General features: G+C 46.4%; 2 protein-coding genes across 2 annotated transcripts; one reads left to right on the top strand and one right to left on the bottom strand.

Annotated features, from left to right (window-relative positions):
* Positions 1-12,799: 12,799 nt before the first annotated feature.
* LOC114054067 (olfactory receptor 139-like) lies at positions 12,800-18,935 on the bottom strand. The gene is made up of 2 exons (XM_027877151.1): positions 18,918-18,935; positions 12,800-13,792 (listed from the first exon to the last, which is right to left on the bottom strand). Exons 1-2 carry the CDS (start codon positions 18,933-18,935, stop codon positions 12,800-12,802), a joined length of 1,011 nt encoding a protein of 336 aa, XP_027732952.1.
* A 2,517-nt stretch (positions 18,936-21,452) lies between these two features.
* Positions 21,453-46,524, top strand: ITIH6 (inter-alpha-trypsin inhibitor heavy chain family member 6). Its single transcript, XM_027877228.1, is given in 15 exon segments — positions 21,453-21,537; positions 21,788-21,840; positions 22,009-22,163; positions 25,389-25,499; positions 26,230-26,477; positions 33,987-34,156; positions 34,809-34,925; positions 38,738-38,909; positions 39,853-40,916; positions 41,436-41,467; positions 41,808-42,007; positions 42,949-43,002; positions 43,113-43,226; positions 45,506-45,895; positions 46,328-46,524. Coding segments are annotated over 15 exon segments (3,162 nt in total).
* The last annotated feature ends 12,534 nt before the right edge of the window (positions 46,525-59,058 follow it).

A 59,058-nucleotide genomic window follows, 5' to 3' on the forward strand; every position in this document is an offset into this window, starting at 1 on the left:
ACACACACACACACACACACACACACACACACACACACACACACACAGTCACTCTCACCCAACATGAATGGTCTCTCCAACAGCAGCTTCCCTCAGAAATCTCTCCACATCCTGGGGAATAAACTCCATATTTCATGATGTTTTCCTTGTTACACTTATGAGGGTAAGAAAAGAGAACTTAATATCTCTCATTAAGGGCAGGCTACTCTTGGGGGGAAGGGTCATCCAGCAGCAGTTAAAAGCCCTTTCCAACCTCTCCCTATCTTTGCCATCTTCTGACATGTTCATGTTATTCCCCCCTCCCCATGTGTTCTATGATCCCATGATGCCAGTCTCCTGGTTGGTCCACCTCCCAACTCCAGGACTTTTCATTGACTGTCTCCCAAGACTGGAAAATTTCCCCCATTACCTCCCACCTCCTGGCTTTCTGGGATCAAATCCCTGCTTCTGATGGAGACCTTTCCCAGTCCTCCCCTCCCCTGAGGGCCTTCCCTTGGAGATACTTTCTCATACACACACACACACACACACACACACACACACACACACACACACAGTACCTAGCTAGTTGTTAGCTTGCTGTTTATCCCATTAGAGGAAGAGAAGGTCATCACCAGTCATCCTGACCTATATCTTGCCACTAGACCCAGATGGCTCTGGAGGAGAGAGTGAGGCTGGTGACTTAGCACAGGTCTCCCTCACTTAAACTCAATTCACTTGCAAGTCATGGCATCATTTCCCTGGTGGCACTGTCCTCTTCTAGAACAAAGGACAAACAACATTAGAGAATGATCTCATTGAGGGCAGAAATCACATTTTTACTGTTCTTGGTATCCCCTAGGCCTTAGGAGGAAGAAGAGGAGGAAATAACTATTTATTAAGCACCTACCATGTGCCAGGCCTCAGGCTAAGCACTTGGCAAACATTGTCTTATTTGATTCTCACAACAACCCTGTGAGGTAAGTGCTGTTACTATCCCTATTTTATAGTAGAGAAAAATGAAACAAACAGAGGTTAAATAACTTGCCCAGGGCCACACTTCTAGGAAGTGTCAGAGACTGGATTTGAACCAAGCTCTTCCTGACTCCAAGCCAAGAGCCCTGTGCACTATGGCATCCCCAGCTGCCTCTTGGCAAGGAACTGGCATACAGTAGGCACTTAATAAATGCTTGTTGACCATACGTCTTGGAATATTATATATCAAAGAGAAAAAGAGCTAAGATTGCATCCAAGAATAACTCACCCAGCAAAGTTGATTATAATCCTGAATGAAAAAAAATGGATATTTGATGAAGCGAAGGACTTTCAGATCTTTGCAATAAAAAAAAAACTAGAGTTCAATGAAAATTTTAATATAAAAGATCCAGAAGAAATATAAGGAAAACATTAAAGACTAATGATAAGACACTCATTAAAATCAAACTTTTTACTTATTTCATATACATACATGAAAATGTTCTCAATGTTCTTAAATTCTTAAAATTGTCATCATAACTAAGGTAGTTTGAAAGAAAAGTTGGGCCTGAGTTGTGTGTGTTGGGGTCATTCTAAAAAACAAAATTGAGAAGGAAAAGGTAAAAGGAAGCAATTATATTACAAAAATGGGGCATGAAAGGAAGGACTAATATAGTGGAAGCAGGTTGGGGGTGGAAGGCTGGTAATGTTGGAACCTTACTCTCATCTGGGTTGAAGAAGAAACAGCATGTACATCTGTAAGGGTGTAGAAGTCTTTTAAATGTGTGAAAGAGGTGAGAAAACTGGGGGACAGGGTGGGGAAGGGACTTTTAGAGGGGTGTATAGATTGAGATTTGGAAGGGTGGGGGAGGAGGATGAGGGGGACTTTTGGAAGGGTGTATGAACTGAAATTGGGGGTTTGGAGAGGAGGGGATGGAGGAACTTTTGGAGGGATGGGTGAGGTGGGGGTTATAGGGTGGGGGAGAATATAAAGTAACAGGATAGGGTAAAAAGAGAAGCTGAGAAAGAAAAGAGTAAAAATAATAAGGTGGAGGGAAATTCACAAATAGTAATTATAACTTTGAATGTGAATGGTTAAATAACTTGCAACTGAAAGGAGCTCTCTTTGTGGTGTCAAAGAACTGGAAATTTCAGGGATTCCCATCAATTGGGGAAAGGCTGAATGGGTTGTGGTGTGTGGTTGTGATAGAATACTACTGTGCTATAGGAAATGATGAGCTCAATGATCTTAGAAATGCATGGAAACACTTGCATAAAATGATGAAGAGTGAAGTGAGCAGAACCAAGAGAACACTGTATACAGTAACAGCAATATAGTTTTGTTTTTTGTTTTGTTTTGGCTAGGCAATGGGGTTAAGTGACTTGCCCAAGGTCACACAGCTAGTACGTGTTATGTATCTGAGGCCGGATTTGAACTTGGGTCGTCCTGACTCCAGGGCCAGTACTCTATCCACTGCACCACCTAACTGCCCCTAGTTACATAGTTTTAAGAACAACTTTGAGTGACTATGTCATTTTGACTATTATAAATACACAAATTAAAAATAAAGGACATATGAAGAAAGAAACTATCTGCAACCAAAGAAAGAACTGATAAACAGAAGTATATATAGAATAATTTTACATATATATGTGTGTATATGTGTGTGTGTGTGTGTGTGTGTGTGTGTGTGTGTGTGAAATGGTAGCCATCTCTAGGGGGCCAGGTAAAAGAAAAGAAAGGGGAAAAAAGAAATTTACATAATCCTTTGTTGAATATTTGGAGGGAAGAGGAAGTTATCCATGATAGATTAGCAATTTCATGTGCAATCATCTTTTTTGTTGTACTGTATTATGGGAATGCTTGTTTTGTTCTGTGAATTGAAAATAAAATAAATTTTTAAAAAACAAATGGTTGCTTACTGGCTGACATCAAGGTTTGTATCCACAAAACGTCAAAAATTACTCTCCCAGTAAATTGAGTCAACTCTCTAAGCATTATTTATGAAGCAACACAGGCAAAAATGGAACCAGATGAGAAGGTATGAATGGATTATAATCTGCACTGAGGGAGAGAAGCTCTACCACTCAATGACTGCAGGTTTGACCTATACCCCAGAATAACTTAAAGGGAAAACTCTCTGACCCAGAATCTACTGCATCTCCTTCCACTCTCATTCACATCTATACAAGGTCTGATGGTTCAGAAAGGGTTTGGCTCAATTCGGTCCTACTGCACAGTGCTAGGCACCAAGGGTGGGTCACTTGGCTGTTTTCACAAGGATTTCACAATCAAACTAGGCTGTATGGGCAAGATGTTTTTGTCACACTGGGTTTCAAGGAGGACGTGCCTTCCCAGAGGCTGCCAGGTACAGGGTCTGTTTATGATTATGGCAGCATGCTGAGATGACTGGATACATTTGGTGGAGCTCGATGTTTTTCCCTGAATGTCATAAAAATGGGTGTAACTTTAAAGAGAGCATAGTGTAAAATATTGCTTTGAAAATACGATAGATTTGAGAGGCAAACAGCATGTAGAATTTCTCCAACACTTTAAGGTTTATGAAGCCTTACTTAGGTTCACTCCTTTGATCCTTACAGTACAAACCCCCAATTGGGGTTTTCTTGGCAAAGATACTGGAGTGGTTTGCCATTTCCTTTTCCAGCTCATTTGACAGGTAAGGAAACTGAGGCAAACAGGGTGAAGTGACTTGCCCAGGGTCACACAGCTAGTAAGTGTCTTCCTGACTCCAAGTGAGTGCAAAAAGCAGGGGTTCCATAAGGACTCATTGCCTAGCGATGGCTTGGACATCCTTTATAAAGCTTTTCCTCTTTGTACCCTCCCCTGGGCTTAGCAGGCAGTAACTGCTTGATAGATTTTGTTGTTCATGCATCCATCCATTTATTTCATTTGTTCTTCCCATTGCCTCAGTGACCATAGAGTGTATAAAATTAAACCACGAGAACTGATATCATCGGCTGAGGGCTTAGAGAGCACAGATTACAGTGACTTTCTAAGGCTCTAGGTTACAAACATGTTGCCACCCTGGTGGAGGAGGCTTTGACACAGGGAGTTCCCTTTGCCATGAAATCCCAGGTCCAAAGTGAAAAATTGTTTGCAGGATCTTATCTGGAGCAGACAACTGGAATCAAGGATGACTTTCCTTTTCAGGGCCCTCACTGTAAGAAATAAGAGATGAGGTGAACTTCTGCTCTCCTGAATGTCTCCTCCTTTCAGCTGCACAGATGGTGCCAACCTGAATTGTTGGAAGGGGTTCCCTCACCTGGGAGCTGCCAGGTCTCCTCATGTCCCCATCTCTCTACCTAAGCTTGACATCACTCCTCAGGAAGCTCATCCCACCGCCACTTGATTCACAGCCGTCTTTGAACTTAAAATGCTGAGGATTTCTCAAAGTCGACAAGTCTTTCCTCTGTCCTTGGTACAGACCCAGGCAAGCTCTGAGTCTGCCCCACTCAGAAGGGACACACACATCCTACCACCTTCCCTCTGCCAGGGAAACTCCCCGTGTCATTTTCCATCCAGACACCAGCTCCACAAAACTCCGTGGTTGCACAGGAGACATCGTACTCTCAAACTTCTTAAAACAATACCAGAGAAATCATCTCACTTACAATAGCATGATTTTGCCCAGAAATAAGTAAAAGGAAATAAACACCTTTGAGAAACAAAGAGGAGGGGACTTCACACTGGGGTCAATGATTTGATGAACGAATTCGGGACTAGGAGAGACTTCTCTTCTAAGACAAAACTAGGGTAGGGGTCCCAGGGCTTTGCCCCTAGTGGACTGAATTTAGAGGGTGCTGAGAGCACTTGACATGACAAGATCATAGATTTGAGCCAGAAGGGACCTAAGAGGACATCTAGTTCTACTCCCTCATTTTACAGGTGAGGAAACTGAGGCCCAGAAGTTAAGTGACTTGCCCAAGGTAAGAAATGACAGGCAGAACTTGGGTTGTCTGACCCCAAACTAGTTTTCTTTGAACCACAAGATGTTACTCCTTCTGCAGATAGATGCAGTGGAAAGTAAGCCCTAGGTAGCAGGAATAATTCATTAGAACAGGGAGCTAGTGATGGGGGCATCTCTTCCTTGGCCCAGCCCTGCCCTGCCCTGGTCTGATCCCTGATTCACTTCTCAGCTCTTACCCCTCTTGACCTCTCTGGAGCATCTGACACTGGCAATCCCTTTCTCCTCCTACATCGTCCCCTGTAGATTTTGAGGCCACAGTTCTCTCTGGTTTCTCCTACCTGTCTGACCCTTCTCCTCAGTCTCCCCTGCTGTACCATCATCCACAGCATGCCCTTTAACTGCATGCTATCCCCAAGGTAGCGTCCTCGACCCTCTGCTGTCTCTATGCCCTCAGCTGATGATATCAGTTCTCGTGATTTAATTTTATATGCTAGGCAGCAGATTCACATATCAAGACACCTGACTCTAGTCCCTTGACCTCTAGTTCTTCTGGACCTCCAGCTTTCTATTGGGCATCCCAGAATCACTGGAAGTGCATCAGTATATCCCAGACAGAGCTCATCATCCTTCCCCCCAAACCAGCCCTTTTCCAAGCTTCCCAATTTCCACCAAGAGTACCTCCGTGCTTCCAGTCACCTGCCTCACAGACTCAGCATCATCCTCAGCTCCTCACTCTCACTCACCTCAAATGTTGCTGCTTTTACCTGACAACATCACCCAGGTGTGCTCCCTTCTCTCCACCCACACAGCCTCACCTCGGTTCAGGTCCCCAGGCTATCACAATACACAGCTAATTGCTGTCCCTGGGCCCATTCTTATCTGTACTTCAGACATTTGCCAAAGTGACTTTCCTGAAGCACAGGTCTGACCATGTCACTCAGCAGTCCAGAGGCCCTCTCTGAAATCTCCAGATTCAAATCTGAAATCCTTTCCCTGACATTTAAAGCCCCAACCTCTCTTTCCAACCTTATTACTCACCTTTATGCACTCTCCAGGACAGTCCAACTGGGCCTTTTAAACCTAAATCCCAGAGATGGAGTCATGATGAAACATCTAAGTATCCAAAGAACCTAAGAATCTCAGAGTGGAGAGAGAGGAAGCTCAGAAGCTGTCTGGTTTGACCAAAACAGGTATCTCCTTCCAATGACCTTGGCAAGTGGCCATCCAATTTTCCCTGGAAGACCTCCAAGGAGTTGGGAGATGTCCCATTACACTTGGGGCCAGCTCTGATTGTTGCGAAGTTTTCTTTGACGTTAAGATGAATTCTGCCTTTCCCAATTAGGCAGGAATAAAAACTGAAGATGATGTTTCCTCCCCTTAAGAAAAGCTAGGGTGTTCACCACTGCAGACATTATACTCCAGGAGGCCACTGAAATAGGAAGTGTATGGGCCTCCTTGCTGTTCTTCACATACAACATTCCACCGCTGGATTTCACTGGCTGTCTTTCCACTGACTATCCCCTATGCCTGGCATTCTCTCCCTCCTCATTTCCTCTAAATTTCCTCCTTCTGCAGGCCTTTCCCAATATCTTATCCCAATATCTTCTTCCCTGACCCCCAGGAAGTGCCTTCCACCTGAGACTACTCCCCTTATACATTGTTAATATCTTACTTAGACTTAGTTTTTTGAATGTTCTTTCCCCCATTAGACTGAGGTCACCTTGATGGCAGGGGTTGGTTTTGCCTACTGTATCCCCAGTATTTAGCTCATAGTAAGTGTTTAAGAAAATATTTGACTTACTAGCTGTGTGACCCTGGGCAAGTCACTTAACCCCAATTGCCTCACTAAAAAAAATATATATATTGGTCTTCCTTTCTTAGCAAAGGCATTTAAATGGCACAGCAAAAATGCTAGTTACAAAGCATTTACCCCAAACCCTTGGATATGCACTTGAGGAACTGACATCTCATACACTTTCTAAGAGTGGAATGTATTTTTCTAGATCTGAAAGGCCTCCTCTTTTGCATTTCAGTATTTCTGGTTTTGCCCCTTTGCACCCTTTGGTGTAGACTGATTGAAGTCTAAACTGGGCACACTATTACAATAAAAGGAAGTGTAATCTTCCAGACTTGAAACTCTATTCATCCATCAACCTTTATTAAGCACCTACTATACCAGGCACTGTGTGTGCCTCTTTTACAAATATTATCTCACTTGATCCTCACAACAACCCTATGAGATCGATGATATTCTTCTCCCCATTTCACAACTAGGATACACAAGTGAAGTCACTTCTTCAGCATGATACACCTAGTAAATCCCTGAGGCCGTATTTGAACAGAGGTCTTCCTGACTCCAGGCCCAGTGCTCCAGAGGGATATTGACATCTGCTGTCACTGCTCTGTTCCTGTCTATGTCTTCTGGTAGATCAGTTCATGTTTCCTTTATGAATTTGGATGCTAAGGCATTGGGAGTATAAAAGTTTGTTGTTCCTGATATCGATTTACTATTTATGCTTTCATTTAATCAAGTGTAGTTTCCTTGTTTATTTTTTGAATATTTGCTTTTGCTTTGTCAGATACCATAACTGCAATTTCTACTTTTTTTTGGAATCACTTGATGCATGGTATGTTTTTTTTCCCATCTCCTCAGTTTTATTTTCTGTATGTCTTTGTATTTTAAACATGTTTCTTGTAATCAGCAGATTGTAGAATTTTGTTTTCTTCTCCAATCTGTCACTCTTACCATTTTCTTCTATTTGTCTCTAATATTAAACTGAACAGAAAAAAAAATACTTGTTGACTGATTAACCAACTATCATGAAGTTTTTTTGTGGGGGAAAAGCTTTTGTACCTCCTCCCCAGAAGGTGAGAGATCATTAGCTACCCCTTACTCTCTATGAAGAGGGTTGGGATCCAAGATGAGAGAGACCCTAACAACAGGAGCACTGAGGAGCCCTTAGAGAGGCCTGATTTCTAGACCCAGAGGAGCATCACCATAAGGAATCCAAAAAGCCTTGGAGAGGGTATGATCAGGTAGCTTCTAAGGTCCCTGAAGGGGCTGGCCTTTGAAAGGTTGTGGAGAAAAGGAGAGGAGATGATGCAGGGCAAGAAATGGACCTATATGGAAGTCCTAAGTTTGGAAAGAGGTAAGAAGATGGATTCTGAACAGCTAACATGGAATTGGGTAAGGGTCAGGAAGTGATTATTAGTGGAATTATGTATGAGTCCTTAGAAAGGGAAGCAGCGGTTACTAAGAGGCAGCATGGACTCATCAGGGACAAGTTCTATGTCCTGATGACTTTAACTTTCTTTTTTGGTTGAATTATTAGGGGAATGTTATAGATGATTATCCTTGCATTTCAACCAGGCTTTCACTAAAGTCTTTTTTGTTATTAATTTATTTTTAGTTTTCAACAATCACTTCCATAACCTTTTGAGTTTTACATTTTTCCTCCCCCTTCCTCCCCACCTCCCTCCCCAAGACAGCATGCAATCTGATATAGGCTCTACATATACATTCCTATTAAACATATTTTCATATTAGTCATGTTGTAAGGAAGAATTAAAACCAATAGGAGGAACCATAAGAAAGAGGAAACACAACAAAACAGAAGAAAAAAAAGAGCAAATAGTATGCTTCGATCTGCATTCAAATTCCATAGTTCTTTCTTTGGATGTGGACAGCATTTTCCATCATGAGACTTTTGGAGATGTCTTAGATCTTTGCATTGCTGAGAAGAGCTAAGTCTATCAAAGTCATCTCACAACGTGGCTGTTACCATGTACAACGTTCTCCTGGTTTTGCTCACTTCACTCAGCATCAGTCCATACAAGTCTTTCCAGGTTTTTCTGAAGTCTGCTTGCTCATCATTTCTTATAGTGCAATAGTATTCCATTACATTCATACATCACAACTTGTTCAGCCACTTCCCAATGGATGGGCATCCTCTCAATTTCCAATTCTTGACCACCACAGAAAGAGCTGCTATAAATATTTTTGTACATGTGAGTCCTTTTCCCATTTTTATGATCTCTTTGAGATACAGCCCTAGAAGTGCTATTGCTGGGTCAAAGGGTATGCACATTTTCACAGCCCTTTGGACATAGTTCCAAACTGCTCTCCAAAATGGTTGGATCAGTTCACAACTCCACCAACAATGCATTAGTGTTCCAATTTTCGCCCATCTTCTCCAATATTTATCATTTTCCTGTTTTGTCATGTTAGCCAATCTGATAGGTATGAAGTGGTAACTCAGAGTCATTTTGATTTGCATTTCTCTAATCAATAGTGATTTAGAGCATTTTTTCATATGACTATAGATAGCTTTAATTTCTTCATCTGAAAACTGCCTGTTCATATCCTTTAACCATTTATCAATTGGGGAATGATTTGTGTTCTTATAAATTTGACTTGGTTCTCTATATATTTTAGAAATGAGGCCCTTATCAGAGACACTGGTTGTAAAAATTCTTTCCCAGTTTTCTGCTTCCCTCCTAATCTTGGTCGCATTGACTTTGTGCAAAAACTTTTCAATTTAATGTAATCAAAATTATCCATTTTGCATTTCACAATGTTCTCTATCTCCTGTTTGGTCATGAATTCTTCTGTTCTCCATAAATCTGATAGGTAAACAATTCCTTGTTCTCCCAGTTTGCTTACAGTATCAGCCTTTATATCTAAATGGTGTACCCATTTTGACTTTATTTTGGTATTTGGTGTGAGATTTTGACCTATGCCTAATTTCTGCCATACTCTTTTCCAGTATCACAGCAGTTTTTGTCAAATAGTGAGTTCTTATCCCAGAAGCTGGGGCCTTTGGGTTTATCAAACAGTGGGTTACTATAGTCATTGATTACTGTGTCTTGCATACCTAACCTATTCCACTGATCCACCACTCTCTTTCTTAGCCAGTACCAAATAGTTTTGCTGATTGTTGCTTTATAGTACAATTTAAGATCTGGTATGGCTAGGTCACCTTCCCTAGCATTTCTTTTCATTAGTTCCCTTGATATTCTGGACCTTTAGTTCTTCCAGATGAACTTTGTTATTATTTTTCTAGCTCTATAAAATAATATTTTGGTAGTTTGATTGGTATGTCACTGAATAAATAGATTAGCTTAGGTAGAATTGTCATTTTTATTATATTAGCTCAGCCTACCCATGAGCAACTGATGTTTTTACAACTATTTAGAACTGACTTTATTTGTGTGAAAAGTGTTTTTTAATTGTGTTCATATAATTCCTGGGTTTGTTTTGGTAGGTAAATTCCCAAATATTTTATAATGTCTATGGTAACTTTAAATGGAATTTCTTTTTCTATCTTTTGCTGTTATGCTTTGTTGGTAATATATAGAGAAGCCGATGATTTACGTGGGTTTATTTTATAACTTGCAACTTTGCTAAAGTTGTTCATTATTTCAAGTAGTTTTTTACTTGATTCTTTAGGATTCTCTGGATGTACCATCATATCATCTGCAAACAGTGATAACTTTGTTTCTTCTTTGCCTATTCTAATACCTTCAATTTCTTTTTCTTCTCTTATTGCTAAAGCTAACATTTCTAGTACCATGTTGAACAACAGTGGTGATAATGGACATCCTTGTTTCACCACTGATCTTATTGGAAATGCTTTTAGCTTGTCCCCATTACATATAATGCTTGCTGAGGGTTTTAGGTAGATGCTACTTATCATTTTAAGGAAGACTGCATTTATTCCCATGCTCTCTAGTGTTTTTAATAGAAATGGGTGTTGTATTTTGTCAAAAGCTTTTTCTGAATCTATTGAGATGATCATGTGGTTTCTGTTAGTTTTGTTGTTGATATGATCAATTATGCTGTTAATTTTCCTAATACTGAACCAGCCCTGCCTTCCTGGTATAAATCCTACCTGGCCATAGTGTATTATTCTCATAATAAGTTGCTGTAATCTTTCTGCTAATATTTTATTTAAAATTTTTGCATCTACATTCATTAGGGAAATTGGTCTATAATTTTCTTTCTCTGTTTTGACTCTTCCTGGTTTGGGTATCAGCACCGTATTTGTATCATAAAAAGAATTTGGTAAGACTCCTTCTTTGCCTATTTTCCTAAATAGTCTATATAGTATTGGAGTTAATTGTTCTTTAAATGTTTGATAGAATTCTCTTGTAAATCCATCCGTCCCTGGAGATTTTTTTCCCTGGGGAGTTCATTGATGGCTTGGTCAATTTCTTTTTCTGAAATGGGGTTATTAAGGTATATTACTTCCTCTTCTGTTAATCTGGGTAATTTATAGTTTTGTAAATATTCATCCATTTCGGTAAGATTGTCAAATTTATTGGCCTATAGTTGGACAAAATAGTTCCTAATTATTGTTTTAATTTCCTCTTCATTGGTGGTGAATTCACCCTTTTCATTTTTGAGACTGGTAATTTGGGGGCAGCTAGGTGGCACAGTGGATGGAGCACCAGCCCTGGATTCAGGAGGACCTGAGTTCAAATCTGGCCTCAGACACATAATAACACTTACTAGCTGTGTGACCCTGGGCAAGTCACTTAACCCCATTGCCTAGCCCTTCCCCCCCCAAAAAAAAAGAAAAAAGAAGAAGAGATTGGTAATTTGGTTTTCTTCTTTCTTTTTTAAATTAAATGAACCAAAGGTTTATCTATTTTATTGTTTTTTGCCTTAAAACCAGCTCTTAGTTTTATTTATTAGTTCAATAGTTTTCTTAATTTCAATTTTATTAATCTCTCCTTTGGTTTTCAGTATTTCTAATTTGGTAATTACTTGAGGATTTTTAATTTGTTCTTTTTCTAGTTTTTTTAGTTGCATGCCCAGTTCATTAATCTCCTCTATTTTATTCACGTAAGCATTTAGAGATATAAAACTTCTAAGAACTGCTTTTGCGCATCCCATAAGTTTTGGTATGTTGTCTCATTATTGTCGTTCTATTTATTGAATGAAGTTATTGATTGTTTCCTTGATTTGTTGTTTGAGCCATTCATTCTTTAGGATTAGTAATCTAACTTCCCACTCTGTCGGTCCAAGGGAAAATTCCCTACCTTCTGGTTTTTATTTTTAAATAAAATGTTCTCTGTTCCACATCGTTTTGGAAATGTTTCCACTAAAATCCCCTTCTTATGATAAGTCTGAATAAATTTAGGAACTAGACTGGGGACAATCCAACCCCTTTCAGACTGCATTTCCAGTCAGAAAGTCTGGTTTCCCTAGAAACCAAGCTTTGAACTACAACTACCTCCTGATCCTCAGCCCCACCCCTTCTTTAGAAAAGCCTAACTTCCCTAGACTGGGGTCTTCTCGTATAGCCAGGGCTCCTACCACAGTGAGAAATACTCTGGTAGAAACTTCCTCCCCTAGAGGGGGCAAAGCCCTTTCTGTATTGAATGCTTGAAATGCATTTGAACTATACTGAAAAGTTCTTGAATAGAATTATACCACACCCTGATTTCTGAATCTCCCTTTAAATCACACCATCCTTCCCTTTTTTATCTGTTCTGTCACCTCTGTCTTTTCCTTCTTACTCATCCCCTCTCACCTAGGTGTGAGTACAAGATCTGCCACAACTTAGTATGTGACCTTTGGACAATCCACCCACTCTGTTTTTTTTGGGGGGGGGAGAGAAATGGAAGAGAGAAGAGTTGGAAAGGCAGAAGAGAAGAGGGAAATGAGAAAAAGGATTGAGTAAAGGAGAAAGGGAAGGAGGAAAAGGGTAAGGCAATGAGAGCATGAAGGAGTGAAGTAGAGGAGGGAGAGAAGAAAGGAAGAGAAGTGTCAAGGGTGAAAGAGGAAGAAGAAAGGAAAGAAATAAAGGAAAATGTCAACGGAGAAAGATGAAGGAAGCAAGCGATGAAAGACAGGAAGGAAGAAAGTAAAGAAGCAAAGAAACGAAGAGGCTCTGGGGGCTGTAGCCCCCTTATTCCATCGGCCTTTGGCCCATGAACACCCTCCGCAGGGCACCCTGAACATCAGGGTTCCGGAGGCTGTAGATGAGTGGGTTTAGCATAGGACTGAGGACGGTGTTGAGGATCCCAATGCCTTTGTCCTTGTCCGATGTCTCAACAGAGTCGAGACACATGTAGCTAAAGAGGCCTGTGCCATAGAAGATGCCCACAATGGCCAGGTGTGAGCTGCAGGTGGAGAAGGCCTTCTTCCGGCCCTCAGCTGAATGGATCCGCAGCACAGCAGCAGCCACGTGGGCATAGGAGATAGAGATGAGCACCAGGGGCACCACACCCATGAAGGCTGCACCTACAAAGAGCAACCTCTCATTGAGACTAGTGCTGGAGCAGGAGAGGCCAAAAAGCTGTGGCACATCACAGAAGAAGTGGTTTATCAAATTGGGGCCACAGAAGTTGATCACAGACAGAGCCACTGTGTGGGTCAGTGCATTGCAGAAAGAGATGGTCCAGCATATGCCTATCAGACTCCCCTGGATGCCTCTGCTCATTTGAGTGGGATAGGTCAGTGGGCGGCAAATAGCCAAGAAGCGATCATAGGCCATGGCAGTCAGTAGGTGGCAATCCACACAAGCCAGCAGGTGGAAGAAGAAGAGCTGGGAGAAGCAGGAAGCAAAGGAAACTGAATGGTCTTGGGACAGAAGCTGTTCCAGCATTGGGGGCACTGTGACAGTGATGCACCCAATGTCGAGGAAAGACAAATTCCCCAGGAAGAAGTACATGGGTGTGTGCAGCTTGGGCTCCACCAAGATGGCAGCCAAGAGGCTCAGGTTACCACCCACAGTGGCTACATAGGCCAGGAGAAAGATAGTGAAGAGGATGGGTTTCAGTTCCTGATGCTCTGTTAGCCCCAGCAGGATGAATTCAGTCACAGATGTACTGTTCTGACCAGGTCCCAGATCCGTGGGCCCCTGCCCTGGCCAGGCATTGGATTTGGGGGTAGCTGGAACCTGCTAAAATGGGGCAAGAATGAGACTGATGGGGGAAGCTACTGAATCTGAAAAGAGCAATGGTCCATATACTAATGAACCAGGACTCTGGAAATTGGAGAAAGTTGAGGAAGAGAGACTCAAACCCATGTGGTGGTAATAGTGGTGTAGCACTTGCAACTGCTGGTCTAACTGAGACAGAGGTGCTCTTCACCTTCAGGTTTTGCTAGCCTTGACTTTCTGCTGTCTTTCCTGGAGGAATTTGAGCTGGGCTTTGAAAATTAACCACAACCCTCCCCAGAATGAGAACTAATTGAACCCAGGTCAGCCTTGATATGTGTAACAATGCTTCATTGATTCATAGATTATGAGAGCTGGAAAGGTCACCTTGTCCAACCCCTGAATTTTAAGCATGGATAAATGACACCCAGAGAGAAGTGGGGAGTCTGGGGTGATTGAGCAGGGAATCTATTTAGCAGAGTTACAGAGATCAGCCTAGTTCAGGGTTTTTTTGTTTTTGTTTTTTTTCTTTTGGCATTTGGGGTTAAGTGACTTGCCTAGGGTCACACAGCCAGTAAGTGTCAAGTGTTTGGTCTGAGGTCAGATTTAAACTCAGGTCTTCCTGACTTCAGGGCCGGTGCTCTCTCCACTGTGCCACCTAGTTGCCCCCTAGTAGTTCAAGTTTGGGGTGTGTGTGTGTGTATGTGTGTGTGTGATGGTGGTTGTTCATGGATCCTTAGGTTGGTCAAGCTGAAAAGGACCTCAGACATCACCTTGTCCAATACCCTAACCCTCTACTCTCACTTTTTTCTGTGGGGAAACTAAAACCCTGAGGTGTTAAGTGATGGAGGTAGGAAGAGAGTGGGCCCAACCTTATGGCAGGCTGCAGACTGCAGTTCCTCAGCAGTCAAAGTGTACAACTAAGGCTGTCTTTCATGAAGGGGACTTGCTGACCTCCATACTATAGGATGGAAAGCTGGAAAGGTCCTTTGAGATAATGTAGTCTCAATCCCTCATTTTATAGCTGAGAAAACAGGCTCAGAGTTAGAAAGAAAGGGGCTGGGGAGTGATAAGGACACAGAAATTGGAGCTAGGCAAGAAATAATGGCAGAATCACGAAACCTAGACCAATCCAGTGTGCACTGAGTGACGAGGCTTGAGCAGAAAAGGCCTGGTTCCTAATGGAGACAGAATGAAGGAGATAGGGGAAGAGAGGCCACCAAGCACCTAGGTTAGTCGGTCACTCTAGTTGGCATGAGATTTACCTCTAAGTTCCCTGTAAGAGGAGATGGAAGGAGAAATGCACTGGGGACTTTTATGTACTCCTTGTCTGATGAAAGAAAGCAGACAAGTTTGCCTGGAGACACAGATCTTTCCCTGGGATTGAATGCCTGGAGAAATCGATTACATGGGTTTTTAGAATTTCAATTCTGTGGAACAAGCATGTACCCCTAACTCTGTGCAGGATGCTCAGACCATGGGTGCTTAGGAACAAGGCCTTTGATCTATCAGTACCACCATTGGGCACATACCTTAAGGAGGCCAGTGACAAAAAGAAAGGAACCATAGGTAACCAAATAATCATAGGAGAACTTTGTCATAGCAGAAAACTGGCCACAATGTGGGTGCCAATGAAGTGGAGCATAACTGAGAAAATTGTGGTCTGTGAATATGATGGGTTATTATGGTACCATGAGGAACAATTCAGAGAAACACAGAGACTTGAATGAAGTGATGCACGATGAGGAAAGTAAAGCCAAAAGAGTAATGTCTCCATGAATGTCAGCCCGTAAAGACCATGGAAACTCAATGAATGTCCATGCCAGATCCTTGGCCCAGAGAAGAGAAGGTAATAAACATATCCCTCCTCTTGGTAGAGGAGTGTGTGTGTGTGCGTGTGTGTGCATGCGTGTATGTGTGTGCATGCGTGTATGTGTGTGCATGTGCATGTATGTGTGTGCATGCGTGTATGTGTGTGAATGACTAGGTGTGCAGAATGTTGCATATTTTGTCAGATATGGTTGCCCTCATTGTCAGTTTTGCTTATCTATGTTTCTTTCAAGGGATGTAATGGTGGTGTGTTTTTAAAAAAATACATGCATTGCTTAAAAAAAAATTAAAATGAGGGGCTTAGACTAGATGGTTTCTTAACCCTGTTCAAACTAGGTGGTCCGTGACTCAGTGATTTTGAACCTCAGTTTTTCCTTTCTTCTCAAAAGAAACTGCCATGGAGATCTCTGATACACTATGGTTTGGAGGAAGTTGGAACAAGAGTGCCTATGGGGACCCCATCCTACTCTGAGAATTGGGTGAGAAGTGTTTAGGGTTAGGGTTAGAGACAGTCACACTCAGGTCATCTGAGGGAGAGAGACAGATTGTCCCCATTGGATGCTGAAGTGCCGGGAGCCTCAGAAATCGTCTTCCCCAAGGGACTGTGGACTGGGGATTAGGGACTGGGGACTGGGGAAGGAAGCCCAACACAGGTAAGGAAGTCCCTAGAGCTGTGATTCTTCTGCTGCAAACCAAATAGACTTATGGATGTTGTGATGCTTGGTGAGATTGAAGAGGCAGGCCTAGGGGAAGGCAAAGAGATGGGGACAGCACAGGCATCCTTATGTCATCCTCACCTCCATCTAGCTCCCAGAAATTACTATTTTCCCTTCTATAATAAAGCTCAAATAGGCTGGACTTGTTGACTGCTGGGTACTAGTGATTTCCACCCCATCTTTTAAGTCTTCAGCTAACTCCTCTCTCTTCTGACTCCTGACTCACTCACTCTTTTTTGTGTGTGTGTGTGTGAGGCAATTGGGGTTAAGTGACTTGCCCAGGATCACACAGCTAGTAAGTGTCGAGTGTCTGGCCTGAGACCAAATTTGAACTCAGGTTCTCTTGACTCCAGGGCCAGTGCTCTATCCACTGCACCACCTAGTTGTTCCCGTCACTCACTTTCCTTTTCTTCCTTAACTATCGGTTGGCTCACACTGTGGCCTGATGGATAACAAACCAGGTGGGAGTTGGGTGGGCATGTACCATTTCTAGTTTCTTGAAGAAGTGGTATTTACTGCTGAAAGGAACTTTAGGGATCTCATCAAGTCCAATTCCTTCATTTGACAGATATGGAAACCAAGGAAACAGTGCAAAAGTGACCTGTCCAAGGCCATAGAGGTAGTAAGTACAGAGCTAGAATTCAAACCCAGGCACTCTGACATTAAACCCACCTGCTCTCTTCTAACCTTCTCACTTCTGTCCATCCTCTCCTAGATCCTGCCCCATATCCTACTTCTATTTCATTCTTAGTCTCCCTTTATTTCATGTCCTTCCTGACCACTCTCTGTCCCCTTGACACCAGGGTCCCAGGTCTTCTCCATCTCAGCCCATTCTGTCTCTTGACTGATCACTTCCCTCCTCAAACATTAGCATATCCAAGAAAACTCAGTCACCCTGAATCTGGGTTTGTCTGGAAATTGTGAGTCTACTAGAGACCTAGAATTACCTATCGCTTCCAGATCCAGCTCCTGAAATGCTTGAACTTATTTTCCATGGCCCCCCCACTACCTTTTCTGACTCCCCCTTTCCCCTCCTGAGTTCAAACACCCACATTTATCGAAGACGAAAGAAGAGGAAGACAGAATTATAGATATGCTAAATCGGAGAACTGTGGGGGACCTTGGAGGTCATCTCACCTAAGCCATATATCGCCAAGGGTCCCCTCTACAACAGACTGTATGAGTCATCCTCCAGTTTATGCTCAACCATTGTTACCTATTCTGGCCCCTGGGATAACATAGAAAAAGTCCATGCCCTGTTCCGCACGAAAAACATTCAGGCATATGTCGAAAGCTCTCATGTCCATTCTCCCCCTCTCTCCCACACAAGTCCGGTCCATTTACAAAGTAAACATGAGACCTGGGTTTTCTTTCTGCCTCTGACTCCTGTAGTGACCTTGAGTAGGTCCCTTCCCTCTCTTCAGGCCTCAATTTCTGCCTCTGCAAAATAAAGGGGTTGGAGTAGATTATTTCTAAGCACCTTAAAACAAGGTGATTTTAGTCTGATGTAGTTACCTTGAGCCTCAGTTTATTCTTCCTCAAAATGAGTGACCCTGGAGTGACCTCAAGTTCTGAGAGTCTACAGTTCAGGCAGGGCTACCACAAGGAGGGTTACAGTGGCAACTCACCCTGTTCTGGGAGCTGTGGGATTGGGCCATGGGAGCTACTTGTATATAGATGAGAAGTAGCCAGGTGGAGCCAGTTGATCTACCTAAAGGGTAAGAGGCTTATAAAGAGAGAGAGAGAGATTGAGATTGAGATTATTTTCATTTTAGATCAAATCCCTTGGCATGATAAATTGCATCTTCCAAGGGAATAAAGCTCAGGTGTAGAAGCCAGAGATGGGTAAACAAGTTGAATAATCCCTTGTGTTGCTTCTACCTTGGGGAAAACCAACTTGTTGATGGCCAGCCTTTCAGGCAGCTGGGGCCTGGAAGTGAAGAGAAGAGGGGAGGGCGCGAGATGGATGTCTTGGCCCAAACAGTGACCCATTCCTTTCTTTCTTTTTAAATTTTTTTTAAATTATTAATTTATTTTGATTTATCAGCAATCACTTCCATAAGCTTTTGAGTTTTAAATTTCTCCCCCTCCCTCCCCACCTCCCTCCCCAAGACGGCACACAATCTGACATAGACTATACATATACATTCCTATTAAACATATTTTCACATTAGTGATGTTGTAAGGATTAGAACCAATAGGAGGAACCACCAGAAAGAGGAAACAAAACACAACAGAAGAAAAAAATGGCAAATAGTCTGCTTTGATCTGCATTCAAACTCCATGGTTCTTTCTTTGGATGTGGACAGCATTTTCCATCACGAGACTAGAAAGGTAAAGGGATAGCACCATCTGCCATTAGGAGCTTCAGGCTATGTCTGTAGCCACTAGATGGTAGCAGAGCACCAGAAATGGAACCCAAGACTACATCCACATGGGGGAGGAGAAGCATACTGCTTCCTGCACTCCTGACTGTCCCTCTGCCAGAGCAGAGATGAAAACAAGAGAAAGGGCACAGGCAAGGGAGGGCCTGCAAGCCGAGACTGAGCACTGCCAGGCCAAGGGCAAAGGCCCTGAGCAATGAACTCGGACACACATACGGGCACGGACACAGACATGGGCCTGGACAAAGGTTTTCACCCAAGGACAGGCATGACGACAGGCACGTGTCCGGGAACGGCCATGGGCAGAGCATGTGGTGGGTGGGCAGAACCGAATTGGGACCCCACACCAGAGCAGGGAGCAAAGCAGAGCTGGCAGGCCTTTCGGGGCAGTCGGGCCTGCCTGAGGAGCCAGTGCCTCTGGCCTTCTTCAGCAGCCTTAGAACCCTCACTCTGTGTTCCTGCAATGTAAGAGCCAGGACTTAGGCTGAGGGCCAGAAACGACCTTGGACTCCTCCAGGATCACACAGCTAGTAAGTGTTTCAGTTCATATTTGACCTGATGTGCTGCTGACTCCAGGTCTTTATCCACTGCACCACCTAGCTGCCCCACCCATCATTTTCTAACACAATGTTTTCAAAGTATGGTCTGTGGACCATTGGGGGTTCCTGAGACATTTGTACTTGACTTCTTCCCCTTATTTTTCCCTAATTATGGTCATTTCTACTCACATGTTGACTCAATGCCTGTTCCCACAGAATTCCTATTCTACTTCCCCACCAACCTTCTTCTACTCATTCTCCTCGTATCTTTAAACTCTTACAGGAGTTTAACTCCAATAATCCCCATGGTCACTGAGTATCTCATCTGCTGTGTATAACCAAGCAGAAAAATACAATCTAGATAGGGAACCCGAATTCCAGAAGCTTAGCACAGTGCCTGGCACATGGTAGATGCTTAATAAATGTTTCTGACTGACTAAACATCTGCAAAAGAAAACAAGTCAAACGATGTAATCAGTTAAGGACCACTGGGCCCTTTCCCTGCCCAGGCCTCAGTTTGCTTCTCTGTCAGATACACACATTCTCCAAGGAGTCTTCCTGCTCTGACATTCTATAGTTGCAAGAGTGAGACATTGGGATTGCGTGGCACGTGTGGTTAATCGTCCAATAACGGCATTTTCAGTCCTAAGGAGAAGAACCAGAAGGGTCAGGAAACAGAGGAGGACTTTTGGCTGAGTTGGCAAGGGTGGGGACAACATGACGGGCCAGAACTCGCCCGAGGCAGACAGTGAGGGAATGGAGTGAGCAAAGGTGGGGACCTGATCAGAGGCTGGCACTGAGGCTTCTTTGGCCAGGGTGCAGAGTTCATGTAGGAGCTGAAAGCTGGAAAGGGATTTGGAGGACAGACTGGTATCAGGATCTGCTCTTTTCCCCAGACCCTTGAATTTGTCGTTCCCTTGCACCTGCCATGCTCAAGGCGGCTGCCCTTAGGACTGGACTCTTGTCCTAATTAGGAAACATATCCAAACTTGTTCAGCTGAAAGGCTAGCTCTGGGTCACGCTCCTTTAGGTTTTAATCCACAAGCATTTATTAAGCACATACTAGGTGTCCGGGCACTGTGCTAGGTACACGGAATCCAAGGACAAGGAATGAAATCATCCCCACTGGCCAGGAGCTCCCATTCTGTTCCTGACTGCTGACCAGTGCCCAGTCTCTTCTCGTTATTTAACTGAATCGGGTAGACTGAGATAATAGAAGGGGAGACAAAAGAGGGCTATAGACAAAGAGAAGAGGAAGACAAAGAGGAGTTTAACCAAGAGAAAGATAGAGTGAGGAGCCAGCTATAAACAGATAAAGACAGAAGATGGTGGACTGAGAAGGAAGGAGAGCAAGAAAGAGAGGGAAGAATCCAAAGAGACAGAGACAAAGAGAAAGACAAAAACAGGAAAACTGGGAAACAGAGAAGAGAGAGAGCAGGGAGGACGGGAAGAGTTCAAGGGAATTGGAGAGTGAAAAAGACAGAGAGGAGAAGAAAGAAGAGGAAAAGAGAGGGAAGAGGTTGAGAGGAGGTAACAAACAGGTGAAGCCAGAGGAGGCAAGAGCATGAGCGGCAGAAGGTAGGAGGGGGAGGCATGAAGGGGCCAAAAGCAGAGAAAGAGAGGAGGCCAAAGATGGAAAGGAGACGGAGGTGTGAGGGGGATATAGAGAGAAAAGGGAGCTGGCAAGAGGAGGGAGGAGGAAAATTGAGCTGGATCCAGAGCCAGTGGCTGGCTGGTGCAGAGCTGGATAATCCCCGCTTGTGTGGGAATGAAAGCTGCATTGAGAAGGTTGTTGGCTCTTTCTTGTCCACACTCCAGCCCCCTCGAGAGAAGGGAGGATCAAAGGAAAATTCCTCTAGGGTTCCAAGTGCAAAGGTGTTTTTACAAAACGTGTAGGTTTTCGAATCTGCTTTTCAGAGCCTTTCTGGCCCAGTTCAGAGAGGCCGAAGTATGAAGCTCCCAAGAGTCCAGGGGGGTTTCAGCTTCTCTCTGGCAATATTTGTTGCTCTGAGCTTCGGGCAAGTCCTGGGGAGCCTCATGGCCCACAGAGAGGGGAGTCCACAACCCCCAGAGCCTCAAGGGGCCTAGCACTAGCTAACCCAATATCCCTACACCCCAGCAGAGACCAACACTGAGCCAAACAGATTGGATCCCGACTGACCCGCCAGCCTCCTGTGCTCTCATACATCGTGAGGAGAGAGAAATAGAGGTCATGGTCAGCAGAGGGAACCAAAAGGACCGACAGAAATTTTGTGGAGGCTTGGATGAATTGCACCTCCCTAACCCTGGCCCCTCAGGTCCTTTCCATTCCTAACATTCTTGGACTTTAGGGCCCAAGGATCCTGGGAATAAAATGAGTAAAGTAAAATGAGCAAACCAGCTGAAAGTGCATGAATTCATGAGACTCATGGGACTGAATGAGGAAAATGAATGAATTCTATAGGGCTGAATGAATGAAGGAGTGAACAAACAAGGCAACGAAGGGAGGGGAATAATGACAATGATTATTTCTCCTGTCACCTTCCCATCATCCCTCCATCCCCAAAGACAATGAGGTCAAGAAGTTCAAAATTTCCGCAAGTGTAGCTGTGGGTGGAGAGGTAACATTTGCCTTGACCAGAGAGTTGAAGAGGAGTCTAGAGGGTGTCTGGGAGCCCAGCCGCAGATTCTTTGACTCCTTGGGACCTGTGAACCCATTCCTTGGGTCCACATCCAGGATGATGGAATAACTCCAAGCCAACCTCTAAAGCTTCTGCTTCTGGCTCTAGCTTCCAGTGAACTGCTTCTCCATCCGCTCAACCATTGTGTCCCGCTATGCCCACACCCAGGTTGTGTCTGTCATGACCAACCCACACTCGGAGGCCCAGGAAGCCATCTTTGACTTGGATCTGCCCGGCCTGGCCTTCATTTCCAACTTCACCGTGTGAGCGTCTGGGGGGAGGGGAGGCTCAAAGCCTCCATAGGGGCTGTGGAGGCCTGGAAAGAGGGAGGACAGCTTTGGACACCAAATTTTAGGAGGGGGATTGACAAGCTCGGGCAACAAGGATGGGCAGTGAACTGAAAAGAATAAATTCAATTCAGCACATATCTCCCGATGGGTGAAATGGGGATCGTAATAGCACCTACCTCCTAGGGTTGTTGTGACGATATTATTTGATTATTATGAAATCATCTCCGTACAGCGCTCTGTATAGCAAAAGTGCAATAGCGAGGCTATTATTATTACCGTCGTCATCAACAACAACATGGGTTGGAGGAACCACAGAGCTTTACCAGAGAAAAGAGAAGATAGCTGTCTTTAAATAACCGATCTAGAAAAATTGGCCAGAGGGAAGAATTAGGACCAACAGGGAGAAGTGAAAAGGGAGATAACTAGAAGCAATCACTTCTTCATTGAGCTGTGCAAAAAACAAATGAGGTGCCTTCAAAAGTATCGAGCTTCCTATCACTTCAGGTAATAATAATAGCTGGAATTTCTATCACACTTTAATGCTTACAAGTGCTTTACATTTGTAATCTCTCTGCCCTGGGAAGTAGGTACTATTATGACCCCCATTTTACAGTTGAGGAAACTGAGACTGAGAGAGATGAAATGATTTGCCCAGGGTCACACAGCTAGGAAGTATCTGAGGCTGGATTCAAACTCAGACCTCTCTGACTCCAGGTCAAGTGCTCTATCCATTTTGCCAGGTGGCACAGTGCCTCAAGATTTTCAAGAAGGGCCTGAACATATTCTCTAGAGGGAGTTCCCATATCTTCCAAAGTCCTTTCCGATAAGTCCCTTCCCATCTTGAGCTCAATTTCCTGATCTCTAAAATGAGGGGTAGGACTATAGGGTCCCCAAGGTGTTCTCAGCCCTGCCAGCCCAGGACCCTACATCACCATCCCTCTAGGGGCCTTAGCCCCACACTCTCCACCTTACCCTTATGAGTGAAATGAGCCAGTTGGATTAGATGAGATCATCTCTACAGCCACTCCTTGCTCTAAATCTTGGGAGCCTGTGACTGGCCTGGATGGAGTGAAGGAAGCAGCGGAGGAAGGGAGGAGGAACACTGTTAACAGAAAGGATGGGCTATGTTATAAGAAGGCCTCAAATGCTAAGGGGAATGTCACTGTTCTGTTCAGTGAAATACATACATTAGATTTTAAAATAAATCCAATTTAGTCTCTCCCTTTTGGAGGGAGCAGAAGACTGCCCCCATTACGGGGAGGTCTTCTGTCAGCAAGAGCCTTCTGTGCCGTTAAATCTGGTGCACAGAGTACTCTCTGTTTGGAGGACAGAGACCTGCCTTCTCTTCCCTACAGACGCAGCCACCCATTTCCAGGGCCAGCAACAGAGAGAGGCCTGTTCTGGAGCACTGGGAAAAGGGTACCAAAAGTTTATTTTATTCCCCATGGTGATATAGTCCATTGGGGGAGAAAAGAGACTGATAGACAGAAAGAAAGAGACAGAGAGGAGGGGATGGGGGAGAGGGAGGCATAGAGAGAGAGAGAGAAGAAAGAGAGAAAGAGACAGAGAGAAGAGAAAAGGCAGAGAAAGATGGAGGAGGGAGAGGGAGAGAGAGTCAATGGATAAACATTTATTAGGTGCCTACTATGTGCCAGGCACTGTACCACTGGTTGTTCCTTCCCCTGGCCTGGAAAGGCTCCAAGGACTTGTCTGAGTTCCAAAAAGACTAATTTACCCATTTTATGAGCTGATGTTGGCTTTCTCTGCATCTCTAATGTTACTGCCCTGGCCAGAGTTTAGAGAGGAGATAAAATAAACAGAGAAAGATACTGAGGGGTACCGATTCTGTTTATACAGTGCTTTAAGATTTCCAAAACCCTTTCTTCATTTATACCTATGAGTTAGAAGGATTTTCTTACCATTTCTAGATGGGAGGAGGGGAGAGAATAAACTTTTTTAAAGCACCTACTATGCTCCAGGCGCTGGGCTGAGCCCTTTTACAAATAGGATTTCATTTCATCCTCACTTCGACTCTGCAAGGTAGGTGCTATTTTTTATTCTAAATTTGGAATCAGGTCTTCCTGACTCCAAGCCCAGGGCTCTGTGCCCTGTGGTCCCACCCCTAGCTACCTCTGACGAGAGAATGCATGCTCTCAGAAAAGGTAAGGGACTTTCCCATAGTCACACAGAAGCAGGCTTCGGACCAGTTTCCTTTCTCCCACGTCAGCCCTGGCTGCCTCTTGCCCTAAGTTGCAAGCATTGGTTGCTGCTTGCTGTCTCATCCCTTACTACACGCTTGAGTGGCAGTTAGCACACAGGTACCAAGAAGGCAAAGTTGGAGGGGGAGGGGATGGTGCAGACTTTCTATCTCCTGGACCATGTCCCATAGTACTCTGCGCACAGTAGGTGTGTTTATTAGATGAATGAATTAGTATGGGTTGAGGGGAAGATCTGTTCAAGGTAAGCATTCCCAAAGAAGGTGGGGTTTGGGCTGAGCCTTGAAGGATAGATTTGGTTTGGAGGAGGTAATCGGTCTATGGACAAGAATTGGGGGGGGTGGTAAGGGAAGGGAAGAGGAGTCTAAACTTTATCCTATAGACAATATGGAGCCTTGAAAGGTCCTGGAGTAGGGGGAAGGACAGGATAATTAAGAGGATAAAAAGAAGGTAAGAGTCATCGAATAGCACAATTGGAAAGTCCCTCAGGGGTCATCTAGTTGAAGTATTACTTCCACAGAAATTTCTGTGTGATCTCGGGAAAGTCAGCTCTCTGACCCTGTTTACTCATCAGTAAAATAGCACAGTTGGTTGGAGTAGAAAAAATAGGATTAGTGAGGCCTCAGGGAAGAACTTGGTGTGATTTGGTTAAAAGAAACCAGTGAGGGGCAGCTAGGTGGCTCAATGGGTAGAGCACCAGCCCTGGCATCAGGAGGACCTGAGTTCAAATCTGACCTCAGATACTTGCTAGCTGTGTAACCCTGATTGCCTCCCAAAAAATAAATAAGTAAATAAAAGAGGCCAGTGAGGCTAACTTTGGCCAGTGGCTCACTGTGTGCTTTTAGGAGACTCCTCTACCTTTTCTGAACCTCAGCTGGTTACTCTTCCAGCTCAGAGATCCTGTGAAGCCTAGTAATTTCATTTATTAATTCATTTAGTAATTTTTTACGAGTAATTCCTCGACTCCCTCTTTCCCCATCAGGAACATCAATGGCAAAGTCTACACAGCTGAAGTCAAAGAGAAACACCAGGCTAAGAAAATGTACGAGGAAGCAAGGAAACAAGGGCAGACCGCTGCCCATGTGGCCAGCCAGTAAGGCTCTCCAAATCCATCTTTCCAAATCTGTAGTAGTCTGAAGTGTCTTAGAGTAGTCCTGGCTTCACCAAAGTCCATGTGGCCCTCATTTGGCTTGCAAACTTCATTGACTTGCACGACCCTGGCAATAACGGGTCCCTATCAGCTCCTTCACTTCCCTGCTCCCATTGGCCCTCTAAAATGGAGGATCCTTGCCCTCCCTCCTTAAATGTCTGTAGGCAAATACAAAGTGGGGGAGAGAGAGCCATAGATGTTCCTGCTTCCTCAGTGAAAGGTTAGAGAATCAACAGCTTCCTATTTTCCTAATTCTGAAGTTCTATCTACAAGTGGGGAGGGGGCCCAGGGGAGGGTGTCTCCTGGCCCCTCCAGAACACAAGTAGGCACAGGAGGGTCGGGTGCCACAGCTGGCTTGGGCACAGGATTTAGAATATTTACAATGAAGGAAAAAGCACTCTGACCATGGCAGTTGTTGTTAAAGAATATGAATGACCAAGGGAATGGCTGACTAACTATATACATGCATGATTGCACACACGAGTTGGTAAGTGACCTGGAGAGTAAAATGAGCAAACCAGCTGAGAGTGCCCGAATTCATGAGACTGAATGAGGAAAATGAATAAATTCTAAAGGGCTGAATGAATGGAGTGAACAAACAAGGGAACGAAAGGGGCGCATAATGATAATGACTATTTCTCCTGTCACCTTCCCATCATCCCTCCATCCCCAGAGACGATGAGGTCAAGAAGTTCAAAATTTCCACAAGTGTAGCTGTAAGTGGAGAGGTAACATTTGCCTTGACCTATGAAGAATTGCTCCCTCGCCTCCTGGGAAAACACCAGCACACTGTGAGTGTCAGACCCGGCCAAGTGGTACCAAATCTCAGTGTGGAAGTGACTGTATCAGAGAGGACAGGCATTGACTACATCCACGTGCTGCCCCTCAGAACCAGCCAGCTGCTGACCAATGCTGTTAGAGGTATGTGCTAGGCAGGCCTTAACCACCAACCCCTGAGCCCAAAGGGTAGGCCTAGAGGTTCAGCAGCAAAGTGGGAAAAAGGCAGAGACACAAGGTTGGGCAGGCAAGAAAACCCAAGTGACCCTAGTGGTCATCTGAAGAGGACAGGAGGGAGGTTACTATGGTCAGTCAGGAGAGCATTTTGTAAGTGGGCCCTGAAGTACCAGTAAGTTTGAGATGGAAGAGGAAACTAAGTAGTACTGGGGGGCAGGGTTGGGCCTGGCAGGGGCATATCTACAGGCAGGCAGAGGCCAGGGATCTAGACAGCCCCTGGTGGTCATCTGAGGAACGGGCAGATAGTGGGGGGTCTACGAAAGCCCGTTGGCACGTTTTAAGTTTGAGACCTGAATGATGGTGAGAATGAGTTGAGGCTCCCAGTTTCCCTATTCAGTCCTCTTGTTCTGCTCTTCCTTGGACACTGAAATGTTTGGGGTTGCAGAGAAAAGCAAAAGGAAGTAAAGCGATTCTAGAATCCAGGCATATTGAGAGATCAGCTGAGGTGGAGGGACTGGTGGGGCTGGAGGCAGGAAAGTTTAGGAGGCCTTGAAGCCCCCCATTGTGAGGCTAGAAGGGGAAAGGGAGTTAAGCAGCACCAGCCAATAGGATCACTGGCTTCCACTCCTCCCTGGATCCACACAAAGTATCTATAAACAATCAAGGAAACATGGAAATAATAACTGATTGATCAATACTGAGCCAATTTTCAGATAAGACAGAGGTTACTTGAGATGTCTAATTGTGAGAAAACCCTTTGCATCAATCTTTGGATCTGACTGGGGTTCTGGTCAGTGTAACCAAGGTTCTTGGTTAAAGGTCTCTAAGCAGCAGCTAGGGGTGGTCCAGCTTCCCAGCCAGGCAGGGCCAGGTTCAAACAACGCAATAAGGTTTTCTCCCGATTCCCACAAGTGAATAAAGTTTTCTCACAAGACAGAAGCTGGACTAGACCCGTAATGAACAGAAAGGGAACTGAGCTGGATCCAGAATGGAGTCACTAGATGGAGTCAGTGTGGTCCATTCAGTTCCCACAATTCACCACAAGCTGTTCTAATACCCTCATTATGTGTAATGTTTACTCTTGTGTTTAGACAGATATTATTTACAACCTTAAGGAAAGGTCCATTTATTCTTATGTTTCTAGTGTTTTTAACAGAAGCAGGTATTAGATTTTGTCAAAAACTTTTTTTAGCATCTATTAGTGTTATTATGTGGCTTAATTATTTAAATTATTAACATGGTTTATTCTATTAATAATTTTCTTTATTTGTTGTGAGGATCAAATGAGATCATATTTCTTATACTATCACAGCACAGTGACTGGCACATAGCACATGCCATATAAATGCTTGTTTCTTTCCTTTCCACCCATTCCTCACTTCTTCCTTCCTTATGTTGAACCAACCCTGCATTCCTGGTGTAAATTCAACCTGGTCAGAGTGCATAATTTTCCAAATCCATTATTGTAGCCCACCTACTAATATTTTATTTATAATGTTTGCATCGAGGTTTATTAGAGATATTAGACAATAGTCCTCTTTCTTGGCCCTATTTCTCGCTGGTTTAAGTATCAAGACCGTATTTGTATCATAGAGAAGAAGTGCAAGGGTGCCTTCTTTACTTGTTATTTCAAATAGTTTTTGTATTAATGGAATTAGTTGTTCTTTGAATGTCTGTTAGAATTCACTTACAAATATATCTGGTCCCAAAGTTTTTATCTTTAGTAGTTCACTTATGGCTTACTCAATTTCTTTTTCTGATATCGGATTACTTGAATAGTCTATTTCTTCTTTTTGTTAATGTAGAATTCTACATTTTTTGTAAGTGTTCATTTATTTCTTCTAAGTTGTCAGTTTTGTTCAAATGAAAGTGACCAGAATAGTTTCTGATAATTTCCTCTTCAATTGCTGTGGATTCTACTTTTTCATCTTTCATACAATCTGGTTTTCCTCTCCTTTTTAGTCAGGTTAGTTGGCTGTCTTTTTGTATTAGTTTTTTTTAAAAAACAGCTGCTACTTTTATTGATCAGTTCAAAGGTCATTTTGCTTCTATTTTATCACTCTCTTTAATTTTCAGAATTTCTTTTTTGTTTCTTATGTGGGAATTTTTTATTTGTTGTTGTTCCAGTTTTTTTAATTGTGTGCCCAATTCACTGATTTGTTCTCTCTCATTTGTTGATGAAATTGTTTAGAGATATGAAGTTTTCCCTGAGAACTGTTATCGGGATCCCATAAATTTTGGCATGTCATCACATTGCTGTCACTTTCTCTGATGAAATTTTCTATTGTTTCTATAATTTGCTCTTTGACCCACCAGTTCTGTAGAAATGTGCTATTTAGTCTCCAATTACTTTTCAGTTCACTCTTTAAAAGCCCTTTATTGAATTAATGTTATTGCATTGTGGTCATTAAATTATGTACTTAGCATTTCTACTTTATAAAGAGCTCTTTATACCCCAGTACATGACCAATTTCTATAAAGCTGCCATGGGCAGTTAAGAGAAATAGAAATTCCTGTTTCTATTCTGAGGCAGCTAGATGGCTCAGTGGCTAGAATGCTGGGCTTAGAGTTAGGAGTTCAAATGTGACCTCAAACATTTACTAGCTGTGTGACCCTGGGCAGGTCACTTAAAGTCTGTTTGCCTCAATCCACTGGAGAAGGCAAAGGCAAATCACTCCCGTATCCTTGCCAAGAAAACTCCATAGACAGTATTGACATGCGATGGTCCATGGGGTCACAAAGAGTTGGACACAAATGAATGGCTGAACAACAACAATTCCTAATCAGTAATTGCCAGAGATCTATCATCTCTAATTTTTCTGAAGTTCTATTCAGGTCCTTGACTTCTTGTTTATTTTTTGGTTAGATCTGTCTAGGTCCGAAAGGGGTAACGGTTCCCTCTCCATTATAATTTTACTATCCATTTCTCCCTCCAATTCAATTAACTCTTCCTTTAAATATTTAGATACTATGCTATTTGGTGCTTATGTATTAAATATTGTTATTAATTCATTTTCTATGGTACCTTTAAGCATAATGTCATTAAGCGTAACGTCAATGTATTTCTTTTTATCGTGTCTATATTTATTGTAAGCTTATCTGAAATCATGTTTGTTTACCCTGGTTTTTTAATAGTTCAGCTGAAGCATGAACTGGTTTTAATTCTATGTGAATCTTTGTGTTTCCCATAAACAACATATTGTCAGATTCTATTATCCATCCTGTGATCCTCTTCTGTTTTATGGGTAAGCCCATCCCATTCAAGTTTAGTTATGACTATTAAATGTGTATTTCTCTCCCTCCTGTCCTTTTGCACTCTTTCCTCTCTTTGCTTCCACTCCCTTGTTTATAAAACATTAGAAGGTGGTAATAGAGAGGGAGTTTGCCTGACTTGTGTGATCTGTAAGTGAAGTGGCCTATTTCCACTCAGTTGCAGCTCTTCTCTTCTCCTTGCCCTAATGCTAGGTCTTTACTCATTCTTCCTTTCTTTTTAACTCTTGATTCACAATTAGGGTTAGGATTAGGGTTAGGGTTCATTTGAGTTTCTTTTGCTTATGATGATTCTCCTGCCTTTCCTACTTTACTTTACCTCACCTTCCTCTTAGGTCCATCTTTCCCCCTCCCTTGAACCTGTCCACTCCTACTTCCCTTTTAAGCTTGATGTGTTTCTATACCGAAATCTCTGTGTGTAGGGAAAGGGGGAGGGTATTAGTGTTCAGTGTTCCAAACTGGTCTGGTTCAGATGAAGGTGATACTCATGGGATGCCCGTTCCCCCTACTGCTTCCTCCATGGATATATGTGATTTATCTTATGCATCTCTCTTATAATGGCGATTTCCCTCCCTTTTTTCCACCTTTTTTCCCCCAGGATTGTCCCTTGTTACTCTCTTTTTTATCTTCTCCTAAGACTATCAAAGCAGAAGAAAAGAACCTGCAGGTCCCCTGCTCTATGTACCTTTCTCTAGGACCCTTCCAGGTATGTCTTCTGTTTCTTATCCCCCATTAGCACATAAACAATTCATATTCACATTTTTGTTATTGTTGAGTCATTTTAGTCATGTCTGACTCTTTGTGACCTTTTGGGGTTTTCTTGGCAAAGACACTGGAGTAGTTTGCCATTTTCTTCTCCAGTTCATTTTACAGGTGAGGAACTGAGGCAAGCAGGGTTAAGTGACTTGCCCAGGGTCACACAGCTAGTAAGTGTCTGAGGCCAGATTAGCACTCAGGAAGATGAGTCTTCCTGATTCCAGGCCCAGTGATCTCTCCACTGTAGCTAGCTGCCTCCATACTCACATATGCCCTTATAATTAAACAAATATATGTGCCTTTCTATCTTTCTCATGGCCCCTGCATTTCCATTTCAAAACATCTACTCATTTTTGGCCTTTTCATCAGGAATGCCTGGAAATCCTATATTCCATTAAATAGCTTTTTTTTTCTCTTTATGATTCTACTTAGTTTTGCTGGTGAGGTTATTTTTGGTTGTGAACCTTTATCTTTTCTCTTTGGGAATATTGTTCTCTCTATCTTTTCCTCATAGTGGAAGCTGCTAAATCTTGAATAATCATTACTGTAATCCCTTGGTGCTTGAACTCTTTCTTTTTTGGCTGCTTCTCTGACCTGGAAATTCTGGATTTTGTCTGTGATGTTCCTAAGAGTTTTAATTTGGGAGATTTCTTTCGAGAGCTCACTGGCGAGTTCTTTTTATTTTTATTTTGCCTTCTTGTCCTAAGAGTTTTGAACAATTTTATTCTACAATTTCTTGACATATGGTATTCAGATTTTGTTTTGGTTTTTGGTCATGATTTTCAGATAGTCTGATAATTCTTAGATAGTATCTCCTTGACCTGTTTTGCAGGTCATTTTTCTTATGTTTTTCCAATCTTTTGGTTTTATTTTAGTATTCCCTCTTGTCCCATTGAAGTCTTGGTTTCTGCCTGACCCATTCTAATTTTCAGGACCTGTAGCTCTTGTGTGAGATTTTCCACTGTCTGTAATAAGGCATCTGTTCTACTTGCCATCATTTTCTCCCTAACTATTCCACTTTGCACCTCTTGTTTCATTTCTTTATCCAGGGATCTTTCAAATCTTTCCCCAGATTTGTTGGGGGGGGGTCACTATTCTCTTCAGGATTTACTTATGTTTAGAGGCCCCTCTGGAAATCTCTCAAACCAAGATTTTCGGTCATGTTTTTCCGTGGATTGTTCATTTCATTGGCCTCAGTATCTAAGTTGAGGGACCTGTGCTTGGGGTAGACTGCCTAGTCCTGAGCATGGTGGGCAAGATAAGGCCCCTTCTTCAAAGAACTTCAGGACTGCTCCTCTGTGGGCTCTGCATGGGGGCTCTTGCCACAGGTCCTCTAGAGAGTATGCTAGCCTCCTACCACAGGCAAAGACCTTGGCCTAGAACCCTTCTCCCATCAGTGGGCTGCCCCCCACCTTGAGGACTCCCTGCTGGAACCACCACTGCCTCGCGCTCCCCTTTCTACCCACCCTGGCTTGTCTAGCTCAGGGTTGGGTGGAAGAAGAATCTATAGGTTATTCTTTTTTCTATTTAGACTGGTGCAATTCGAAACCTCAATGGGGTATTTGCTACATTATGGCATGTGGCCATCTACCTATAATCCCTCTTCATTTGGCATTTAAAGCCCTTCACCACCTAGCTTTTTTTCTATTACCAGCTTAATTACACATTGCTTCCCTTCACACATGCTACAGTCCAGTAATGCTGCCCAATTTGCTGTTTTTCACACAACATCCCATCTCCCAACTCCAAACTTTTGCAAGGCTGTTCCCCACACCTAGACTGCTGCTGTCCCTCCTCTCTTCCACCTCTTAGAATCCCTAGATTTCTTCAAGACTCAGTCTGAACTCCACCTTCTACATGAACCCTAATTCCTGATGCCTCTGGCTACTAGTGGCTCCAACATGACCTTTGGGTCTGAGCCAGCTCAAGCCATCTTACAAGAGCTGGTTATTAAATATTCAGCATGAGCACTGGCACCTTCAGCTGGAGCTTGATTAATCTTGTGTCAAATGTGCTTTCCTAAGAAAATGATGGAGAGAATGACAAGGATGTACATTCGACTTCAAAGTGTGACCAAGGCATGGTTCTTTCTTCATCACTTTCTAACCCTAATTCCACTTCTAGAATTTGCTTGTGTCTCTTCTGTGTAGCTCTATATCTGTGCTTTTGCCTCCATGCTAAGCTTGGGGTTAGCTCCTTGAGGACAGACACTGTTTCCAGTTTGGTTTGGTTTTCTAATTGATTGAGAGGCAGAAAAGCAGAAGAAGTGAATTCCAGGCAAGGGGAATGGCTTGTGCAAATACTGATACTACTACTATTACTACTACACTACCACTACTACCACTACTACCACAACTAATAATAACAATAATAATAACTAACATTTATAAAGGGCTTACTATGTGTCAAGTGCTTTACAATTATTATCTCATGTGATCATAAAAAAAAACCCTGGGAGGTAGGGGCTGTTATGATCCCCATTGAGGAAACTGAGGCAAACAGAGGTTTGCCCAGTGATTTGCCCAGGATCACACAGCTAGGAAGTGCCTGAGGCCAGATTTGAACTCGAGTCTTCCTGTCTCCGAGCCTAGTGCTCTATCCACTGTGTCACCTTACTAGGCAAAATCATGGAGACAAAGATAGAATATGAAGTATAGGACCTGGCCGGTTAGGAGTACAATTTGACTGGAAGGTGGGGTTTATACAAGCTGGAAAGGGGTGAGGCTGGAGTGGAGGGGGCACCAGCCTGTAGAGCCACGAAAAGTTTGGAGCAGGGCAGTGGCATGGATAGGAGAGGGAAGAGACCTGGGACAGGGGATGGATTAGGAGGAGAGAAATGTTATCAGTCACCTGGCCTGAGCTGATTGCTATGGCTGTGAATTGACTTTGGCTCTGCGCTTCTTGGACACTGGGACCAGGATAACATTAGGATAAGTGTTCATCTTCTATCAAGCCAAAAATTGACCAAATTTGCCCACAGAAAGAAATGAACTGCATTTTTTTCTGGGGATAGAACTCAAAGAGGACTTTACTCTGTTGGTCCTTGAGGCACAGTTGTTGGGTTGAGCAAGGGATGGAGGTGAGGGAAGAAGGAGAAATCGGGAAAGCAGAAAAAGAAAAATCTACATAGGGCAAAGCCCTAACTTCTGAGAATTCTCAGTCCTATGGGAAGGGGTGGGAGAGATGAGATTCACCCTCCCACATCTCATGAAATGGTCAGAGAACCAGATGGGCCACTGTATAGTCAAGAGCTCAGATTCAGAGAGGGATAGTGGACAACTGGGATGAGGAGGGGTCAGCAGCAGGAGCAATAGCCAAAGCCAAAGGTCAAATGAGGATCTGGAGAGGAGGAAATGGATGAATTCATCCCCATTCCACCCCTTCCTCACTTAGACCTCTGGGCCTGGGCTGAGTGGCTCCTTTCTTCTCATCATTAATCATCCCATACAGGTGAGACTGACTTGCCAACGTCCACCAGGATTGAAAAGAAGGAGACCTGCGCATGGGTCACCTTCACACCAACACCAAGTGAACAGGCTGCCTACTCCAGCCAGGGCATCATGGGGGACTTTGTGATTCAATATGATGTGACTATGAAGGACGTCATTGGTGATGTGCAGGTGATCTGGGCCTTCAGTCAGGAATGCACTGAAGGGAGCCTGCCTTATATTTACCATCCACGTTTAGTCTTGAGAGCATCATCACCCCTAACCTTGAACCTGGCTCTCACACCATACATTATTTCATCTGCTGACCTTACAGCCAGGTTCTTAGTCTCCTAGTAAGGACTTCTTAAAAGCATTGAGGGTGGGACAAGCAAAATCGTGATGCTCTTCCAGGCTTCTCCGTCTCCTGGCCTCTCCCCATTGGCTCCCAGCCCCCAGCTGCTGTCATTCATTTCTGCTGCCACTGGTCTGCTGTCATGATGTGGTGTCCCAAGGGCAAACCTTAGAACTGCTGTGATTTCTTCTGCTGCTCTCTGTTGACATCTCTCTCTCTCTCTCTCTCTCTCTCTCTCTCTCTCTCTCTCTCCTCTCTCTCTGTCTCTCTTCTCTCTGTCTCTCTCTGTCTTTGTCTCTCTCCCCTCTACTTTTCCCTCTCCCTATCTCTCTGTGTGCATGTCTGTGTATCCTTCTCTCTCTCTCTGTTTCTGTATTTCTCTGTTTCTGTTTTTGTCTTTATCTCTCTATCTTCATGTGTCTCTGTCTCTATCTGTCTCTGTCTCTCTAACATTGTGTGTGTCTCTCTCTATCTCTTTCTCTCTCTCCCCAGATCTACGATGGCTATTTTGTTCACTATTTTGCCCCCAGAGGCCTACCTCGTATGCAGAAAAACATCATCTTCGTTATCGATGTTAGTGGCTCTATGACTGGAACAAAACTGAAGCAGGTAACAATTGCCTGGGGGGACTATTAGACAAATCTCCCAGAATTCCAGTCCTGGATTCTAGAGTGTGAGTCAGAGGAGCACAGACGGAATTCCAGTTAGAAGTCCCCTCTCAAAGTAATGGAATGCAACCCTTGCCTGTCCAGGCAGCTCCACCCCAAATGGGCCTTCAGCCTCTGAGGAGCTATGTGAGTTGAACTACATCTGCCCCAAAGGCAGAATTATTCAAGTGTTATTTTGCTTCTCTTTCTTTTCTGCCAGAAGAGTAATCTTTGAACCAGACCGGATAGAGCCACAAAGCACTCTTCCCCACCCCCCCCTTCCCAGTGAGATTAAGATCAAGATAAGTAGGCACAGAGTGAGATGGCCAACCTAGTTGCCCTTTGAAGAGTTCAAGTCCCGAAACACGGATGAATCGCTGTTCAAGGTACTGAAAGAACTGGCTGAGCCATTCATTCTCCATCTGTGGAGATTGGAAGAGGTGTTGAATTGATTTTCAAAACAGGAAAGAAAACAAAATCTTTGACCTATTGGCTAAAGAGCTTGACTTGGATTCCTAGCAAAAATGCAAAACACATTATTTAGGGGCCAGCTAATGGGCATCTAGAAGGGGAAGCAAGGGTTACTAAGAGTCTTTATAAAGAACACATCATGCCAGACTACCTCATTTCCTATTTCTACAGAGTTACTAAAGAGGCAACCTGGTAGAGTGGCCAGTGAACTGGCCTGGGAATCAAAGAAGACTCTGATCTGGGTCCCAAATCAGACGCCAGTGGGCTCTATGACCCTGGCCAACTCACTTGATCTCTCAGTGCAAGGAAACTCTGTAGGACTATGTTGTAGAGAAGTGATAGAAGAAGACTGCACACTGGACCAGTGATCCTCAAATTTGGGGGTCTTAGAGCCCCTTTGTGCTCGTACAAAATATTAAAGCCTCCCCCCACTCGTTTTTGTTTCTGAGGGTTATAGTTATCAGTATTTACCACATTCAGAATTTAAATGTTTTAGGAGCATTCTCAAAATCCTTTGGACCTCACAGAATCAAGACCGGAGACCACACTTAGAGAATCACTTCCCTAGACTTATGAAATCTCAGGTCTGGTAAAACACACACATACACCCACCACACACAAACACACATATATGCATCCATACCACACACAAATATACAAACACATTCACTTAAATACATACACCACATACTACATACAATAAATACACGTGTACATGGGTCCACACACAAACACACATGTGCAAATGCACACTATACGCTACACACCCACATACACATGCCACACACATACACAAACATGTGTGTGTGCACAAAGCTGAAAGAGCAAAATGCCTGGCACACAGCACGCATTTAATGTTTGTTGGCTGACTGAGTCACAGCCCAAAAGATTTTGGAAGGCTAGAACAGAGAGCTGACTATAAGATGAAACTTAATAGATAAATGTCATATACTTTGGATTAAAAAACCAATTTCCCAGGTACAAAGTGGAGGAGACATGGTCACTTCTCTCTTCACCTGCAAAAGATCTGGGGGTTCAATAAAGATTGTGAGGTTCAGTGATTCTGAGGGTCCTGGACCTAGGCCTAGAAGGAGCTTTAGAGGCCCTCAGGCCCAACCCCCTCATTGGACAGGGAAGGAATCCAAGGCTGGGAGCTAGGAATCAACTTAAAATACTATAGTTGGGTTTCAAATTGAATTGCTCAAGGAAAGATATTTGTTCTGTGAAGTTTGGATTCAGTTAGAGGGCCGCACTTGAGGATCTAGAAGAGGGCCATGTGTGACCTCGAAGCCACAGGTTCACCACCCCTGGTCTGGGATTAGGGTTAGGGTTAGAGTTAGGGTTAGTGGACTACAAGATTACTATGTGTCCACAGGATAACTTGCATCTAGTCTTGATCCATAAGACCCAAAAGAGGAAGGATAATTGGAATACAGTGTGTCACAACTAGGGGGTGCCACAGTGGATAAAGTTCTGAGCCAAAATCCAAAAGACCTGAGTTCAAGTTCTACCTGAAGTACTTACTAGCTGGATGACATTGGCCAAGTCATTTAACTTCTGACTACCTCTGTTCCCTTGTCTGTAAGACAGGGATGGGGCAGCTAGGTGGCACAGTGAATAGAGCACTGGCCCTGGAGTCAGGAGGACCTGAGTTCAAATCTGATCTCAGACCAGACACTTGACAGGGCAGCGGGGTGGGGGGGTGGTGGTGGTAAGGCAGGGATAATAAGAGCATTTACCTCCCAGAGTTATTGTGAGGATCAAACAACAGGATGTTTGTAAAGCATTTTGCTAACTTTAAAATGCTACGTAAATGCTCGTTGTTAGTATGATTGTTATTGGAGTGTTGAGCTCCACAAGAACTCAGAGGAGGGGGCGATCTATTAGATAGGTAAGTAGTTATACAAGCATTTCTTATCTCTTATCTCCCACTGCATCCTAACTGAACAATTAAAATACAATCAAATTAAACCCTCATAACAAGTTTGCATGGTCAAACAAAACAAAGTCCTATGTTGACCATGTCCCAAAATGTATGCATGTATGTACTCATGTGTGTATGTACACATGTATGTGTACATATGTGTGTATGCATGCACTTCTCATCCTTCATTTTGAGTCCATCACCTTGCAGGCCACTTGCAGGCTCTGATCTAAGAGTTTGAAACTTCTCCTCTAGACTCAGGGCTCAAAAGTCTTTCAAAGTCATTTTCCTCCATAATATTGTCAGTCTATAAATCGTTCTCTCAGCTCTGCTCTCCTCACTCTGCCATCCCTTCATAGAGGTCTGCCCAGTTTCCTCTGAAACCATCTATTTTGTCATTCCTTATGATGCAATAATATTCCATTATATCCACATACCGTAATATGCTCAGCCGTTCTCCAATAGGTAGGCACCCCTTGCTTTCCAGTTTCTTGCTACTGCAAAAAGAGTGGCTATAAATATTTTTGTTCTTACGGCTCCTTTTTCCTCTTTCCTTGATCTTTTTGGGGTCTGGGCCTGGTAGTGGCATCGATGGGTCACAGGGTATGCATGGTGCAATAACTTTTGGGTCAGAGTTCCAAATTGTTTTCCAGAACAGCTGAACTGATTCACAGTTATGCCAATAGGGCACAAGTATACCTGTTTTCCCCCGGTCCCTCCAGCATTTGACGTTTTCCTTTTTTAACCAACTTTTCCCATGTGATGAATGTAAGAGGGAACCTCAATGTTGCTTTAATTTGCATTTCTTTAATTATTAGTGATTTGGAACATTTTTTCATATGGTCATTGCTAGTTTAAATTTCTTGCTTTGAAAATTGTCAGTTCATATCCTTTGAGCATTTCTCAATTGGAAGATGGCTCTTAGTGTTCTAAACGTGAGTCAGTAAGGAAGAAGAGAACATGATGGCCTAAGGGTAATCAGGGAGAGCTGCCTGAAAGAAGCCAGCATAAAGGGGAGGCAGGTGGGGGGGAGAAAAAGACTGGATGGCAGACGGTTGTGGTTGTTATTGAGTAGTTTCAGTCGTGTCCGACTCTTCGTGACCCCATTTGGGGTTTTCTTGGCAGAGATACTGGAGTGGTTTGCCATTTCCTTCTCCAGCTCACTTTACAGATGAGGAAACTGAGGCAAACAGGGTTAAGTGACTTGCCCAGGGTCACACAGTTATTCAGTGTCTGAGGCCAAATTTGAACTCAGGTCCTCCTGACTCCAGGGCTGGTTCTCTGACCACTGCAGCGGCACCTACCTGCCTGTATGGCAGATACAGTGATCTGAAACATGATCTTAAACATGCTTTCTGTCCATATCTTGACTGCTGCAGACTAAGAAGGCTATGCCTGTGATCCTGGGGGACCTGTACCCAGAGGACTATTTCAACATCGTGACCTTCTCTGACACTGTCCACATCTGGAAGGCTGCTGGTTCCATTCAGGACACACCCCCAAACATACAAAGGGCCAAGGCCTACGTTGGCAGAATGGAGGTGGGCAGATGTTCGTATATGAGTTCTCCACTTCAATCCCTCCCACCCCAGCCATCCCCCTCCAGAGATTGCCAAGCACCAGATGTCTAAAGTCAGTGCTATTTGCTGAAGACCCCTGACTGCTTGTAGCCCCAAAAATTTCCTTATTTGAGCTTCATGTTTTCACTGTCAGGCTTCACTGTCCTATTCTGTAATGTAAGGAAGTGGGACAGTTGGCTGTCTCATGTGCATTCACGCTCTCCCACTCCATGACCCTAAATCCCTTCCCCTCGATAAACAGATGGTGAGGAGGGTCTGGGGTTACAGAGAGGGGCAGAGTCAGAGTAGGTGATCTCCAAGGCCCCTCCCATCTCTGACATGCTGTGACCCTAAGTCCTCCTGTGATGATTTCAAAGGCCCCATCCCCTTTTTCATTCATCCTGACATTCTGCCGCTCTCTCTGGCCCTCACTTTTCCCCTCTGTAACACAAAAATAGAATAATTTGAGAACAAGACAGGATAAAGATGGCTCAATCCCTCACAGCCATCTGGTGAGCTAAGAGTGTTGGCCTCATAAAGAAGAGGATGAGAGATGGCAGAGAGCTCAATCTCATCCCAGTTGACTAGGGTGCCAGGAATGACACCCATCAGAAAGCCAGAGACTGAGAGACTTGGTCTGTCCAGAGAGATGAGACTCAGTCCCATAAGCTGACTAGAGAATGAGACGGACCAGGAGCCTAAGGGTGAGGCAAAGACAACGTTGGCAGGCCCATAACACAGATGGGGACCTTGCTAAGGGAAGGAGGTGGAACAGCAGTCCTTGAAGGACTACAGGAGGAGCCATTAGAACTGGGAGGGAAGGGTGGCCCACTCCAGAGGCAATGGACAAGCTGGGGGGAGGGGTAGCCTCTGAGGTAGGGGGTGGGGTGGGGGTGGGGAGCTGGCTACTCATGCCAGGCCTCTGCCTTCCCCAGGGACAGACATGAATGCAGCTCTCCTGGCAGCAGCCTCCATACTGAACCAGAGCATTGCAGGGCCCTCAGGAGAGGCTCGCCTGGTCATCTTCCTCACGGATGGGGAGCCCACAGCAGGAATGACCTCACCTGCCCGCATGCTCGCCAATGCCCAGAGGGCCCTGGCTAGCCAGGCAGCCCTCTTTGGCCTAGCCTTAGGCGACGACGCCGACGTGCCCCTTCTATGCCGCCTCTCGCTCGAGAACCGAGGCACAGTCTGCAGCATCTGAGAGGACCAAGATGCTGCCCTGCAGCTCAAAGGCTTCTATGACCGCGTCGCCTCCCCTCTGCTATCTGACATCCGCTTCCACTACCAGGCCAGGCAAGCTGGGAGGGCCAAACCAGCAGGGAGCCACTTCCCCAACTACTTTCAGGGCTTGGAGCTGGTGGTGGTGGGCCAATTAGGTCAGGGGGAGCCTGAGCTCCAGGTGCACTTGGAAGCCCGGGGCCCACACAACCACCTGCTCACAGCATCTCGGAGTGAGGAGGCTGCCAGTGGCACAGAGCCAGCATTTGGCTGCCTGTCCCACGGGGAGCTAAGCCCAGGCCAAGGCTTCCTCCAGCGCCTTTGGGCCTACTTGACCATCCAGGGCTTGCTGGAAACTCGCCTTGGGGCCAATGACTTAGCCACCCACAGCCTGCTGATGGAAAAGGCCCTCAACCTCTCTCTGCATTTCCATTTTGTGACGCCCCTGACCTCACTGGTTGTGGTGAAGCCAGAGGAGGAAGCCGAAAAGGAGCAGGGCCCACCTCCAGCCCTGGCAGCCATAGACCAGCCCACAGCTACCGGGAAGTCCCCAAGGCCTCCTATCCTTACTGGCCCCACTGAGCCCCTGCTCCATGGGGCAAAATTCACTACCACTTCATCTGGGCCTTCATCTGCAGCCAAAATGGGGAATCCCAGGGTGATCAAACAGAATCTAACTCCACCTGTGCCCTGGGTGCACCCAGCTCATGGGGATGCATTGCCTGTGAAACCCACAGCATCTTCATTCCCCACGACTGGCTCCTTGTCTCCTCCCAGAGTGGGCCCCATCACTCATCTGAGTTCCATCACCCCATCACTCCTGACTTCCCCCCAAACTGGAGCTCTATTACATCCCAAACCAAACAGTTCATCTTGGTATAATCCTGGCATTCTGGCACCCCCTAGATCTGGCTCCCTAGCCACCCCTAAACCCAGCACCCAAATTCACCCAAGTCCTAACATCTTGTTAGCCCTTAATTGGCCACTGAGCTCCCCATCTCCTCCCAGGGCTATTTCTCCATCTCTCCCCAGAACTGACTCCCTGGTTCACCTAAATCCTGACATTTCATTATCGTCATCTCTCCGAAAACATGTTTCTCTGGGTCCCCCTAAACCTAGATCCAAATGTCAACACTCCAAACTCTAACTCTTCCTATTTCCCCAAACCAAGCACCCTATTTCCTCCCAAACTGGATCATCTTTCTTTCCCCAGAACTTAAGCCCCATCATCTCCCAAACCAAACATCTTACCCCAACACTCCCCCAAATCTGACACCTTGTCCCCCTCTACGTCTAGCTCCCAGTTTCCCCCCAGACCTGGCTCCCCAGGTTCTCCAAATCTAACATTCAATCCCCACAAACCCAATTCCTCATCTCTCCCTAAAGCTCAAGTTCTGCCACAACCTAACCCAAGTGTCCCATCCCAGCATACTCCCCCCAAATGGGATCTGCTAGCTTCCCATGTTCTGAGCTCCCCATCACTCCCTAGACCTTCCACTCTGTTTTCCCAAAATGTCACAGCAAGTCCTGATATTTTGAAAGCATGGAACCCTCGCCCCTCATCTGCCCCCCAACTTGGTTCCCCACCACTCCCCAAAACTAGAGTACCATTGTACCCCAATCTTCGTGTTCCAGCCCAGTCTGGTCCTAACTCCCAGTCTTCCCCCAGACCTAGTTCCTCCTCTCTCTCTATCCTGAGCCCCCCACCTCCCTATAACTTGAGCACACCTGAGATCATCAGTGTCCTTGTTCTCCCTAAGGAGCTAGGCCAACTTCTGGAAACTCTGCCAGATTCTGGGTTCTCCGAGTCCTTGAAGCCTCCAACTAGCTACACCTTCCCCAGTAGCCACAGCCAAGGGAACAGACATGGTGAGTCTGCCCTTGCCCCCCAGCGTGAACCTTCTTCCAAGTCTCTCAAGGTTCAGAATCCCTCTTTGCTTGTAGGACCTCTGGGGCTTTGAACGTCACTTCCCAAGAGTAGCTCTATGTCAGTGTATCTCTCTAAGAGTCTCTGAATGATTGTCTCTGTGTATCTCTAGATATTTCTGTAGAAATCTGAGTCTTTCAATGACTCCCTTCATATCTCTGGATATCTCTTGTGGGTCTCTGGATCTTTGAATGTCTCTGCATGTGTCTTGAGTTGTCAAATGTCATTGTCTGGATGCCTCTCTTGTTTGTATGCCTGTGGGTCTCTTCATAATTATATGTCTATGGGTCTCTGGGTCTCTCTGAGCATCTCTGTGATTATGGGTCTCTGGGTACACACACACACACACACACACACACACACACACCCCTGCCAGTCTCTCTGTGGGTATCATAATGTCTCTGTGGCTGACTTTTGATGCCTTTCTCTGCTACTTGTGTGTTTCTGTGGGGTTGCCAGGCCTTTGAGTTACTGTTTCTGTATCTCTGTAACAATGTGTCTCTGGGTACCTTGCTTAAGTTCGGGGTCTTGGAATGGTCGTCTGTGGTCGTGGGTCTCTGGGATTTGGAAAAACCAGTCTTTGGGCAAAAGGCTTGGGGCAGGGAGTTAGAAGCAGGGGAAGAATGGTTGGGGTGCGCTTCTTACCTTGACTTCTCTCTGAGCTAGTTAAGAATTCATTCATAGGTAACTTACCAAGCTAGCCTTGCAGGGCCCAGTCTTTAGGGAGGTCCCAGACTTTCAAGGAAAGCAAGAAATGCTGGCACATGACAGAATCTCAAAGGCCCAGCAGAAGTTGGGGTTGGGGGGGGCAGTCAAAATTCTCCTGCAAAGAGACAAATTGGGGACTCCAGCAACCCTCTTCCCTCTTTCTTTAAACTCCCAGGGATTCAAGGTGAGCCTCAGAAATCTTCATCGGTTTTTACCTTCTCCTCTTCAGGTATGGAAACTCATTTGTTTGCTATCTGTTGGAACTGGGGGCCCAGCAGGTAAAAGAAGCCCCCAGTGGCTTCCCCTGCACTCCTTCCTCAGTGTCTTTGTGCCTTGCAGTGGATGGGGATCCACATTTTGAGATCCAGTTGCCAAACTCGGAGAGTAGAATCTGTTTCACGGTGGATGGAAGGGCAGGGGACACACTTCAGCTCATCAGAGACCCTGAAGCAGGTAAGGGACCCAGAGAAAGGGGGGAAGATGCAGAGAGACAGGGAGACAGAAAGACAGGGGCTAACAGTGAGACCTTGAGACTCCAAAGGCCCAGAAGCCTAGAAGAAACAAAGAGATTTCTATAGTGCTTTATGTGGATGGTGTCATTGCACCCTTCCAACAACCACCAACCCTAGGAGGTAGGTGTTTTTATTCTTCCCACTTTAATACCATTATCTTCCCCCACTTCCCGGGTTTATATCAAAGAACTTGGAGGGGGGAGGAGAGAGGAATAAATCTGTGCCCACAAAAAAGGTCTCATCTCTATCTTTGACCCACATGACCTCAGAGGTCATTTAGTCCACTGCCTTCATTTTGCAGATGAGGAAACTGAGGCACAGTGAGGAAAGTGAGGTGAAATGACTTCCAGGTTACGAGTAGGTAGTGTCAGAGTCAAGATATTTATTTAAGTTCTAGGACTCGGATCCAACACTTCTCTCACTGTACTACCTCATCTCTAATTAGGTACAGAAATCTGTCTCTAGGAACTCAGGTACAAAAAAAAAAAAAAGTTGAGCTAAGCATTGTCACAACTGTAGAATCAGGGAGAACTCTTCCCTGAATTTTAGGGTTAAGGTATGAAATAGGGAAATGGAAGACAAAAGTATCCTAAAGGACTTTCTTCATCTTCTAAATATCTTTCTCCATTGCCAGGAGCAGTTGGGAAGAGGGAACAATAGTGTCTTTGCTCCAAAGCTTTTCCTTGAGACTTTAATGTTGGGGGGGGGGAAGTATTCAAGGTTTTCTAACATTCTGATTAGAGAAGGCCTCAATTTACCAATAGCCCTGCATAGAAAGAAGTCGGCACCATCTTAATTCCTTGACATTCACAGAGGAAGGCCAGCACTCGCAGTTCAAGAAGGCCAACAAAATAACAAACATACCCTTCTATGCATACACTGTAGGCAGGGCGCAGGACTACAGAGCCCGATCACTGAGGAATGGATTGTAGCAGTCCCAGTTTGCTGGGAGGGTGGGCAAATGCAGGGGAGGGAGAGAATTCAAGACCCTAAAGACTCACATACAAAATGCTCCACAGATAAAGATAATACAATACTGCCGTGGTGCTGGGACTGCATTAGTTTGAGAGGTCCCTCCAATAATGAAAATCAGGGCCCCTCCAGGGTCACTCTTGCCTACAGCCTCCCATAATTTCATAGTGGGGATGGGGGGAGGGGGAAGGGGAGGGATTAAGTTGCTGGAGGATTTCTTAGATTTCTCATGAAATCTAAAGGTTACTATCATCACCAGTACACTGGCCAACTGGCCATGACTATTGTGGCCATAACAGCATACTAAAGAAAGAGAATTACAAAATAGCCATCGATGCCATGTGACCCCTGCCACTTCTGCAGTGATGGTGAGAGAGTGTCCAGAAAGGGGCAGAAACTTCAGAGAATCGTAGAGCTTTTTAGAATGTCTTCAAAATGAGATTCAAAATTAGATTGGACTGTGCATAAACATATCTACACAAAGAAATATGCAGAAATACTGAGATAAGAATCCAAAGAGCCAGAAGGTCATAGCAAGAATAGCAGAGCCACAGGGAGACCCAGAGTGGAGTGAGGACTGGGAGATGACAGAAAAGTCCATTCAGTGAGACTTACAAAGAGAAAACAATAGAGCTACAGGGACCAGAAATCCATAGAGAGCCAAACCTTCACAAAGACCTCAAGAAAGATCTGCAGAGACAAAAAAATAAATAAATAAAAGCATACCAAAAAAACCAGAGGAGCATCATGGCCTAGGTGGGGATGTAAATTGTGTGGCCGAGGTTGGGACTTGTGACAGGCACATTGGAATGCCAACACCTAGACAAGTCCTTTCTCCTCTCTGGGCCCGTTTCCTCAGCTATACAATGAGTGAATTAGACTACATGCTCTCTGAGGTTCCTTCCAACTCAAGATGTTATTTTCCCCTGCCCCTTGGGGGCTACACTGGCCTTACCTAGAACGTTAGGAGACCCAATGGTCTGTGACGTCCCTTAACTCTCTGAGTCTCTGATTCTAAATCCTGAAAGATACCGAGAGAGAGACATCCCAAACTCCCCAGAGTTGGACCCATACGAACTCCTTCTCGCCACACACAGCCAAGCCGGTCATCCTAGATCTGTATTCAGCCTAGATTCCAGCCTGACTAGCCCTCCCAGTCCTTCTCCTATCACTGGGCATGCATCATTGCTTCAAACCTGTGAGGTCAGTGAGCATCTGAGGGAATACCCATCTCTCCCCTGACTCCAGGGCTGCTGGTCAGTGGCCACCTCCTAGGGGCACCTCCGAAGCCAGGTCATGAGCATCGGACCCACACCTACTTTGACAGGATCATGTTGGCTGTGAGGAGACTCCAGGACCCTTTCGTTATCCATGTGACCCCTCACCAGATCAGCCTAAAGATGGAGGGCATGACAAAGAGACTCAGCTGGGACTGGCCTCTTCTCATCCTGCAGCATGGGCCTGGACTGGAGCTGATTCTACAGCACAAGAGCACCTTCACCATTCGTCTCAGTCTGCACCTTGAGTTCCTTATCAGGAGGCACCATGATAGGCATCCCACACCCCTGAGGCTCCCCCATCTTGGTTTCTACATGGTTAATGGGCATGGCCTGAGCCACTCTGCTCAGGGCCTCCTGGGTGAGAAGATGCTGTCATTACTTCCTCTCCTTGAACCCAAGGCCTTTCGCCACCTAGCCTCAACCTCCCTCTCCAGCCTCCTCTTCCTATACACGCACAAAACGCATTCCTCTGCTCCTACCAGGCAGCAGCCCCCCAAGTCTGACTCAAGCTTTCAAGATTCTTTTTTGGCTAATAATGCCTCTCTGGTTTGGAAAACTAGAATTCCAGTTCGCAAAACCCTCGATACTGGTCAAAAGTCTCTGGATTGACCAAACCCTTGGGGACTCGCTTTGTTTCATCACACCCTTGCTACGCATCTGGGTAGTGGGCAGGACAGGAATCATCACCCCCATTGGTTGGAAGGGAAATGAAAGGAGGCCTAGAAAGAGAGACTAATCTCCAAGCCCCAGAAATAACACCAAATCTCTCTCTGCTCATGTGTTCCCACAGGACAATTCCAGCACACGGATCTCTTTGTGAAGCAAACGGTCAGGGGGGCTTGGCTAGAAAGGCCAAATGGCCCCAACATGCCTCTGGCCCCTGCTGTCCCAGGGAAGGAGTTGCTGTCTAGGGGCCCCTGCTGGAGGGTGAAGCATCAGGACGTGGAGAAGCTGCTGGGTAGACCCTACACAGCCTTTGTCCTCTGAGAGGCAACTGCTCCCTGTGGGGAGACTGCCTTGCCTGTAGCCACCCTGCCCCCAAGTCCAACCTGCCATCAGGCCCTGATGTCTTTCCCGCCTACCCTGCCCTGAAGTTTCTCCTTCCTACCTTCTCTTTCCTGCTCTTCTCCCCCCTCCCCTTCTCCTCTTGGTTTCTCTTTTCCTGATCATCTCTTCTTTGATAGGATGTGAGATTTAGAGTTGGGGCTTTAGAGATTTAGATGACACTGAGTTCAGTGACCACATTTGGCAGAAGAGAGAAGGGAGTCCCAGTGGCTTACATGATTTGCCCAGGGTCACACAGGATTCAAATTCAGGTCTTAGTACTCTGTCCACTGCGAGAAAGGGGAAAGGCCAATGGGAATCCTTTGCCAATTCACCCAGTCTGCATGTGTGGTGTGTGTGTGTGTGTGCGTGTGTGCCTAGGTGTGCCTAGGACTACACTATGTTGCCTCTTTCACTCCCTGCTTGCTCTTTCCTGAGTTATTTCTCTCCTGGCATTTGCTCCTCCACTCTTTCCATCTACTCTGATTCTGTCCCTCAGTCTCCAGTCCTTTCTCCTTTCTTTCCCACTCTCCTCGAATCTCAAGGCAGAGAGAGAGAGAGAGAGAGAGAGAGAGAGAGAGAGAGAGAGAGAGAGAGAGAGAGGAAGCAGCATGTACCAGGCCAGTCAGACCACCTCCATCGCCTGGACCACCGTCTCTCCTCAGAACCTGATGGGACAGCTCAGGACCCTGAGCCCAAGGGTCTCAGGAAGAGCAGTGTCCTCCGGGCCACCAGCTCTACTTCCAGGCCAGCCATCATTGAGCAGAAAGTCTTATGGGAAGGGGGCCCACCTTCCTCATCACCACCAGCAACAGCTGCTGACCAACTGCAGGCAGACAGAGTTACAGGAGCCCTGAGAGTGGCTGCACTCCCCAGATCACTGGTCCTGCTTTTACCCTGACCCTCATGGCTGTTATACAGAGGAAAGCAACTTCTACAGAGAAGGGGCCAGCCATCCCCACCACCGGCCAACCAAGTGCCACCCACAGGGCAGGCAAGCCAACCTGGCTGAAGCAGCCAGGCCCCCTGAGGGAGAGAACAGACAGCATGTGCCAGAACACCACCAGCTCCCCTCAGACCAGATAGCCCAGATGGTCCCTGAGCCCAAGGGCCTTGGGACCAGCCAAGCTTCCAGCCCCGGGCCCTCAGCCATCCTCCTGGCAAGCAAACCCTGGGGACGGACTGCTCCCGTGGGGGCTCCGGTCGCAGCTCCCAAGGCCTCAGAAAGGAGAAGTCCTGGGCACGGCGGTCCGGTGCCTCAACAGCAGAGCCTGTTGCCATTTTATGGGTGATATCAGAGAAGAGGCCCCTGCTTGGCCGCGCCTCCCTAAGGACCCTGGAACCTTGCCTTCCGTCGGACTCCTTCCCCAAGTGTGGCCTCCCCCGTTAGAATGGGGGCTCCTCGAGGGCAGGGACTGTCTGACTCTTCTGTTTGGATCCACCAGGCTTGACATAGGGCTTGCCACACAGCAGGTGCTTAATAAACGCTTCATTCATCTTCCTTCCTGAGGAGGCAAACTAGATTTAATGGGGAAAGGTCAGGATTTGGGGTCAGAATTACTTGCTACTTGGTGATCTTAGACAAATCCCTTCCTCTCCCAGGGCCTCAGTTTCCTGTTTTGTGAAATTAAGAGCTTGTATTAGATGGTCACTAAGACCTCTTCCTAATCCTATGAGCATATAAAGTCTGGGTTCAAGGTCCACTCCACTGGCTAAGGGGAAGACATTAAACCTCCTTTAACCTGTTTTCTCCTTGGGGCCTGGGGTTACCACATGCAGCAGTTTGTAAAGACACTGTGCAAGATCACAGAGCAACTGGGGTAGAAAGTAAATTGTGGTCACCTCCAAAATTAAATGAATGAATGAATGAATGAATGAATGAATGAATGAATGAATGAATGAGTACAGTAAAATGTAACTAATCATACTTGGGTAACCCAAGTCCCAAAGCCTATTGGTATGGGACTTTCTCCCTATTGGTGGAAATCAATGCTCCTGGCCCTGCATGAGGGGCGGGGTCAGATCATCCAGAGTGGCACAGAGGAGACCTCTTCCCTGACTTGTCTTCAGGTCTCTTGACCTGATGTCTGCAGTTGCTTCCCCCAGGGATGGGGAACCTGCAGCCTCAAGGCCACATGTGGCCCTCTAGGCCCTCAAGCGTGGCCTTTTGACTGAGTCCAAGTTTTACAGAACACATCCTTTTATTAAAGGAATTTGTTCTGTGAAGTTTGGATTTAGTCAGAGGGCCCACACTTGAGGACCTAGGGGCCCCCCAGGCCGCAGGTTCCTGACCCCTGTCTAGTCTAGGTCAGACTAATAACATGTAAGGGATCAGATAGATCTAATTCTAGCCCAGTATTCTTCTCCGAGGAGAGGAGAGTGGCAGGCTGTAGCCACAACCTCCCGTTTCCCCTCATGGCTGGAATGAAAGCCTCCCCTTGAGAACAGGGGGAGGAGAACAGGTTACAGATGTCTACTTTGCATCCCTTCAAGACACACAACTACGCCCCCATGCCACACAGGAGGGAATGGTCCTTGCTACACTTTTATTCCTTACCTCATAGGGTTGGTAGGAGGAAATTGTTCCATACACCTTAAAGCTTTTCTCCCTCAATTCCTTTCTATTCATCTTTCTGCTCTTCTCTTCCTTCAACCTGTCTTTTCCCTGTCTGCTCTCATCTCTCTAATCATCACATTATACCTTCTGGATGAGGCTACCTGTTTGACATCTCTGATCTAGACTCTTTCCACTGGAGTGACATTGAATGCAAGGCAAGCGGAAGGCAAAGGAGCGGAGGTTACTCGAAGATGAGCAGAAAACCGTCTGATGGCCGAACGTGGGGATGGGGCCAACTACCTGAAATAACAGAGAGAATGCCTGTCCTGGAGTCAGAAAGACTCATCTTCTGGAGTTGAAATCTGGCTTCAGAGAGTTACTAGCTGTGTGGCCCTGGGCAAGTCACTTCACCCTGTTTGCCTCAGTTTCCTCTTCTTTAAAATGAACTGGAGAAGGAATGGCAAACCACTCCAGTACCTTTGTCAAGAAAGGCCGAGGGGGCAGTGAGGTGGCGCAGTGGCTAGAGCACTGGCCCTGAATTCAGGAAGACCTGAGTTCAAATCCAGCCTCAAACATGTAACACTTACTAGCTGGGTGACCCTGGGCAAGTCACTTAACCCCATTGCCTAACCAAAAACAAAAACAAACAAAAAAAAGCCGAAATGGGGTAACGAAGAGTCAGACACAACTGGGTGAAGAGGGTCACAGAGGGTGAAGGGACACAGGAGAGATGCTGAGATGTGGTTTGGACATAATGAGATGGAGGTGTCTTTGTGAATGCTAGATCATTCACTGAGGGTCCAAGTCAAGGTGGCTGGTGACTCCTCGAAGACGTGGGGAACTGAGGCAGTTACTGACTTGATGACAACAGTAGTCTGCTGCCCTCCCAGGTCTAGTCCCCAAGAAGTAATGGAGATTCTCCCAAGACTTACCTGATGCCTACAGTCCAGTTGTGGTGGTTGGCAGGGGCACAAATGACACTTCCAGTAGGAGCCCAGAAGAGCTCCCTGGCAAGCACCCCCACCCCACAAGGAGCTGGCACACTCCTTGCTTCGGGGCTTGGTGTGGGACAACAAAGGGGGTCTTCCTTGGAACTGGCAGTTCATGGATTTCTGTTCTCAGCTTAGCTCTCTTCTTCCAGGGTGTCGCTTGGCATGCCTGAGGAGGCTCCTGACCAGGGAAACAAGGGTTCTAGGCCTCAAATTGTCCTCCTCCACGGTGGGTAAGAGTAATTGGGCTCTAGAAAGGTAAAGGGATAGCACCATCTGCCCTTAGGAGCTTCAGGCTATGTCTGTAGCCACTAGATGGTAGCAGAGCACCAGAAATGGAACCCAAGACTACATCCACATGGGGGAGGAGAAGCATACTGCTTCCTGCACTCCTGACTGTCCCTCTGCCAGAGCAGAGATGAAAACAAGAGAAAGGGCACAGGCAAGGGAGGGCCTGCAAGCCGAGACTGAGCACTGCCAGGCCAAGGGCAAAGGCCCAGACCAAAGGCTGAGCAATGAACTCGGACACACATACGGGCACGGACACAGACATGGGCCTGGACAAAGGTTTTCGCCCAAGGACAGGCATGACGACAGGCACGTGTCCGGGAACGGCCATGGGCAGAGCAAACCATGTGGTGGGTGGGCAGAACCGAATTGGGACCCCACACCAGAGCAGGGAGCAAAGCAGAGCTGGCAGGCCTTTCGGGGCAGTCGGGCCTGCCTGAGGAGCCAGTGCCTCTGGCCTTCTTCAGCAGCCTTAGAACCCTCACTCTGTGTTCCTGCAATGTAAGAGCCAGGACTTAGGCTGAGGGCCAGAAACGACCTTGGAGGATATCAGGTCCAACATCCTCAACTTCCAGATTTGGGGAGATCTGTATCCGCTGTAGGCAGAGGAGGTATGGAGACTTACCCAAGGTCACACAGCTGATAAGAGTGGGGGGAGGGAATCCTAGTCTTCCAGATCCCAAGCCCAAGGCTCTACCTACAGCATCACTTTCTAGCACTCTGTGGTGGCACACTAGCTTTTGAGTGAAAAGCCTGGAGGGACAGCCTCTCCCTTGGACATTTCTGGCTGGGGGGGGGGAAGGGAAGTCTGCCTTCCCTTCCAGGCTGGATTGTTGGGAACCAGGCTACAGCTGAGGCTTGCTGGTCCCTTGGGAGTGTAAAGAGATGCACCTTTGGGATTTTAGAGATGGGGCTGGTATGTTTCTTTGACTTGCCCCTCACTGTCCTGAGTCAAGTTTGGTAGCATGAGATGTGTGACGGAATCTCATTAGAGGACTGGCCAGTATTGGGATGGAGGGAACATGGTAGAGGGCTTGTGGGGAGAGGGGCGTAAGGAGACATGATGGCATTGAATGTTGTTCAGTCATTTCAGTCGTGTCCAACTCTTCATGTTTGCCATTTCCTTCCCCAGCCCATTTTACACATAAGGAAACTGAGGGAAACAGGGTGAAGTGACCTGCCCAGGGTCACCCAGCTAGTGAGTGTCTGAGGCCAGATTAGCACTCTGGTCTCCCTGACTCCAGGGCCAGGGTTCTACCCACTGCAGCGCCCCCTAGCCGGCACTGAATGAGTGCCCACCAAACTCTTGGACTATTCAGCCACCACTCTAGTACTGAATGTGTTCCCTGGGCCCCACCCTTCCAAGACTTGCACATTGACGCAGTCCCCACTAACACCCCACATCCCACCTCTGCCTGTAGCAGCACGCGTGCACGCGCGCGTGCATACACACACACACACACACACACACACACAGCACAAACTCACACATGCCAAGGGAGGAAGAGAAAAGGTGCTGGGTCTTAAGGGAGAGGAGCGGTTAAAACATGTGTGCCTCGTTCTGCACCTACAGTCCACCACCTCTCTGTGGAGAGGAGAGAGCCAAGGCTCACCATCAGTCCTCTGAAGTCAGCACTGCTCCTGGCATCGATCTGAGTCCCGATGTCTTTCAGTGTCTGTGTTCCCTTACATTGTCTTGGCCTCTGCAGCAACGGTTCTCTAGGATCGGTAACCCTTCATACAAGTCTTCCTGAGCTTCCCAGAATTCCACATCTTCATCATTTCTTCCTGGGTAACCAGATGCCCTTACATGAAGACACCACAGTTTCTTCAGCTGCTCCCCAGTGGACGGGCATCCAGTACTATGTTTCCAGTCTTTTGTTACCATATGTGAGGGACCCTTCCCTGTCTTTGACATTTGTCAAGTAGTCCCTGGTTCTCAAGGGGCTTGCAGAGTCACTGTAGAGTGACTCTTCTAGGAGAGTCCCAATTCTCTTTCTGATCACCCCCACCCCACCCCCCCATCATGATCCTAGGTGTCAGTTGAAACAAATATGGCATGAGAATGATTCAGTACAGCTGGTTTTCCATCCATCTCAAATTTAAAATCAAGCTCAAAGTCACTCAGGACCCTCCCATCTGGTCCCAAGTCCCAACCTACTTTCCCGCCTCACTTCACAATGCTCCCCTTCCTGTGCCCCTTCAACCACACCCGACCATGCACTAAACCCTCAGTGTGCTAAACCCACCACTTGGAATGCCCCCCTACGTCTTCCCCCTTCCAACCCTGGGGAAATCCTGGTCACCCTTTAAGGCCAGGATGAAATTCCACCTCTCCTAGCTGGGGGGGAAGAGAGAAGGCTCCCTGGAGAAGGGAGCTGCACCATGGAAGGCTAGGAAGACTGTAGCAGAGATTGGGTGGCAGGCCATAGCAGGCACAGGGAACAGACAGGGCTAACAAAGGCAGGGGGAGCTGGAGCCAACCACTGGTAAATCTGACACCTCTGGAAGCCTTTACAACTCAAGGAAGTTGGCAAAATCCCTGCAGGGATTGTTCTGTTGATGACTAGGGCTGAGGAAGTGGTAGAGTCCCTGTCAATAATGCAGATTCAACTTCAAAGTGTGTCCCTCTTTAGAATGCCGATTGTTAAACATTCCCAGCACCTCAAAGGTGGCCAGGTATAGAAGTGTTCAAGGGTCTGCCAGTAACCCAGCTGGGCTGGAGTGCCAGCGATCAAATTAAACCAATTGACAAGCATTTACTAAGCCCTTTTCCTGGGCCAGGCACAGTGCTAAGGGCTGAGGATAAGCCACAAAGACCAGAGAGAAAACACCCCTGTCATCAAGGAGCAGACCTTCAGGAATGAGGGAGGTGCACATTTAGGGTGGTGGCGGCAGAACCACTGCCACCTGCCACTGAGGCTGCAGCTGCAGCTGCTGCCTCTTCACTGCCCAGGGCAGCACAGGGGAAGGGGAGAGAGGGGGGGATTAGGGCTGGTGACAAAGGGCCCTTTCTGGCCACTCCCCTTCCCCCACTCCCCAGTTACCCCTCACACCCCCAACCTTCCAGCCTTCCAGTCTTCCAGGAAGACAAATAGAACCCTGGTGGCCAAAGCTCCTGCCCATGTCTCTCCACCCTAGGCTGGCAGATGGGAGCCCTAGGCTGTGGGGACCAAGGCAGGAGGGAAGGAAAGAGGAGAAAGAGAGAAAACATCGCCAGTCCGCAGCCCCCGTCCAGCTCCAGCCCGCTGGCTCCTCTCTCTCCAATGTCAGTAGCACTAGAGTCAGGGGCATTTAGGGTTAGGGTTAGGGTTAGGTTTAGGGTTGCTGGACTTTACTGCCACTCTGGCCAAGCCTGCTTTCAGCTTGAGTGAGATTGGTGAAGACCCCTCATAAAATTTAAACTTAAATAAGTAAAATAAGGTAAAGACACCTAATAATAATATATGTATATATGTGTGCCCAGGTCAGGAAGCTTGTAAATAACCCGGATGGATATGTTCAAATTGTTGCAAAAATAATCACCACCACAAACTATTACAGGATCTGAAATGAACAAAACAGGATGTACTAAGAGGATACTTGAAGGAGTGGAAGGGAGGTGCAACCTTTTTTCGTGTTTAGATTGTGCCCTCCGAAGCCCAGCCAATGGGATGAGAGGTAGGGGCTAGGGAGGAGTTGCGATTAGAACCTATAAAAATGTTTGTTTGGCTGATACCACCTGCAGTCTTGCATCGAACTGCCTTTGGGTGTGAGTCGCCCTTTCTCGAGATTGAAATAAAATCCTTTCTACTTTCTACCTGGAGAAGCCTCTGAATTAATTTGGGTAAGGGTCATCGCCGTCCCACACAGGCTCCACTTTGCCACCATAGACTCTGGAGGCTCAAGGGGACTCTAGAGAGGTCACCAGGTTTAGCCTGCTCATTGTTTGAGGGCTCTGCCCGAGGCCCTCAAAAAGGCGACTTCTGTGACTACAGAAACCTGTCCTACCATGCACCCTAACAAAGCTCTGCCTCACACTCAGTGGCATCAGCTGCAGGGCAGGACGGAAAGGGCAGGAAATGCCTCAATACCAAGCCTTGACAGGACTTGTCCCCACCTTTACTTCCTGCCCCACTCCAGCAGGGCATACCCTTAGTTGGTGGGGGGTGGGGGGCATCTGGGGCGATGTCCAGCACGTAGTGGGAACCCTTGCCATTTGAGCCTCCCGACGACTCTGGGAGGAAGGTGCCGTTATTTTACAGATCAGGAAACAGAGACTCAAGGACTGGCCCAGGGCCACACAACCAACAAGGGCTGGAGGCAGGATCTGTTCAAGCTCAGGTTCCTGACTGAGCCAAGTGGACAGGCAGAGAAATTGCCACTGAGCCTCCCGGAGTACTCCCTCCTGTAACGCCATCTGCAGAAAGAGGGAAGGAATCTTTTAGCTAGGCTTGTCCCTCAACCACTCTTCCTCCAGGCACCTCCAGCAGCCTGGGGGGGGGGGGAGGAGCAACACCTCCACCCTTCCCTCCCACACCATCATCCTAGCCTCCGGAAGGCTCCTCTCTCCTCAGCGCCACCAGTAGCAGGAGGCAAAAGAGGGAAGGAGGGGGGCTTGGGGAGGGGGAAAGGGAGGGAGGAAAACCTTGCCCCCCCCAATCTTCCTTCTCTCCCCACCCTTCCTTCTTTTCCAGCACAGTCCACCCTCAGTCACTGGTTCATGAGGGTAGAGAGAACCCCAGGTGGACTCTTCTCTCAGTGAGAGAGAAGGGCAGGAAAACCTCTGAGCCCTGCTACCCGCCCCCACCCCAACTCCCAGCTTCTGTCCTTTGCTACTTATATTCTACCAGTATCAACAGGGGCAAAGGGAAGGAAGAAGGGAGAGAGGAAGCCCTAACGCCATTGCCTTTCCTCTGCTTCCACTGGCTGGCACGAAGCAGGTGACTCATCCACATCCCTGGGTTCGCTGACTGATCCTCCCTTCCAGCACCCGCAGCAGCAACAGTGAAGGGGAGGCATAGGAGGGATGGAGAGCAAAAACCCACCCCTCCTCCTAGACTTACACAGGCTCCTCCCTCCTAAGCTCCATCAGCAGAGGGGAGGAAAACCTGCACCTGCCCCCTCCAAGTCCCTCTAGCTGCCCTTGTCTCCCCACCCTTCCCCCTTTTCTAGCATGTTCCATATTCAGGCATTGGCTCACCAGATGGAGGGGAGGAGAAGAGGGAGGAGGCAGCCCTATTAGCCTGCCCAATCAGACTCCTCCCCCTGCGCCACGGCAAGCCCAATGAGGAAGCGTGCCCCCTCCTACGCAAAGCCCCCCCCATCTTCTCTCCCTGCCCTTCCTCCTTTTCTAGCATGTTCCACCTTTGTTCTTTGGCTTGAAAAAGGGAAGGGAGGAGAGAGACTCCTTAGCTTCCTAAGTTGCCCAGGTAGACTCCTTCCTCTGGGCCATCAGGGGAGAGAGAAGGGCACGAAAACCTCTGAGCTCTGCTACCCCCACGTTCCACCTTCTGTCCCTGCCTCGCTCTTTATGCCTTACCATTAGCTAGGGCAGGGAAGATAGGAGGGAGAGGGAGGAAACCCCACAGCCATTGCTCTTCTCCCCCACCCCCAGCCAGCATCCAGTACCTGAGACAAAGCAAACTACCCACCCCTGCCCACGCCATTCGTGATTCACTGATTGATCCTTCCTCTCAGAGTCTGCAGCAGCACAGGGGAAGGGGAGGCATGAGGGGGATGAAGAGCAAAAAAGCCACCCCTCCATCCCTTATCCTAGCCTTACACAGGCTCCCATGTGCCATCAGCAGAGCAGAGGAAAACCTTGACACTCCCACCCAAGTCTTTCTGGCCACCCTTGTCTCCCCACCCTCCCTCTTCTTCTAGCTTGTCCCATCCCCACACATTAGTCCATGAGGGGAAAGGGAGGAGAAGAGGGAGGAGTTAGCCCCTCCAGCACCTCCTAGCCTACCAGTTAGACTCCTCCCTCTGCGCCATCAACAAGCCCAACGAGGAGGAAGCACATCCCCTACTGCAAAAGGGGGGGTGGGGGTGGGGCAATCTCTTCTCTCCCGCACTTCTTCTTCTTCTAGCTTGTCCCATTCCCACGCATTAGCCTGTGAGGGGAAAGGGAGGAGGCAGTCTCTGGCCCTTCCTAGCTGGCCTGTCAGACTGATCCATCTGTACCATCAGCAAGCCCAATGATCTTTAGGGTTAGGTGCCTGGTGCCCCACTCCTATGCAAAGCCCCCCAACCCTCCACCCTTCTTCTCTACCCACTCCTTTTCTATTCTCAATCCTCAGTCAGTGGTTCACAAGCGGACAGGGAGAAGAGGGAGGCCTACAGCTATTACATTTGCCCTCCTGGGCTCCTCCTTCCTGAGCTGCAAAAAAGTTGGATTAGGAAAAAGCCTTCTTCACTAAGTTTCACTCAGTTTCTGGCTGTTGTGGTTTGCCAATTCCACCATTTTCTATCACAAGAGACGGCAAAAGGGAAGAGAGAGGGGAGGAACTGAATGCTGTATCCTCCCTGTTTCTACTGAGGGATCCAGAACTAATCTTGCTCCTCCCACCCCCATCCCCCACCACCATAAACACTAAGAGGAGATGGTGGGGGTGGGCACTTGTTGCCATGGCTACGATCCCTCTCTCATCCTCTATTCAAGAATGTCCTAGCTCTAGTCCCTGGTGTCTTACTGAGAGAAAGAAAGGAGTGAAAAATCCCATCCCAGCCTTCCCTGTTTACAGGCTTCTCAGCCTCCTCCCTGCCAGTCACCACCCAGTTTCCAAACATTCCCCTCCAGCTGTCTCTTCCTCCTCCTCTTCCTCCCCTTCCTCCCACTGCCAGTCTCTCTGTTACGATTCCAGGAGGGAGATATTGTGATTCCAGATCAGTATCTGATTAGTCGCCAAATAATGAGGTAGTCTTCTGCATTCAAATGGAGAAAACCTGGAATAGGCAAGAAAGGGAAGAGGGCCTTTGGCGTCAGAGCCTGAAAGCTTGGGGAGTTGACGGATAGAACTTGGCTAGGTAGACAGGCAGAGGATGGAATGAGCAAAGGTGTAGGAGTGGCACAGCAAAATGCATGATCGGGGAATGGTTGTGAATGGAGTCCTGCCAGAGTGGCCAGCCCATGGAGAAAATCTATGGAACCCTCTGTGTCCTGGAATACCCTTTAGTGACCTAACCTGCCCATTGGAACAGGGGCTGGCAGCACTACAAATGTTCGGGTTTTATTGGTTTTCTTTGTCACAAGGACAGCTCTGGGGAGTGAGAGGAAGAGGCAGTCAAATGACTCTGATATAAAAGACACAGTTTTTATTTTTTAAAGTCATCTCAGGGTTGGGCAGCTCAAAAGTGGCCTGCCTGGGGGGCAGCTAGGTGGCAAAGTGGATAGCGCACCCTCCCTGAAGTCAGGAGGACCTGAATTCAAATCCAGCCTCAGACTAAACACTTGATACTTACTAGTTGTGTGACCCTGGGCAAGTCACTTAACCCCAATTGCCTAAAAAAAAAAATGGCTTGGCTGGCAGCCATCTGCATAGACATGATCAAGGCAAGAATCTATTACACTGAGGTTGGGAGCATGGTCCTCAAGAGCTGGCTTCTTTTGGTTTTGGCCTTCCTCTTCCCATTCGCTGGCACTGGAGGCCCTGGAGAATAGCGATCTAAACCAACACAGGAGTGTCCCAGGCCCCCCCCCCCCCGAATTCCAAATAGCTTTGAGGGTAGAGGACCCCTAGCTACAGGGAAGTGGAAGTTATGAGAAATGTATAAGCCTGTCAGATATTATCTGAAACACCATCATCCAAATTAGCTCTACGCACGGGAGACTCAGAACGAGATTCAGTAACTAGAGACTGTGCTTAATTGCCGATGTTCTAAAAGAGCCTGGCCCTGGGAGTATGGAAAGACCAGCCTCCCTCACTCAAGCTCAAGCTTCTGCTCTGGACCAACTCAAAACTGAAAGAGTAATGATTCAGCCCATTCCTCCTTTGGGCAAGTGGTAGCACCTCACCTAAGCACTGAGGTATGACACACCTCCACCCCACGTGGTTTGAAATTCAAAATCAAAGAAAACAATTGGTGATGTGGGACAGGAACTCAGTGGAGAGACTGGGGCTGGCCACAGAGATCTGGGAGCCATCTACAAAGAGATGATAAAGGAACCTATGGGAACTGAGGTCACCAAGATCAAGCGTAGAGAAGGCATTTCATTAGCCTTCTACCTCAAGTCTCTCCCCACTCCAGGCCGTCTTCCACTTAGATGTCAATGTGATCTTCCAAAAGCAGTCATCTGACCCTGTCACTTCCCTACTCAGTAAATTCCAGGGGCTCCTTCTGGCTTCCAAGATTCCTCTATTTGACTTTTAAAACCCTTCCCAATCTTGCTCCAGCCCTGCCTTTTCAGACTAAATACATATGGCTTCCCTTCACGCATGCTTCATTTCAACCAAAGAGGCCTTATTCTTCTTCCCATACAAAATTCCACGTCCTCTGGAAGAGAAACCTTTGTTCATGGGCCTTTGCACTGGCTGTTCTACATGCCTGGAATGCCCTCCCTTATCACTACTGCCTCTTAGGCCCTCAGCTCTTGATCCTCCCAATAGCTAATGCTTACCACCTCCCCCCCCCCCCCCCCCCCCCCCCCCCCCCCCCCCCCCC

This window comes from Vombatus ursinus, unplaced genomic scaffold (assembly GCF_900497805.2).
Source record: "Vombatus ursinus unplaced genomic scaffold, bare-nosed wombat genome assembly UNPS02004241.1, whole genome shotgun sequence".
Lineage (NCBI taxonomy): Eukaryota > Metazoa > Chordata > Mammalia > Diprotodontia > Vombatidae > Vombatus > Vombatus ursinus.